Source organism: Schistocerca piceifrons, chromosome 11 (assembly GCF_021461385.2).
Source record: "Schistocerca piceifrons isolate TAMUIC-IGC-003096 chromosome 11, iqSchPice1.1, whole genome shotgun sequence".
Classification (NCBI taxonomy): domain Eukaryota; kingdom Metazoa; phylum Arthropoda; class Insecta; order Orthoptera; family Acrididae; genus Schistocerca; species Schistocerca piceifrons.
This window is the reverse complement of record NC_060148.1, coordinates 85,278,195-85,350,283: the sequence shown is the minus strand read 5'-3', so window position 1 is coordinate 85,350,283 and position 72,089 is coordinate 85,278,195.

The window sequence follows — 72,089 nt, the reverse complement described above, 5'->3', positions numbered from 1 at the left end:
TCATATAACTATGACGGAAAAAAGTAAAATAATATTTGCAGCTTGTGCTGTATCGACTAAACTATTTGATAGTTCAGTGGCAAACAGACAATAAAACGCAAATGGTTAGAACATCGGCATAGGGTCAGAAAATGGTGCACTGTCAATAGTCAGTTGCAGTAAGAACAGAGTAGTGAAGGAATAAAATAGAATAGAACAATTTTATTGTCGTTAGGCCATTAAGGCAATAGACAAAAGTCATACATGTAACACAATATAATTCATGTTGAATGGAGCAATAGGTTTGTTATTACCATATAATATTACAATTAATGAAATCCTACAAAGTCATACTTATAACACAATATAATTCCTGTTGCAAAAGAGCAATAGATTTGTTATTACAGTATAATATTACAATTGACAAGGTCATACATATATTGTAATATAATTCACGTTCCAAAGAACAATAGGTTTTTTATGACAGTGTAATATTACGATTGGTGAAATCCTACAAAGTCATCCTTATATTACTGTATAATTTCTGCTGCAAAAGAGTAGTCGGTTTGGTGTTACAGGATAATATTACAATTGATGAAATCCTGAAATCCTTTATGTCATAGAATGGGTGGGCAACTAACCAGTCGTATAGTGCTTGTTTGAATGGTTGCTCTGGTAAATCTTGTGTAGCTAGTGGTAGTTCATTAAATAATTTGTGCCCCATTAGGTCATAACGGTTCAGTGATTTTGAGAGTCTATGAAGTGGAGTATAAATACATCCATTCAGCCTAGTGTTGTAGCAATGTATATTTTCTCTGCGTTTAGCTTCGGGTAGCTTCCTTTTTGTATAGATTAAGATAAAGTATACAAGGTGCTCCACTGATCGTGACTGGGCCAAATATCTCACGAAATAAGCAGCAGCGGAGTGGGGCTTTGGCTCCAGTCAGCGTCTTCGTCCATCAGTCCTCCTTTTCTTCTTTTTTTTTTGTATAGTCCTGTCCTTTTCTTATTCTTATAATCATGACTATGCCCACAACTACTGCCACTACCACCACTATCATCTTTACTTCGTCGTCCACTGCTGCCACCACGATTACGTGGTGTGCACAGCCGCTGCCCCACCACCATCGCATCCCTCCCCTTCTCACCCTCACCCCTCCACTCTTTGTCGCCCTGTCCCCGGCTCCTTCTCCTCTCGCCTCCTCCTCTGATCCCTTGCCTCCCCTCCCTCACCTTGTTGCCACGGCCCACACACAACTGTCCCCGTCGCCATCACCATCGCCTTCCCCGTCATCGTTGTGCACACCAGCTCTGGTGCCCACACCTGGACCTGCTACCTCCCACCATCTTCCGGTTGCTCCTGTCCCCCACGCCCCTTCTCACCCTTCAGTCGTGATTAAGCGTCTCAGTGGCACCCCCGCTTCCTCCGCTCTCAAAAAATCCCAGCCTCTTCTTCCTCTCTGCACCCGTACTTAGAAATATAGGCAGTACGCCGGATTTTTCAACCCAGCTGGGCTCACCCGTCTTATGCGGGTCTTCTCCGAACGTGCCCCTTCCATCGACCTTCTCCTGAAGGAGGCTTCCCTCGTATTTCATCGACAGTACAAAGTTGACTCCTGTTGCCCTCCTCAATCACTCCACTGCCAGAGGTGCCTGCGTTATAATGCACACCCTACATCTGAGTGCCGGGAGGCCCATGTCTGCCTGCACTGTAAACAGGAGCACTTCCTCTGGAAGTGTCCCAACCGCCAGTCCACTCCTTCCTGCATCTGCAACCTTCTGCACCCTACCTGCTCCCAGAAGTCCAAGGCCCTACCACCCCTATACTCCTGAACTCATCGTCCCCATCCGCCCTCTGGAATCCCCCACCCCTCCTTGCAATTCCCTTCACCCTCCCGCCCCCCTCCCTCTGCTGAGGACATCATCAGATTCATCACCATTGTCCTCCAGAATGTCCACAGGTTCCAGCACCCCCACGCCCTCAAGCAGATATCCCTCACCGCCCAATCCATCTTCCACCTTAACACTTATGCCATCTATTCCCATAACCAATCCCACTTTACCTTCTTCCCTGTCATAGCGCGACAGCACCGTATCTTGTTCGGTAACACCCGTTCTCTTCCCACCAATAAGAACCTCCTCCTGCACACCCTCACAACCCACCGCGTGGATGCCTTCCTCCTCAATGAAACCTTTCTTCAGACCACACCCTCCATGGAAACCTCATTCCCGTTCCCCAGCACATACGCACTGAATCCAATACCACTCCAGATGTCATCCTCTCCTCCCCTGACCTCCTTCGCCGTATAGCAGTGGATGTCCTTGACCCTATTGGTAGTGACCATGTCCCTGTCCTCCTCACCATTTCAGACGGTCGTCGCCCCTGTCCCGATCTTTGCAGCGACCCTCGCCCGAAATACGTCCACGATTATTCCCGTGTCGACTGGAATGTAGATGATAAACGGGTATTCATTGGACAAATATATTATACTAGAACTGACATGTGATTCCATTTCACACAATTTGGGTGCATAGATCCTGAGAAATCAGTACCCATAACAACCATCTCTGGCCGTAATAACGTCCTCGATATGCCTCGGCATTGAGTCAAACAGAGCTTGTATGGTGTGTACAGGTACAGCTCCCCATGCAGCTTCAACACGGTACCACAGTTTATCAAGAGTAGCGACTGGGGTATTGTGAAGAGCAAGTTGCTCGGCCACCATTGACCAGACGTTTTCAATTGGTGAGAGATCTGGAGAATGTGCTGGCCAGGGCAGCAGTCGAACATTTTTTGTATCCAGAAAGGGCCGTTCAGGACCTGCAACTTGCGGTCGTGCATTATCCTGCTGAAATGTAGGGTTTCTCAGCGATTGAATGAAGGGTAGAGCCACGGGTTGTAACACATCTGAAATGTAATGTCCACTGTTCAAAGTGCCATCAGTGCGAACAAGAGGTGACCGAGACATGTAACCAGTGGCACCCCATACCATCACACCAGGTGATACGCCGTTAAGGTGATGATGAATACATGCTTCCAATGTGATGGAACGCATTTCTTCTTCTTACACGAGGCATCACAGCAATGTTCCACCAGGCAACACCGGTCAACTGCTGGTTGTGTATGAGAAATCGATTGGAAACTTTCCTCATGTCAGCACATTGTATATGTCGCCTCTGGCGCCATCCTTGTGTGAATACTCTGAAAAGCTAATCATTTGCATATCACAGCATCTTCTTCCTGTTGGTTAAATTTTGCGTCTGTAGTACATCATCTTCGTGGTGTAGCAATTTTAATGGCCAATAGTGTGTGTGTATATATGTAGAACAGTCAAAAGGACTGTGTCTGTGACACAGTACCCACAGTCAACTTTTGTCTTCAGGAATTCTGGGAACAGGGGTGATGCAAAACTTTTTCTGATTCACCCCGGTGCCCAGAATTCCTGAAGACAAAAGTTGGCTGTGGGTACCGTATCACAGACACAGTCCTTTTCACTGTTCGGAGATGTCACTAAACCCACCCAAAGACGTAAACAACCATGCATGAGCAGCACCTATTAGACGGAGGTGGTTTGACAGACAATCAGTTACAGCCCTTCCACCGGGGAGGAGGTACACGGCTCGTGTAGTCTGTAATTCAACCACGTCTAGACGGTCAATACCGTGGTTCGATCACATCCGCATTGTTACTTTGTGCCAGGAAATGCTCTCAACAAGGGAAGTGTGCTGGCATCTTGGAATAACCAAAGTGATGTTGGTCAGTCATGTAGGAGATACAAAGAGACAGGAACTGTCGATGACATGCCTCGCTCAGGCCCCTCAAGTACTACTACTGCAGTGGATGACTGCTACCTATGGATTATAGCTCAGAGAAACCCTGACCGCAACACCACCATGTTGAATAATGCTTTTTGTGCAGGCACAGGGCGTCATGTTATGACTCAAACTGTGTGTAGTAGGCTGCATGATGCCCAACTTCATTCATGACATCCATGGTGACATCCATGTTTGCAACCACGACACCATGCAGCACAGTACAGATGGGCCCAACAACATGCCAAATCCACTGCTCAGGATTGGAATCATGTTCCCTTCACTGATGAGTGTCGCATATACCTTCAACCAGACAGTCGTCGGAGACGTGTTTGGAGGCAACCCGGTCAGGCTGAACGCCTTAGACACACTGTCCAGTGAGTGCAGCAAGGTGGAAGTTCCCTTCTGTTTTGGGGTGGCATTACGTGGGGCCGATGTACACTGCTGGTGGTCATTGAAGGCGCCATAACTGCTGTACAATAAGTGAATGCCCTCCTTCAACTGATAGTGCAACAATATCCGCTGGATATTGGCGGGGCGTGTGAGTTAATGGACGAACATACGTGTCCCCATCGTACACATCTTATGAGTGACTTCCTTCAGGATAACGTCATCACTCGACTAAAGTCGCCAGCATGTTCTCCAGATACGAACCCTATCGAACATGGCTGGGATAGATTGGAAAGGGTTATTTATGGACGACGTGGCCCACCAACCACTCTGAGGGATCTACGCTGAATCGCCTTGATGAACTTGTGGATGTATGCCACGAATACAGGAATGCTTAAGTGCAAGAGGATGTGCTACTGGGTATTAGAGGTACCAATGAGTACAGCAATCTGGACCACCACTTCTGTAGGTCTCAATGTACGGTGGTACAACATGCAATGTGTGGCTTTCATGAGGAATAAATAGGGCGGAAATCATGTTTATGTTGATCTCTATTCCAATTTTCTGTACAGGTTCCGGAACTCTTGGAACTGAGGTGATGCAAAACTTTTAGGGGGAAAAAAGGACAGGTATACACTCGCACACACACCCATATCCAATCGCACATACACAGACACAAGCAGACATTTGTAAAGGCTAATAGTTTGATGCCTTTGCCTTTACAAATGTCTGCTTGGGTCTGTGTATGTGCGGTTGGATATGGGTGTGTGTGCGTGATTGTATGCCTGTCCTTTTTTCCCCCTAAGGTAAGTCTTTCTGCTCCCGGGATTGGAATGACTCCTTACCCTCTCCCTTAACACCTACATCCTTTCGTCTTTCCCTCTCCTTCCCTCTTTCCTGATGAAGCAACCGTTGGTTGCAAAAGCTTGAATTTTGTGTGTATGTTTGTGTGTCTATCGACCTGCCAGCACTTTTGTTTGGTAAGTCACGTCATCTCTGTTTTTAGATATATTTCTCCCATGTGGATTGTTTCCCTCTATTATATATATATATATATATATATATATATATATATATAGTAGCCAATGTACAAACTGACAGATTGTCCAACCTAAACCACTAAGGTTAGAAACTTTAGATGTGTAGAGTGTGTGAATCTCGCACTGTAATCATCGCTTAAGAAGTGATTTTCGAAATTCCTCTCCTGAGGGGATGAGAGACTTTCTGAAAATATGTCACTATTAACCCTCACACGTCATCAGCTCTGGACAAGCATATTGTATGCCTGGGGTCTTTTTCGACCCCCGGAGTGATCCAAGCAACTTTATGGTGATAAAATTTGAAATATGTCCACAAAAATAAAAATAATTTGTTGAGAAACATATGCATGATGTTAAGTTACATATAAGTTGTAATTATTTACTGCATTTGTTTCAAAAATGAAAACACATTTGTTTAGTTCCAAAAGTTATTTTAACACAAAATATTCATAACCTACAGAATATGTAACAATACTGTTATGTGTAATATCACTTATATGGAATTTTATTAGAAATACACTACTATTTGCTTTCTAGGTCGTATGACAATCAATCATTACACAACACACTTATCGTAGCATGTTCTTTACAGACAAACTTGTGACATCCATCACATTGTTGATTCACTTTCCTGTCCTTTGACCTTGGGCAGGAATCACACCATTTTCTTTTCGGAACTGGAACATCGGCTTCCTGGTTATTATGCTGCTTTTCCTTCAGAAGGTCCTTGAAGCTTGAAGATATTACTGCTGAACAAATGAGTTGTGTTCTGCACAGGGGTGACAGGATTTGTCGTTCAATGTGAGGTATGACTAGTTGATTTCCTAGTTCTGAGAGGAGTTCTTTCCTCTCATTTTTACTTCTCATATCATGTAATAAATTGGAATACAGAATGTAAGCATTGAGACAAGCTAAATCTAATATATCAACAACAACATTATACAGCAAGTGGTCACGTTGTTCCACATTTCACTGAATAATGTCAAGTTATCTTATCAATTGTATGAACTCCTGACTTTCTTGAGTTTTAGAGCATTATTATTTCAGGTTTATCACTTACATGAAATGTTTGGTGCAGAGTAGAAAACAAAATGAGTAATTTATTTTGTGTAGGAACGTATGAAGCTACAACAGTATTCTGTTGTGGTTGGTAATTGTTGCCTCTATTTTGATGGCAACATTTCTTTTGACATCTCCTTTCGGATGGCCCAAAGAGTCCCCACAAGTATCAATTTTTGAGCAAGAAGTGCTTGTCCCAAATCAAAACTTGTGAAAAAGTTATCAGTGGTAATGTTCCTACCAGATCGCTTCAGGTGAGCAACTAAATCATGTACCACTCGTTTCCCTTGATTTATTTCCCTTCCTTTTGCAGATTTCTCCATATACACTTGTGAATTTATGACATAACTGGTCTCACAATCTATAGCAGCCCACAGTTTTATCCCATTCTTTCCAGGTTTCGAAGGAATGTACACCAAAATTCACACAAAGGCTTCCACGTGTCATATCCAAGCCAGCTGTTATAAGCAGACCACAGAATGCCTGCAGCTCTGTAGAATCAAGTTCAATGCAGCATTCAAGAGTTGGGTAGAGAATTTTACTATATTTTGCATGATTATTGGTACACATTACTATGGCACTCTGCATGTGATTGGTGATAAAAAGTTTGAAAGTATCTGTCCTTACCTGTAACTGCGGTGTAAGGTGACGTGGAATATGCACAGTTTCACATATTACATTCCTTGAAACCTAGCATGCGTGCATCAAGTGGTACTATGTTATATGTTATCTGTCCACTTATAGACACAAACGTTACCTGAATACCATCATCTTCTTCACAGTCACTCATATCCACTTCATCTCCGACTTGTATATCTGTCCCTATCATAACTCCATCAGCATCACTGCCAGCCTTGTTTCCAAAAATTGATTCATTATCTCTATCACTCTTCTGCTAAGTCTGCCAAATGCTGCTTGAGACTGCAGCCCCTTGCAAAAAGTATATTACCATGATGAATAAACTATAACACCATGTCTTCCTTCCATCAAATTCAATTACAAACTGTGAATTTGTTGTAATAATGCACGTGAATGTTTTTTCTATTCATTGTTTAGAACAATGTACAAATGAATGTCGGTTGATGAGGTGCACTGTTGCTAAGATTTATTTTCGTAACAAAACTTACATATAATGCTGAAAATCACATATTGTATACCTGGGGTATTTTCTGACCCCACTGCAAAAATTTCAAATAGTAGTACTACAAACTGTGATATAATCATAAATATTTTACCCAGTTATAATAAAAAGCCCGTGAACAGCATATCTGGAGGATGAGTAGTCTACACCCACACTGAAACTGTTTATTTGTGGTTAAAAGAGCCTCTGGGTCTGAAAAGGCTCCAGACATCATGTAGGGTTAAGTGAGTGTTCATAGTTGTGCGTCTTTTCCGAAGTGTAGCAAACAGAAACCACACTGTTACTAGGTGTGACTTTTTTATCTCTTGCTAACAGGAACGAGACTGTCGCCATGTTTTTTAAGTGTCTGTCTACTACTGAACCTGTCTGCTTACTGTGTTTTTCAACTATCTTCACCAACTCTCGTATTATATCTTAACTCCCAGAAATTTCCACCATTTTTAAAATTTAAAAGTCACTGCTTTCTCAACTGCTGTAGGCTGAAGAGCGGCGTACTAAGCTTCTGCCAACCCACCCCCTTGGGGGGGGGTTAGAAAACGAAAAAACAATACCGCAAACAGTTGATAAACATCATTAAGTAACTACATTGCAAAGCATGCATTTGGTGTATGAGTCTTGAGCGTTCTGTATACTGAAGTAATGTTGCAAATAAAGGAATGTTGAAATTTTTTAGGATTTATCCTAGAGAAAGTAAAGAAAACTTTGGAGAAACCAGAAGCAGGTGATGTCTGCCTAGAGCTCAGATAAAAAACTACGAGGTGCATTCAAGTTCTAAGGCCTCCGATTTTTTTTCTAATTAACTACTCACCCGAAATCGATGAAACTGGCGTTACTTCTCGACGTAATCGCCCTGCAGACGTACACATTTTTCACAATGCTGACGCCATGATTCCATGGCAGCGGCGCAGGCTTCTTTAGGAGTCTGTTTTGACCACTGGAAAATCGCTGAGGCAATAGCAGCACGGCTGGTGAATGTGCGGCCATGGAGAGTGTCTTTCATTGTTGGAAAAAGCCAAAAGTCTCTAGGAGCCAGGTCAAGTGAGTAGGGAGCATGAGGAATCACTTCAAAGTAGTTATCACGAAGAAACTGTTGCGTAACGTTTGCTCGATGTGCGGGTGCATTGTCTTGGTGAAACAGCACACGCGCAGCCTTTCCCGGACGTTTTTGATGGAGTGCAGGAAGGAATTTGTTCTTCAAAACATTTTCGTAGGATGCACCTGTTACCGTAGTGCCCTTTGGAACGCAATGGGTAAGGATTACGCCCTCGCTGTCCCAGAACATGGACACCATCATTTTTTCAGCACTGGCGGTTACCCGAATTTTTTTTTGGTGGCGGTGAATCTGTGTGCTTCCATTGAGCTGCCTGGCGCTTTGTTTCTGGATTGAAAAATGGCATCCACGTCTCATCCATTGTCACAACCGACGAAAATAAAGTCCCATTCATCCTGTCGTTGCGCGTCAACATTGCTCGGCAACGTGCCACACAGGCTGCCATGTGGTCGTCCGTCAGCATTCGTGGCACCCACCTGGATGACACTTTTCGCATTTTCAGGTCGTCATGTAGGATTCTGTGCACAGAACCCACAGAAATGCCAACTATGCAGGCGATCTGTTCAACAGTCATTCGGTGATCCCCCAAAACAATTCTCTCTACTTTCTCGATCATGTCGTCAGACCGGCTTGTGTGAGCCCAAGGTTGTTTCGGTTTGTTGTCACACGATGTTCTGCCTTCATTAAACTGTCGCACCCACGAACACACTTTCGACACATCCATAACTCCATCACCACATGTCTCCTTCAACTGTCGATGAATTTCAATTGGTTTCACACCACGCAAATTCAGAAAACGAATGATTGCACGCTGTTCAAGTAAGGAAAACGTCGCCATTTTAATTATTTAAAACAGTTCTCATTCTCGCCGCTGGCGGTAAAATTCCATCTGCCGTATGGTGCTGCCATCTCTGGGGCGTATTGACAAGGAACAAGGCCTCATTTTAAAACAATGCGCTTGTTTCTATCTCTTTCCAGTCCGGAGAAAAAAAATCAGAGGCCTTAGAACTTGAATGCACCTCATAGTCCTAAGCAACGCAGGTCACGGTGTAAGAAGTATATAGAGAGTCTATACAGTGGAGATGAAGGTATCAAGGTAATGTTATTGAAAGTGAAGATGTCGTAGATGAAGATGAGACAGGAGATATGCTATTGGGAGAGAAATTTGACAGAGGACTGAAAGACAGAAGAAACAAGGCCCCGGAGCTAGACCATATTCTGTCAGACTGAAAGCCACAGGAGAGCCAGCCATGATGAAAGTATTCCATCTGGTATGCAAGCATTATGATAGTGGCGAAATTTCCTCTGACTTCAAGCAGAATGTAATAATTTCAGTTTTAAAAAAAGCAGGCGCAGATAGGTCTGAATATCACTCAACTATCAGTAATTAATAAGTCAGGGTTATAAAATCACAAATTCTTTTAAGTGCAATACCTACTCTTACTAAAATTGCTAGATATGTAATGGAACTGATACACATCTAATCTTCCCTCTGTCCATCTCCTCTGCCTACTTCCTTGTCTCAATGTCCGTTTCTTTCCTTCCTTCCTGCACAAATTGTCGTTCACTTCAACCTCCCGCACCCCTGGCACCCCAACCCCTTCTGTCTGATCTAGAGTCTTGTTTATTGCTGTTTCAAACGATCTAGTCTCCTACCTTCCAACCTTCACTGAAGCTCACCAGCATACCTCACAGAACTAGCACACCAGGAAAAATCATATTGCAGAGACATGGCTTAGCCACAGTCTGGGGGATGTTTCCAGAATGAAATTTCCACCCTGCAGTGGAGTGTGCACTGATATGAAACTTCCTGGAAGATTAAAACTGTGTGTGTCGGACTGAGATACACTGTTGATGTTGTTGTGGTCTTCAGTCCTGAGACTAGTTTGATGCACCTCTCGATGCTACTCTATCCTGTGCAAGCCTCTTAATCTCCCAGTACTTACTGCAACCTACATCCTTCTGAATCTGCTTAGTGTAGTCATCTCTTGGTCTCCCTCTACGATTTTTACCCTCCACACTGCCCTCCAATGCTAAATTTGTGATCCCATCACGCCTCAGAACATGTCCTACCAAACGATCCCTTCTTCTAGTCAAGTTGTGCCACAATCTCCTTTTCTCCCCAATTCTATTCAATACCTCCTCATTAGTTATGTGATCTACCCATCTAATCTTCAGCATTCTTCTGTAGCACCACATTTCAAAAGCCTAACTTTCATAGCACTTGCAGTGGATCCTGATGCAGTTTATAATAATTGTGTGATGGTCTGGATAGATGTCCGCCTATAACACATTACGACCCTCTTCAACTGTTGGTGGTCTCTGCCAATTAACAGACGAAGTCAGCTGTTGTGGTTTTATGCTTTATGTGTCCCGCCACCTTCCCACTTCACTATCACATCGGAAACAGTGGACCTAGGGATGTTTAGGGTGGTCCTACTCATCCCACATCCTGAGAAGAAATGTTCAGTGGTCGCTCGTTCAAAACGCCGACACACGTCCAGTTTGTCGGTCGGTGCGTATGAAGCAAGTGTCGAGTGGGCTGATTTCTGAGAATAATGCTGCACAAAGCGAAAGGCCGCTACATGTGCACCAGTTCATAGGCGAATCAACATACCGACTGACTAATTTTGTGGCAGCATGCACATGCCATGACAGACTCCACTCAGCGATTACAGCGCCGCCCTGTTGTTGTCATTTGTTTATCTTAAGTTCACTGTGTTTATACTCTACGAGATGCCACTATGTTTTACGCAGGAACAAAAACGATATTTTAGAGCTAACAAGGCCAAAAGAACCGAGAGAAAGAAGCACCTAATGCAAGAACAAAAGGAATTCACCCCCGTTCTGCTACTTAAGCAACTGGGATGCGATGATTTTCGTAATTATCTAAGAATTCGGAGCTGATGAACATCTTCAAAACATTGCATTTATTGATGGAAGAGTTATGGAAAGGAGGATGTATAATGAAGGAAAGCTACATATAAGAGGTGAGACTGTCATTTACCGACATTGTGTTTTCCCCAAGTTGGATAAGTTGGATAGTTGTCATACTATTGAATCATCATACAAAGTGCAGAAAGATATTAAAGCACAGGAAAGTACACATTTAACTTTTTTGGGTGGGGAGGGGGGTGTAAAGCATACCTAGCAGAAGTTGGTCTTGCCATCAAATTACCACAAATGATATTGTGGAAGTTATTTTTTGGTAATTTTGAAATACATATTTTTAGATGAAACCCATCTCTTCATTAATTTGAATTTTATATTATGGCAGGTTAGAAAATCCACCTGCTTAAGGCATAGTTATCAATTATATTATTTGTTAGATACTGAAAATAATTAAACCATTCATTCCTTCCTGGAGTAGAGGCTAGTTGCCAAACCAAAATTTACAGTTAAACTAAAAAGTTGTAACTCTCATTAGAAGCATACAATAAACTAACCTTGTGTGTTTGTATTGCTTCAGATGAACAAAAGTGCAGTGGCTGTAGGTTTGTCTTTCATGGGAAACTACTCCAGCAAAGCACATCTTAAGGCGTGTGTCCAGTAGCATGTTACTGAGATCTACTGAGATGTTTACACTAGAAGAGAAATTTATGAAAGTTTACTAGTACTTCTGTAAGCTTATTTCAAGCACTTACAGAAATGCTTCAATGTGAATATCCTCTTGTGACTTCTAAACAAGAAAACAAGTTTTGAAGGCACCATTGCCTGACAGAAGAAGTTTACTCCTAATAAAAAAACGTACAAGCTGACACTTTCAGTGGAAAGGCCTAGTCCCCCTCCCCCCTCACAATATTTGTTTCCAGTTAGTGCGTACCAGCAGCCTGCATATGCTGAAACACCTCTTGTACATCAGGCATAAAATTCAGGATTTCTTGATACATTTGCAGATCTGTGTTACTAATATGCTAGCAGTAACAGCATTCCTTGATATAACTAATGAGAGCCAGTTTCTCAATATTTCAAGAAACCATGGTGTTATTCAAAACTTTTGTTGTCAGTAGCTATCAACTTCAGCCCACAAGTAGTGTTACAGCTCAGAAATGTATGAGCTGCTGACACATTCTTGTTACTAAATTTACATTGTCTTAATGTATATGCAGCAATCTTAGGAGCTAGCTTTAAGTGACTGTCTTTCTCAAAATTGTAAAGATAATTCATATGGTGACAGTTCACAATTGCTGTGAGAAGAGAATATTTTTGATTAATTTTTTCTGGTCTTGCTATGGTAACATTTGACAACAGAGATGCTTTGATATCTTTAAGCAGGTGTGAAATGTCTGCAATAAAATAAGTATTGCTGATGGCTGTTTGCGGTTAAAAATATATTTCTGCATTATTGGATTTCGACTGGTCAAGACTCTAAATGATTTCCACATACGTCTGAAATAATGCAGCGTATGCCTAACCCAACATTTTCAGTGCACATATTTATATTCAGTATTGTATCGTATAAAACTTGTCCATTGGAACCTCACCGGGTGAAATGATACACAATGACCTGCTTCCAATGTGTAATTACACCCCCTAGCATGAAACACAGACATATGTTGCAAAGCCTGCAAGACATGGAGGTGTCACATTTCCAAAGAATTAACCTTTCGTGGCATCAAATTATTTATTTGTTATTATAGCCACAGAATAATTGATTTTGCTTTTGTTGTTGGTAAGAGCAGACACTTGGTGTAAAATACCAGAATAGAACTGAGATTCTGGAACTTCCTACTCAGTGTTTGTTGAGGAGTCAGGGAAAAACTGTGATTAACTAACAGTCACAGCCTTTGTAACCACATACAAATTTCAGCTGTGACAGAGCTATGAGTGGTTTGCACATTCTGTGTATGGTGTGAGTTCTGTAGTTTCAAAACAACTTACTTTCCTTCCCAAAACTGAATTATATGCAAAGAAAAATTTGACATAGCAGCCTCTACTGGACCTTGTTGAAAAACTACAATGCTTCATTCTCTTCAAATCTATTAACTAAAATCGGTTACAAAAGTCTTGCACATACATTTCACTTTTAAAAGTGTCATTAAAATTATTGGGCCAATTATTCTGTCACCTCTAGCTATACGCCACACTGTTTTCTGGCCAGGAACGGGTTCCTCACGAAGTAGAATAGGTCTCCCAGTGTTCCAACATTGACATTGTTGAGAATTAACATACTCACATAAATAGAATCGTGCCTCATCTGAAAACAGAATGAGGTATCGATCCACTTCACTGTCAGGCACAAGTTTCAAAACCCACTTGCAAAAATGAACCTGCAGTCTGTGATCACCATGTGTAAATTCTTACACTACTGTTTCTTTATATTTCTTTAGCCCGTATAACTTAGTAGTCCTTTGTACAGAGGTACATGAAATTTGTGTTCAATGTGAAAGACATCCAAAAGACCCTTTAAGGATAGCGTCCAAGTGATAAGCAATGCTATCACGATGAGCTTCTGCACTTGTCATGAGCACTTTCCATTTCCAAATTTTTTTCACTAACTTATGAGTTGCATCATAACTTGGAATTTTAAGCATCTACAAACTTCTGGGCAATATGAGTGGGCTCTGGACGCACATACAAGTCATAAATGATCACTCATTGTGCACTGGAGTAATTCGGCATAGCCATTCCTGCATTTGCAGACTTCACTGTTAGACTCGTGATGTTTGTTTTACTGTTCAAGTGGCACTGGCTGGAAAGGCACTTACTGTGGCACTAACAGGAAGACACAGCACGCATTCGACAGGCCTGCATGGCTCCAGTGGCCGGCAGAGTCAGCCATGTGTGCACGCTAATTAGATAAATGGAACTCCTTGTAGTTTTAAAAATGCTTTACCTGACAGTGTATGGAGTGGTAATTTTGTTATGTATTTGAACATTGAAGGTAGGTCTGAAGCAATGACTAGCAAGCTTTATGATATGCAGATTCATTTAGAAACTATGAAACTATCAGTAAAGGTGATATGTCTAAATGAACAGTGGCTTAAAATTAAAAATATAAACTTCCTCAATAAACTTACAGGCTATGAACTGGTTACCAGTTTATATAGAGCTGCTGGGTATGGAAGCTCTTGGTTACTAGTTCAGTCCTCAGTAGACTACGAAATCAGAGAGAATTTTAGCCATCTAAGTGGAGGAATTACATTTGAAAGTAGTTGCACGGAAGTGACACACATATAATATATTAATTGTCAGTATGTATCACATCCCTGGGTACCACACAAGCTAGGTATTCTTAGAGAAATTTGAAACATTGTTATATAAATTAAAAACTGGAAAATTGTGAGTCAAACTAGTTATATTTGCTGACTTCAACACAGATGCAAGTGGTGATGGCAAATTTATTTCACATATTAAAAAGCAGATAGACACTAATGGGCTAAATCTAAATATTCACCAATATGTAAATGTTAGAGTAACTGCTTCAATATTTACTGATAATATTGCAAGCAGTTATAATTGCAATGTGAAAGGAAAGAAGTTCTACATGTAGGAGTATCAGACCATGCAGAGCTATTTGTATCACTATCAAAACTAAATTCAGACTGCACAAGAAAAATATGTAGGAACTTCTGCCAAGAAAATGAGCAAGTTACTACACAACAGAGATCAGCATGTGCTCGATAAGGAAGCACATTTCTACAGATAACATTTACAATAACTTCTCAACTGAATAAATGAGAATATTATATTATAAAAGGATACTTGACCATATACTGGATAAATATGCACAAAGCTGAACTATTCCTAATGGGAGGGACCCATGGTATACAGGTACAGTAGAGAAACTTGTAAAGAAACAGAGATTGCTGCATAATTGTTGTAAAACAAAGCAAATGATCATAGATAGACAGGTGCCAAATTAAACACATTTGACCTTCAAGAGAGCAATGTGTGAAGCCTTAAGTAACTACTACAGCAGAATGTTGTCAAACAATCTATTAGAAAACCCAAAGAAATTCTGGTCATACGTAAAGAATGTTGGTGTCACCATACTTGGGGTACAGAAACTAGCAAATGAGAAAGGAAGCAAAATTGAGGGCAACAAAGCAAAAATTAAAATGATTGTTTTCAAATGTTCCTTTACAAAGGAAAACCCAGGAGGGTTGCACCAGTTTAATACTCATACTGTTGAAGAGACGAATGAGGTATGTAGTAGCATCCTCTCTGGGGGACACCACCTTGAAGAAGCACTGTCCATGCAGATGCAGAGGCTTGCATATCCGCGTGAAGCTGAGCTCTATGCCGTGGGTATACGACCTACTGCTGGAAAGGCCTCAGCCAATGGATCAGACTAAGAGTGTCCCATAACAACCCAACTCCCTCACCCGACACAGGGTGTAATGCGATCGGTGCCGAGGGGTGCATGGCACATGGGAAGATGTGTCGCAAAAGTAGCCTCAGGAATACCGGGCGACATCCCTGAGTAAGCAGCCTTACACCGTGGGGGGGTATATGTGTTGTGGACCTTGTAGATCCCCAAATCTCGTGGGACCAATATGGGCACGATTAAAGAAAATATAGAAAAACAAACTGAGTGGCAAACTGAGACCTCAGATATCCAAACATCGGGGTCAGTGCCCATGGAAGGCATTCCAATTATTGAATCACGGTCTAGACCTGAGCCAGAAATGGGAACTGTAACGGAGAAGCTGGACCAGATCAAAGGCATGTCTGGGGCTCAGAGGAGGAAACTACTCAGGAAACAGAGGGAAAAGGAAGGGAAAGAATGGCTTCCTAAAGACAAGTGGAGGGAATTAAAGGAACCGAAGACCCCCAGGAAAAAACTGTCTCAGGTTGAAGGTGATAAGAAGACCCCTACTACATCAAAGACAGGTAGCCAGTGGATAAGGACGAAGCAAAGACTCCCTCCTCCCTGGATAAGAGTGTCCAGAAAAAACCGAGGCAAGAAATATGGAAACAGACCTATAGTACTGCACTCTCGCTTTTTAGGGTGGCAGTTATCCAGGAAGGCTGTCCACTGGTGGCCATCACTTCACAGCTGGAGGAATTGGTACAGATGACCCTCTTTGAAAAGATTGGATAGGACACTGGCCTAGGACCCAACTTCAGGAGGGTCTGTGTAGATCGTGGAGCCCTCATTTTTGTCTGTGAGGGGATGCAGACAGTCGAATGGCTTAAGGACAAAGTGCCCATGATATACCCATGGGAAGACGCGAAGCTGCTGGTTAAGTAGGCAGTGGGGCTTCTTAAGACTGCAAAGATACCAATATGGAAACCAAAGGTACTTAAGGAAGTCTCTCCTAAGACATAGTTTGGGAAAACAGAGGCTCAGAACACAAAAGTATCGACAGAAGATTGGTCAACCAGAAGGCTGCACTGGAAGGATGAACACTGGTAGAGGAGGTCGGAGAGAAGTCCCTGAAGGTGATGCGGGAGCAGGACCTGAAATTGTTTTTAGTGTTCTCGCAGGTCACTGTCAGGCTTCTCAAAGACCTCAAAGATGGAAGCAAGATGAAGACTGGAGGTGCTGCAGATTAATCTGCACCACAGTAAAAGGTGCCTCTGCTGCCCTGTGTCACTGCCTGGGTAGGCAGGATGTGGACGTGGCCCAGATACAAGAACCCTATTAATATAAATGAGGTGTATCGGGCCTCAGTGGCACTGGAGGTATGCTGATCTATGTTAGAAATCTAAGAAACTCCAGAACAAACATCTATGTAAGAAATGGAATTTCTTTCATGCCAATGATGTACTTGTGCTCTAGGGATTTAGTGACCATTAAAATGCTTCAGTATGAGGAAGGTATCGTGAGGGAAATTGTTTTGGCCTCAGCATACCTCCCTTACGAAGTCAGATCTCCTCCTCTCTTCATGGTTCGGAGACTGGTAGAGACTTGACATCAGCAAGGTGACCAACTGCTGGTGGGATGTGACACCAATGCCCACAACCTAGTGTGGGGCAGCAAGGACACCAACTGTAGAGGAGAGTACCTTCTTGAACTCCTTTTAGTTAACAACTTAGAGGTCCTGAATAGGGGCAATGAACCCACATTCAGGAAACAAAACCTTTACTTCCATGATGATAGGCAGCTATGTCAAAATGGCATGTGGTGCTGGAGTCATCTTCATCAGACCACATATACATTAAACTCAAGGATGAAATGGGAATCAGACAGACAATGACCTATAGGAATCACAGGAAAACAGACTGGGATACATATAGAAGGGACCTTGATTTAGACTTATCGGAAATTAAAACCTCGATAAGGAATCCAGTAGAAATGGAGGAAGTAGCAGATGCTGTTGCCTCTGCCATAGTGACCTCATATCAGGACAACTTCACAATCACCAAGAATTGCACAAATAGGAGTGTGCCTTGGTGGAATAACAACTTAGAAATGCAAAGAAAACAGATACTTATACTGTTTAATATTGCGAGAAGTAAAGGACAATGGGCTAAATATCATGAGGCCCTTGTCAACTACAATCTTGCTATTAGACAAGCAAAGGAGGCATCCTGGAAGTGGAGAGCATGGCTGCACAAGCCAGACTGCCCAAGAATCTCACTAGAATACCAACCAATCCAGGAGGAACATTGAGGAAGGAGGATGGGGAATATACAAAGACCACACATGAGATGCTGGAACTGCTCCTCAAAACTCACTTTCCTTAATATGCTCTGCCAGACAACACAGTCCAGCATGTGATCCTGGAGAGACAACGAATCTCAGGCACTCAAAGAGAGGATTGGGAATTTGCCAAGGAGTGTGTGAACTTTAATAAAATCCAATGGGTGGTGCGAACATTCCAACCGTTCAAGTCACCTGACCCAGATGGAATTTTTCCAGCTCTCCTGCGACAGGCAGGAGAGAAGCTCATATGAGTCTTATGCAGGCTATTGAGGGTTAGCCTAGCAGTAGGAATCATTCCCAGTGCTTGGAGGGCACTGAAGATGGTCTTCATTCCAAAGCCATGGAGAATTGATCATACTAAGGCTAAGGATATGAGACCAATCAGTCTGTCCTTCATTCTCAAAACATTGGAGAAACTGCTTAATGTATGTGTTGGGGAGAGGAGGCTAAATAGGGCCCCTCTACATTCAAACCAGTGTGCATATCAGCCAGGTAAATAATGTGAGACAGCTCTCCACCAACTCATTGGGAAGGTGGAGAAAGCACTTCAGTTCCAAGAAATAGCCCTCTGAATCTTCCTGGATACAACATAGTGGTCAGACCTAGGATTTCTTGCAGGGCTGTAGTGTGGTGAAAAAAGGTACAACAGGGGGTTGGAGTTAAGGGGCTTGCTAATGTGCAGAGATTGGCCTGCTCAGCCATAACCAGCGGAATCAGCAGCACACCAACAGCTGGAATGGAAGCCATGTTGGACATGCCTCCGCTACACCTTTGGGTCAAGATGGAGGCAGCAGCTGGGGCACACAGGATTAAACTGGCAAACACTGGTTCTAATTTGGATGTCCAGAATCACACACTAACATAGTGAGTGAGGTAAATATGGGAATGGGTGGGGAAATGCCTGCCAACTGTATAATAACTCCCATCTGCTTTGACAAGCCTTACAATATAATAATTGGAACCAGGGAGAACTGGGAAAAAACAGTCTGACACCATATGGGGGACACCGTTTGTTTCACTGATGGGTCAAAAACAGACCCAGGCATTGGGGCAGGTGTGTACGGTGTTCAGCCAAGACTGGAGGGCATCATCTCTCTAGGAAAACTGGCCCCTGTATTCCAAGCTGTGATTAAATTAGAACTATGACACTGGCTTAGGAAACATCACATAAGATATTGGAGCAAGGTCCATAAATAAAAACATGGTAATTTAATAATGCCCAAGCCATGTTTTAAAAGAAGCTCAGTAATCCTGGGACTGAACAGGAAAGAGATAAAACTCATGACTAAATTGATGAGGGTGAAGAATCTGTGTCACACCTAATCTTCAAATGCATGGCACTGGAGAGTAAAAGATACATAATCTTTAGGACAACTACACCGTAAGAAATTTTGTCTAACAAAATACTGTTAAGGGACTCCTTGCACAATTTAAGGGCACTAGTTGGGGTATGATGGAAACACTATTAGATTCAATACTAAGATTGCAGCTGACTTAGCTCCACTTCTAACTATAATCTATAATATATCCCTCGAACAAAAGAAGTGTGTCCAGTTCTTGGAAAAAAGCACATGTCACAGCCATCTACAACAAGGGTAGTAGAAGAAACCAATGAAACTACCATAAAATATCCTTGACATTGAGTCCAAAAACATCAATCAAGTGAAACCCAGTTCACACTTTTCTCACATAACATACTGAAAGCTTTTGATCAAGGCGGTCAGGTGGATGCAGTATTTCTTGATTTCTGAAAAGCATTTGACTCAGTTCTGCACCTACACTAATTGTCAGAAGTGCAGTCATGTGGGGTACCAAGTGTAATTTGTGACTGGATTGAGGGCGTTTTGGTAATGAGGACACAGCATGTTTTCTCGGATAGAGTCATTGTTACATATAGAAGTAACTTTAGATGACCCCAGGGAAGCATATTGGGACACTTGCTGTTCACATTGGAAATAATCACATTGCAGACAATATTAACAGTAACCTCACACTTGTTGTAGATGATGCAGGTAAAAAAAAAGTACTCTCTGAAACAGGCTGCATAAATATTCAGTCAGATCTTGATAAGATTTCAAAGTGGTACAAACGTTGGCAACTTGCTTCTGATGTTCAGAAATAGAAAACTGTACAATTCACATGATGAAAAAGTGTATTGTCCTGTGACTAGAGTTTCAATGAGTCACAGTTGGAATTGGTCAACTCATACATGTACATGGGTGGTACCCTTTGTAAAGATATGACTAACGAAATGGTCAGACAGGCTCAGTTATGGGAAAAGCAGGTGGCAGCTTTCAGTTTAGTGGTAGAATACTGGGAAAGTGCAATCAGTCTATGCCCGAGATAGGGTAAAAACCACTTGTGCAACCCATTCTGCGTAGAATATTGCCCAACTGTGTGGGACACATAACAGGTGGGACTGACAGGGGACATATACAGAGAAGGGCAGCATGAATGGTCACAAGTTTGTTTGACCTGTGGGAGAGCATCACAGATATTCTGAAGAAGCTGAACTGGCAGACTCTTCAACATGTAAGTATTTTAACTATGCTTCTAACAAAGATCCAAGAACGGGCATTAAATGATGATCTAGGAATATACTGCAACGCACTAGTATCGCGCACATGGGGTCATGAGGTCAAGATTACCGTACTTACTGCATGCACAGAGGCATTCAAACAATAATTCTCCTCGCACTCATTATATGAAATGAACAGGAAGAAATCCTCATAACTGGTACAATGGGATGCACCCTCTGCCATGTACTTGATTGTGGTTTACAGAGTATGGGTGCAGATGTAGTAAAATTCTTCCTTTTGTGCCAGTATCGACTGATTTTCATAAAAGTAGATCATGGGTTGCAAAATGAATTAACATGAGGAAACTGCATATGGAGGCAAATGCTAATCAAATCATGGAATTTATTACACATGTAATCGAATTTAAAAAAATAGTTAAATTGACAAAATGTGCTGTAAAACATAGACTCAGTGCAAAAACTAAAAACAAACCAAAACCTATTTCGTCTTCACAAGTGGTGATATTGGCAGTGAAATGGAGTGAAAATGTCTGCAGTCTCAGAGAGCTGAAACTACACTCGGATGAGATGTTTCAAACAATTTGGTGGCACTTGAGCAAAATACAGTATCAGTCAGTAGTACGGCACAATGGCTCCCTGAAAATGTGTGAATTATTAATCTGAAAAAAAAAAACTATGTACATGGTCTTCAAAAACAAACAAAAAGAATAACATATGGATGTGTTGTTAGATGAAAAAGGACTGGAAAAAGTAGCTTCACTTAATTTTTTGGGCATGACAACAGACAGTGAGATACATTGGAAATGCACATGGCAGGTTTGCAAGTGAATGTAGAGAACGAACTTAGGAAAGAACTCGATTATATTATAAAATACACAAAAACGCTTGAAAGCTTGGTAATAAGTGTGAGAAATTCCTCAAAATCTAGCCTACAAGAGTTCTCAAATACCAGTCAAATAAGCAGCACAAGACCAAAAACAAAAACAGCGGAACTTACTTTAAAACTAAGCAATAGGTTTAGTGTGCTGGAAAACAGCACAGAGGAGAAAGAACAATCAAATTGTACCATCATCCACACGGACAGTTCAGTGATCAACGCTAAATTGCGCTCACAAAGCAAAACAAATCGGCCTACTATTTGTAAACAAAACAAAAAACACACGTTGGAAAATAGACATGAAATCCTTATTCTAGCAGACAGTCATGGAAGAGGTGTAATCGAAATTACGAGTTCTAAGAAAACAGGATTCGAGGTAACTGGCGTAATCAAACCACGAGTGCCACTATGTGAAGGTTTAAATAGCTGTAATCAATCTATGACGAATGGCAGCACATGTGTGATAATTGGAGGCGCCAACGACGTATACCACAATGAAACTAGACGTGCTACAACAGTTTTAAAGCAAGTAATTTGTAAAATGCCTGAAGTGAAATTTTTTGTTGTCAGTATCCCTCATAGGTATGATCTCATGGAAAACTCTTGCGTGATTACTGAGATTATTATCGCCAACAGACTTTTCGCTAAGACATGTCGAGGTTACCCCAATGCTACATATGTTAGGATAAATAGTGATTGCACAGAGCATTTTACAGAGCATGGACTTCACAGAAACATGAAAGGGAAAGAAGCCGTGAGTGCTGAAATATCGAATGTTATTAAAGACTCTAAAGTACAACGAAACACCATTACACTGTCTGAAAACGGACAAATTAAAGTATCAACATTAGTGGAAATAGGAAGAGCTGATGTCCCACAATCATTGGTAGAAACAGAAGATTCTTTGACGTTAGAAGAAGTAAAAAAATCTGAAGTGCCGTCCAGCACAGCAGCCACATCAGCCAAATTGTCAGTAGTGTCGAAATCATCAAAAACCGCTGAACCATTATCATCAGCAGCAGATGTACCACCTTCCCAAGCAGGTTCAAAAACAAGTCCAGAATCTGTGACTAGTCCATCAATCAGAAGAACAGAGGCAAGACCAGTGGTACAAAATGCCACTCAGATATCATCAACAGAAGAAAAATCAGCACCATCGAAGCATCATTTATCAGCTTCATACGCAGCTTCAACGTCCACAGTAACGTCAGTGCCAATTGTAGTTCAAGAGTTAAACGAAAATACACTTTCAGCAAAAGTTCCAGTATCAATTGGAACATCAGTTACAAAAACGGACTCAGCATCAAAACTGGCAGCATCTCCAACAGCCACTGAATCATCAGCTTCAGAAACACCTCCAGCATCCACTGAAACAGCAGCTACAATTACAGATACAACAAGTATGGTGGCACGTCCAGGGGTAGGAATACAAGGAGCAGGAAGCGTGTAATTCTTAAGTATTTTTGGTACCCAGTCTCAGCAAGGAACAGCCGGTAACATTGGGAAACATAAGTACAAACTGCTTTCAATCTAATTTCAATAATTTAAAAATAATGAGCCTTAACATACAATGCATTAAAAATAAAATATTAGAACTTGAGATTGCAGCCAGTGAAGCTAGTATAGATTGTATTTGCATTCAAGAATATTGGTGCATGAGTTATGAACTAGAAAATATTTGCATTTCCCCATACAAATTAGTAAGTCATTATTGAACAAAGGAAACAAGACATGGTGGTGTTTGCATTTATGTAAAACCTGGAGTAAAGGTTAAAAATATGACTGTAACTGAATCCTTGAGTGAAGAAAAACATTTTGAGGCTGCAGCAATACAGTTGAATATGCAAAAGAGTAAATTAATAATAATGTCAGTGTACAGATCACCATGTGGTGATCCTGAAATTTTTATAAATAAGTTAGAGGAATTGCTCAAAATATTACATCATAAAAAATCAACAGTAATTATAAGTGGAGATACTAATGTCAACTTATTGACTGAAGGTGCATCCTGAATGTTTTACAAAGCTTCAGTTTGTATCCACATATAACTAACCCTACAAGAATAACAAACTCTTCAAAAAGTCTCATAGATAATATCTTCGCAGATATAGATGCCATAGATATGAATGTAATAAATGTTGACCTAGGAATATCTGATCACAATGCACTCATCCTTAAATTTCTCATAGCCCCTGTAACCAAAAATAGTTCACACCAAATGTACAAAAGAACCATCTCCACAAATAGTTGCAGTCACTTCATAAATACACTGACTAACCAATCATGGGCAGAAGTACTGTTACAAACTAGCACAAACACTGCATATAATGTTTTTTCTTCCATGTTTATGTTGAATTTTGAAATGTGTTTTCCTAAGAATCTTGTCAAAACAAACACATACGGGCATACACATGCTAACTCCTGGATCACAACAGGTATTAGAAATTCCTCCAGGACCATGAATATGCTTAACTATAGTCTGAAAAGTTGGACTGACCCCAAGTTTAAAGAACATGTAACAAATTACAAAAAAAAAAAAAAAAAAAAAATAGAAAAGTAATTTCAAAAGCAAAATTACTAAGTAATGATAAATTAATAAGAAAATCAGGCAATAAATCAAAAACTATTTGGGAAATTGTGAAAATTGAAACAGGTAAGGGCCTCAAGGATCAGGAAATAGTACTCAAAAATAGTGAAAATATTGAATTAAAAGATGAAACTCTGGCAAATTACATTAATAATTACTTTTTAAGTGTACCGGTGTCATTAAGTAAAAACTTTACTAAACATGAGAAATTAACAGCCCCAAAAGTAGACAGTAGTATGTTGTTAACTCCCACAAATGATAATGAAATATTAAAGGTGATAAAGAGTCTAAAATCAAAAATGTCTGCAGGTGTGGATGAAGTGCCTGTGTCAATAATAAAAAAAGTTGCCCAACAAATTGTAAAGCCCTTGGTACATATTGCCAATTTGTCTTTCAGCGAAGGCATGTTTCCTGAGAGATTGAAAATCTCTAAGGTTAGACCTCTGTTTAAAAAAGGAGATCCATACAAGGTAGAAAACGATAGACAAATATCCCTTCTCCAATCATTTTCAAAAATTCTAGAGAAATTAATGAAAACCAGACTCATAAATTACTTAGATGCTCACAAACTTCTAAACTGCAATCAACATGGCTTTCGCTCGGGCCACAGCACAGAATCAGCTATCCATGCCTATACCAAAGAGATTGTCAGGAGTCTCGACACTAAAAAATGTGTAGTGGGAATCAACTTAGATTTATCTAAAGCTTTTGATACAGTAAATCACAAAATTCTGTTAAACAAGATGGAGGCAATAGGTGTAAGGGGAGTTGTGAAGCAGTGGTTTGAATCTAACCTTCAAGATAGAACTCAGGTGGTAGAAATCATCGCAGAACATAAAAATCAGAAAATCAAGTGGGTCTCAGATGCAAAGAAATTGGAAATAGATGCTCCACACGGCAGTGTTCTTGCTCCCTTATTATTCTTGCTTCATATAAATGACATAAAAAAATCCTAATATTTCTACAAAAATAATGTTGTTTGCAGATGACAGTAGCATAATTATAAGTGATGATAAAAGATCATTAACCACCATAACTGATATAGTCCTGAAATATATTCAGCATTGGTTTAATGAGTTAACACTTAATCTAAGTAAAACAAATTATATACAGTATGGCAAAGCAACTCAAGATATGGACCTCCAGTTAAAACTAATCGATAAGAAGATAGAGAGTGTACAATCCACAAAGTTTTTGGGCATGCACATTGATCAAAACTTAAGCTGGAAAGACCATCTCAAGTACTTATCCCACAGGCTCAATTCGGCATGTTTTGCATTGAGGATGATATCTAGAGTATGCAGCACAGACTGTACTAGACTAGTATATTTTGCTTACTTTCAGTCCATTGTGTCTTACGGCATAGTGTTCTGGGGCAAAACTAAATCAAGCTTAACAGATATCTTCAAATTTAAGAAAAGAGCTAAAGAAATCATAATACATAACTCTGCAAGAACTCATTGTAGACCCCTTTTCAAAGAACTCACAATACCATCACTGTATATTTTTAAAAGCATTCTGTGTACAAGAGCACATATGAAAAATCTACATACAAATGAGGACTGCCATAATTATAATACTAGAACTCGTAAGAATTTGTAAGTAGAAAGGGTAAGGACAACACAAACCCAAACGCATGTAAGTTATTTTGGAATAATACTTTACAATGCTCTGCCAGTGTACATGAAGGAAATAATAGATGAAGTAAAATTTAAGACTGAGCTTAAAAATTACCTTTTAAGCAAAACTTTCTCTGACATAGATGAGTACTTTGACTGTGTGTAAATTTATTGCCAAAAATTTTAATTTATATGTCTAAATTTGTACTTTTAAAAAATGCCTTGAAACTGATATTCCATTACTATGTCTGTAGTACTTGTACTAGTATGATAACTTTGCTATGACAATTCCTACATCATGTAAATTATTTACAGGAAGATAATAAAATGAAATGAAACAGCAGATAAATACTGTTTCCAGTAAGCTAAGCTCAGTGATAGTTATAATGAAACAACTGATTCAGTATACTCACCGAGACCTCTTGTGCACTGCCTATTGTGGACATTTTGAACCATATGTGTGATATGGAATCACAGTATGGAGGAACTCAATTATCACAGGGATGAAGAGAATATTCACATTACAGAAGCAAGCCATTCAAATTATATTCAAAAAGAAGCAAAAAGAATAATGTAAAAGTTGTTTCAAAGAACTAAACATTCTAACGATTCCATCATTGTATATGTTCAAGACCATTGTGAGTGCATTACATGCTCTCACAAAACTGGAGACTAATGAGACTGTACATACACACAATACAAGGAACAGAAAGCAATTGCGGTGCATTCCACATAGACTTAAGATTTTTGAAAAAGGGCCCAAATACTCTGGTATCAAGTTAATACAAGCAATGCCATGGAATAACAAGACCTCAAAACTGAGAAAACGTTCCCCACAACTCTAAAAAGTTTTGGGTAGAAGGAGAATTTTATAGTGTAGCTGACTACATTAGCAAACGATGATCAAAAGTTCATCCTGTGAGTGATAAATCTCACACATCATAAAAAAAACTAGCATCAGAAATCAGTGTTACAGAAATTAACTATAATTAGGAACCACTGATGAATAATATACGCTAATTATATGTCACAAAATTATTATTATATTTTTGTATGTATCATGTATCATAAGTCATTTTGTACCACGTAATATTATGAATATACTGCAACATAAGTCATTGTGTACAATGTTATACTGTGAAAGCTCGTATGTATATTTAATATGTAAGCTATGTTATATACTTTTATATTTCATGTTATCTATATTGTACCTTCACAATATTGTAAGAAGCTATACAAAACTCAGGAGTTCGATAGTTACTTTAAAAAATATAAATCTATCTTAAATAAAATAATGAAGGAGGAAAAGAAATGAGACAATGACAAATATATAGAAGATGCTTCAAACAGAACCAAAGAAATCTGCCAAGTTGTAAACAAAGAAACCAAAGCTTACAAAAATAGAGTTAATAACATAGTATTAAAGGCTGGCTTGGAAAACATTAATGACCCACAGGATGTAGCTAATATGTTTAATAACTATTTTATAAAGGTAACAGAGAAACTACTACAACAGACCTCTAATAGAAAACATCATACAGAAACAGGGAAAAAAGTCTCAAGCAATCAATGTACCCAACAAATGTAGAAGAAATACAGGTTACAATAAAAATTCTCAAAATGGAACACTCTGCAGGCATAGATGATATACCTTATTTCATTATAAAGAAATGTGAGGACTTGATCACTGAGTCCTTACCTCACCTATGTAACCTATCTTTTGCTACAGGAACTTTTCCTTCGTGTTTGAAAATAACAAAAGTAAAGCCATTATACAAGAAAGGAACCAAAAATGATATTTCCAACTACAGGCCATTGGCATGTCTGTCTGTTTTCTCAAAAATAATAGAAAGGCTCTTCGATAAGAGACTAACAGACTTCTTAGAGAATAATGGCATTCTGTCAGAATCTCAACATGGATTTAGAACAAACCGTTCAACCAAATCAGCAGTTCACTCCTTTCTATTAGAGGCACTGATAGCATTAGACAACAAAAAACTTACCATGGGCATATTTTTTGATTTATCAATGTCATTTGACACTATAAACATGACAAATTGCTACACAAGCTAGAAAATCTTGGCATTAGGGGAACAGCTAACAATTGGCTCAGCTTTTATCTTAAGAACAGCGAACAATATGTGGAAATAGATCAGGAAATGGATAATGTCCTTAGTAAATATAATACCAAGCTACTGACTGTTAAATATGGAGTGTCACAAGGATCAGTAATTGGTCCTGTTCTGTTCTTACTCTGTGTAAGTGACCTAAACATAAGCAATGACAGCAGTAAAATATTTCAATTTGCTGATGATAAAAGTGTTTTAATAGTGAATAGTGTTTTATTCGTCTCATAACTACATTAATATAAACTTTTATTTTTCTTTCCTCCCTTTTGTGAAGGACAGCTACATTTACACACAAGACTATACGTAAATTTATCCTGCTGAAATGTTCAGTTCATCCTTCATGAACTCCTCAACAGTGTAGTAGCAGCGTTTGACAAGAATATCATATAGCTTTGTTTTCAGTGTCTCTAGGTTCATACTCAGAACATTCTTTCCTTTTAGCTTGTTATGAATTTTAATGGCCATATACTGAGGAGACTGCCCTTATAGGTTTAAGCGATGAATGGGAAGCATAAAATTGTCTTTGTTTCTCGTATTATACGAGTGATTTAAACAGTTTTTCTCAATAAAGTCTAAATTGCTTTGTAGAAAGATGATAATATCATAGATGTATAAGGAGGGAACTGTTAAAACTGTTGTTTTTCAAATAGTGGGTGACGTGATGTCCTTGGATGGGCTGTACATGTGTTCCTTACTATTCTTTTCTGTAACTTTAGTATGCACAATATATTGCTTGAATATCCCCAAAAAATAATACCATACCTTACAACTGATTGAAAGTAGCTGTTGTATGCAATTTTCCTTGAACTCATGTCTGTTGCACCAGCTAATATTTGCATAGCAAATGCAAAGCTACATAATTTGTTTAACAGGTAGTGAACATGTTTATTCCAATTTAAATTTTTATCTAGGTTTAACCCTAAAGACTTCACAAAATCTACTTCTTCTATATCCTGATTTTTATGAGTTATTTTAATTTCTTGTGGCCTTGACTGTTTTGTTCTGAATTGGACCATGTGGATTTTGGGGATGTTCAATCTTAATCCATTCAGTTGGAACCATGTTTCTAGTTTGTTCATTGTGTTTATTATGTAGAGAGGGATGTTTTCTGGCTTCTGGTTTTCAATTAATACAGAACAAAATAGGTCCTATAATCGAGCCTTTATGGACACCTGGGGCTACTGTTTTCCATTTTGAATAGTAATTTGCTGCATTTGATGAGACAATCACACTTTGTTTCCTATTTGGTAAGTATGAAGTAAGCCAATTTAGAACTTTACCCTTGATCACATACTTGACAACCTTATAGATGAGCAGTGCATGATTTACAGAGTCAAAGGCTTTTGTGAAATCACAAAAAATTCCTGTAACTTTATTATGGTTGTCTAAAGATGTACAGATCTTGTCAATAAGCTTGTTAATTGCATCAGTAGTACTTTTGCCACGCTGGAACCCAAATTCGTTTTCCATAATAATATCATATTTCTCCATAAAATTTCGGAGGGAGATGGGGCGATAATTCCCCATATTGTCTATTGACTCTTTTTTGAGCAACGGATTTACTTCTGCATACTTCAGCACCTCTGGGAAGCTTCCTTGTTCAAAGGATTGTTTTATTATTTTAGATAGTGGTTATCCTATTATTTTACACACATATTTAAGAACTTTTGCTGGTATTCCATCCCAACCTGCAGAATTTTTGTTTTTTAGTTTTTATATAATTTTTTCTACACCTATTGTTGAAACTGTATTGAATTTTGTGAGGCATTCTGAATTATGATTTAGTCCAAAGGGACATATATTGTTCTCATAATCTGCAACATTAACCTCTGGTTTCACTATATTCATGAAGAACTCATTGAAGCATACTGAAATTTGAGCCGGATTCACAATGATCTCATCTTCAAGCTTAATTGTACTAATTCCATGTCTAGAGGCTTTGACACCTAATTCGTGTTTTACAACTGACCACACTGTCTTTGATTTATTCTCATGTTTTAAGATTAATTTATTAGTTGTCATTTGCTTGTTGCTTTGACAACTTTCTTAATGTGCTTTTGTATCGTTTAACATATTCAATAAATTCAATTTTTTATTATGTCTTAGTTCCTTATGTAGCTTCCTTTTCTTAGCACTGGAGATTTTTATACCTTTAGTGATCCGTTTTAATTTTGTCATTTTATTAAAATAAGTTTTTTGTGGAAACATTTCATTGAAAACACTTAGAAAATTCCTTAGAAATACTCCAAAATTTGCTGTGCATGAAATATTTTGATCAAAGTGCCATTCTGTCTCCTTGAGCTTATCATGGAATAGAGTCAAAGTTTTATTAAGTCCTTTTTACATAAACTTTTTTACGTGGGACTTCTCTACCTGCTCTGGGTTGCTCAATGAACAATGCTGAATGATTAGAAATTCCTACATCTAGACAAAATTTATAGCCATCTTCAATATGTAATTCGTTAAAATATTTTCAATGCATGTAGCTGACTGAGCATTTTCTCTTGTAGATTCAGAAAAATTTAATTTGAAGCCAAATTTTTTTTATTAAGTCTGTAAATTTTGATTTTCATTACAGGAATCTCAGAAGAAACTCTTGTAAAAAACGTAAAAGAAGTCACTGACAGGCTAACATGTTACATTGATGACAAGACTTAATAATAAACACTGGAAAAAATTCAGGTATGGATATACACACAGCACAAACAAAAAATCTGATATCACCGAATCTAGAGCTATATGGAGAGACAACTGCAAAACAGCCTGTACCAAATTTTTTTGACTTCATCTACAAGACAACTTGAAATGGAAAGCACGTATTGAGCAAATGAACAAACAATTAAGTACTTTTTGTTTTGTGTTACATACATCAAAAAACTGTACCAGCTACATCAATCTTCAGTGTGATTTAGTATGCAGCTGTTCACTCTCACCTCCAGTATGGGATTCTATTATGGAGAAATTCTGGAGATGCCCTCAAAACATTCAAAGTTAAAAAAAAAGCTTATAAGAATAATGGAAGGGGTAGATAATTCCAAATAATGTAGACCATTGTTTCAAAAAAAGGATGATCCTGCCACTTCCTTTCATATATATATACTAGAAAATATAACGTATTTAAAGCAAAACTTACATACAAGAAGACCACTCACCACTCAAAATCATACAATACACATCTATGATTCTAGACAAAAATTGGATGTACATGTTCAAAGTTCGAACAAAAGTTATTTCAAAACGGTCTTATCCATCCTGGTATCAAACTATACAATGCTGAACAAGATACCATTAAACACATACAAAACATTGGCCATTTAAAATCTCAATTGAAGTCATACTTGGTTGATCACTGCTTTTACACAGTAAATGAATACCTACAAAAATAAATTTTTCTATGTTAACCCAAAGTAGTCTCATTCAGAAGAACATTTGTATTTTATCTCTCTGCATATAGCGTAACAATATTTATTTAAGTATTCATCATTTATTAATATATTAATGTGTGTTATTATGTACAAAGGTACATTATTTGTAAAACTGTTAATATTAACATAAAAATCCAATATCGTGCACATAGTGCAGCTGTAGATGAAAATGGATCAATAAATCAAATCAAAAAATCAATAATGACGCATCCTATGTTAGAAGTACATATCAGTAAAAAAGGTAATTTATGGGACCATTAAAAATCACAATAACAGTCTTACAGAAACTGCATTGACATTATTTATTCATAATTTATTTACATTAAGCAACTGACCACAAAATATTTTCCAAAACATAAAACTCTAGACAAACTAAAGTTGTCCAATACCGGTAATGGGGAAACATTAGCCCATTTGGGAGAAAAAAAATTTCTCATCAATAATGACTAATTATGCACTGTGTCTTAAAATTACTAAGAAATCCATCACTTTCTCCACAGAATTTCTTTGCATTTTTCAAAACAAAAGTGTTGGAGATAATTAACTTTAATCTTGAGAAACCGGAAAAACTGGGCAAAAGTTCAACGTGTGGATGTTATGATAATCATGTAGAGAAAATATAAAAAGGTGGTGTGTGATGAAAGATGTCAGTGGTGGTACATACTACACATAGCAGAGTACATATAAGAGATACAGTCAGAATATGTATAACATATGTTAATTAAATTATCTTACTAACAAGGGAACCTCCCCGTCACACCCCCCTCAGATTTAGTTATAAGTTGGCACAGTGGATAGGCCTTGAAAAACTGAACACAGATCAATCGAGAAAACAGGAAGAAGTTGTGTGGAACTATGAAAAAACTAAGAAAAATATACAAACTGAGTAATCCACGTGCAAGATAGGCAACATCTAGGAGAATCTCAGTTCAGCAGCGCTGTGGTCCCATGGTTAGCGTGAGCAACTGCCGAACGCAAGGTTCTTGGTTCAAATCTTCCCTAGAGTGAAAAGTTTACTTACTTTATTTTTGCAAAGTTATGATCTGTCCGTTCGTTCATGGACGTCTCTGTTCACTGTAATAAGTTTAGTGTCTGTGTTTTACGACCGCACCGCAAAACCGTGCGATTAGTAGCCGAAAGGACGTGCCTGTCCAATGGAAACCGAAAACATTTGATTCCTCCACAGGAAAACACGTCTTATATATTCTATACGACACTGGTGACGGCATGTGCGTCACATGACAGGAATATGTTGTCGGCCCACCTAACTTGTACACTTGGTGAATGGGTAAAAAGATTCTTCTATCTTGCCCAATTTAGATTTTCTTGTGGATGTGATAATCACTCCCAAAAACGTGTGAAAACATAAGAGTTTGTCACATAAACTGCAACAAATGAATGCAACAGTTTCACAGTCGCACGGTTTTGTCTGTGCTCTGTCAAAATATATGTTTTTAACGTTTTCAAATTTTTCCGTGTGTAGACCGTCAAATCCTGCATACGTCCAAGCAAATCTGAACATGTCCTGCAATTTTGGAGAGCGAAGTTGATTATATGTGAGTGCCTGAACTTTGATAATTGTCTGAAAATAAAAAATTAAAATTTTCACTCAAGGGAAGACTTGAACCCGGGACTTATCATTCGGCAATTGCACACGCTAACCACGGGACCACGGCACTCACGAGTTTACACTTACCTAGATGTTGCCTACCTTACACATGAACTACTCAGTTTGCATATTTTGCTTATTTTTTCATAGTTCCACACAACTTCTTCCTGTTTTCTCGATTGATCTGTGTTCAGTTTTTCAATGCCTATCCACTGTACCAACTTATAACTACTTCTAAGGGGGGTGCGATGGGGAGGTTCCCTTGTAAGCAGAAGTACCTACAAGTGAATAAACAACTTAATACAAGTAACTAAAATTTTGTGGTACATACTTCACATAGCAGAATACATATATGAGATACGGACAGAATATAAATAAGATGCAATGATTAAATTATCTTACTAAGTAGAAATAACTACAAGTGAATAAAAAGCTTATTCTAAGTAATTAGAACTTTGTTTCAAGAAATTGATGTGTGGAATAGAAACAATGATGTAGTAGTAATTCCTTTAACGTAATTCCCGTTATTTTTGGGGTTTTCCTAGTTTTTATGTCTGTTGGGAGGTGGTTGTATATTTTAATGCCCATACACCTAACCCCATTGGCATATAATTTTGTGTTGTGAGCTGTAATTTGTAATTGGGTTTTCTTTGTGGTATCGTGTGTGGCAGTCTGCATTTCTGTGGAAGGATTCCAAGTGCCGTACTGTAAAACAAGGCAGTTCCATTCTATAGAGGCATGGCAGTGGCAATATTTTGAACTGTTGAAACAGTGGTTTACAGTGTTCAGTGCTTTTCTTTATTTCATTATTCGTACCACATGTTTTTGTAACTAGAAAATAATGAGAGTCTCAGAGCTACTTCCCCAGTAGATTAGACCATACCCCAGGACAGGCTCAAACGGCATGATTGTGCATGGGCCTATGCTTTATATTACGTGTGTTATATTTCGTTTGGTGCCTGCTTTTCATTTCGTTTAAGAGGTAGTAATAGATAACAATCACAGAGCATTGTTGCGTTCCAGATAGTTCGCAGGTATTAAAATTGGTGTCAGTTTCGGCTGTCAGAAGTATTGTCACCTTACATTTAGTCTACAAATGCTGGTTTGTAAATCTAATTTGATGTAATTGTCGCTGTTAAATCACATGAATGAACGGACAGAGCAAAGAGAGAAGTGCATCACGACTTCTGTATGCAAAAGATTATGCCACAGTTAGTACTGTTAACTTTTAACAACGCTTTCTCGTATTGCTGGCACAATTCAAACGGCGCTGCTACTCTGCCATCTGTTGGCCACACCGAACAACAAATGTTTTGTCACGCCGCTCAAGTGTAGGAAATGCTGTACGTAATTTGTTTCCCATTTTGAAGATTTTTGCTGCCGTAAATGAAGTAAGAGTCATATCACAAATAAACCTATTTTAATTGCTTATGGAGTGGCTATAAACGAACTTGGATCCGAAATATTTATAGTCCTTATATCACCTACTCGCTTCACGTATATGATGGTAGATTCTATATATGTTTTTTGTTACACCGGATAGCGTTTATATATAGAGGTATTCTACGTAATTTCAATTTTTGGTAAAGTTCGGTTGACCAGTGGGTTAGCTGAACTTTATAATACGAAGTGTGAAAAGTATCGAATGTGGTTAACTACGATGGAAAAAATTAAAAGAACATTTATAGCTTGTGCTGTATCTACTAACATTTTTGATGGTTCAGTGGCAAATAGATAGTGAAACGCAAACAGTTAGAACATCGGCATAGGGTCAGAGAACGGTGCACTGTCAATAGTCAGTTGCAGTAAGAACAGTGTAGTGCAGGAATAGAACAGAATAGAATAATTTTATTGCCATTAGGCCATTAAGGTAATATACTAAGTCATACATGTAACACAGTATAATTCACGTTGTAATAGAGCAATAGGTTTGTTATTACCCTATAATATTACAATTGATGAAATCTTATGAAGTCATAACACAATATAATTCCGGTTCAAAAGAACAATAGATTTGTTATTACAGTATAATATTACAATTGACAAGGTCATACATATAATACAATATAATTCATGTTGCAAAAGAACAATAGTTTTTTTATGACAGTGTAATATTACGATTGGTGAAATACTACAAAGTCATCCTTATATTACTGTATACTTTCTGTTGCAAAAGAGTAATCGGTTTGTTATTGCAGGATAATATTACAATTGATGAAATCCTTTATGTCGTAGAATGGGTGAGCAACTAACCAGTCATATAGTGCTTGTTTGAATGGTTGCTCTGGTAAATCTTGTATAGCTAGTGGTAGTTTATTAAATAATTTGTGCCCCATTTGTTCATAACTGTTCAGTGATTTTGAGAGTCAATGAAATGGAGTATAAATACATCTATTCATCCTAGTGTTGTAGCAATGTATATATTCTCTGTGTTTAGCTTTGGGTAGCTTCTTTTCGTGTAGATTAAGACATAGTATACAGGGTGGTCCATTGATCGTGACTGGGCCAAATATCTCACGAAATAATTGTCAAATGAAAACACATAGAACAAGTTGTCTAGGTTGAGGGACGAAACCATGTTGCGCTATGGTTGGCCCACTAGATGGCGCTGCCATGGGTCAAACGAACATCAACTGGTTTTTTTTTATAGTTACTTCTTTTTTTACATATTCGTGTAGTATGTAAAGAAATATGAATGTTTTAGTTGGACCACTTTTTCCGCTTTGTGATAGATGGCGCTGTAATAGTCACAAACATATGGCTCATAATTTTAGACGAACAGCTGCTAACAGGTAGGTTTTTTTAAATTAACATACAGAAAGTAGGTACGTTTGAACATCTCCAGCGGTACCTCGAAAGAGTACAACCCTTCGATGAGTGCATAGGCATTTATCGAAGTGTTAGGTGTTCCAGGTCTTGCCAGCCAGCAGGAGCAGTAGCAGCCGACCCTGAGCAGCAGCAGCAGCAGCCTCCCAGCCTCCCAGCAGCCCCTGCGGTCGGCCTCCTGCCAGCTGCAGCCGAATGGGGCTTTGGCCGCAGTCAGCATCTTCGTCTGTGCGTCCTCGTCTGTCCATCTTTGTATGCCCATCTTTGTTTGTCCATCTTCGTTCGTCTGTCCATCTTCGCGAATTCCTTTTCTTCTTTCAATTTGTCCAGTCCTGTCCTTTTCTTATTCCCTTCTAATCATGACTATGCCCACCACTACTGCCACCACCATCACTATCATTTACTTAGACACCCATCACTGCCACCACGATTACGTGGCGTGTCCAGTCGCCACTCCCCCCCCCCCCCCCCCCGAATTGTATCCCCCACTTCTCACCCTCCCCTCTCCTGCGCTCTTTGTCGCCCCGTCGCCAGCTCCTTCTCCCCTTGCCTCCTCCTCTGATCCCTTCCCTCACCTCCCTCACCCTGTTGCCAGTGCTCCTGCGGTCCACAAACAACTGCCACCGTCGCCATCACCATCGCCATCTCCATCATCGTCGCGCACACCAGCTCCGATGGTCACACCGGGACCTGCCACCTCCCGCCATTTTCCGGTTGCTCCTGTCCCCCACGCACTTTCTCACACTTCTGTCATGGTTAAGCATCCCAGCGGCACGCTCGCCTCCCCTGCTCCCAAAAAATTCCAGCCTCTTCCTCCTCCCACCCCCGTAGATGCCAAGGATGATTCCCCACCTGTTCCTTCTACCACCTCCTCTTCTTCCTCCTACAAGCACCTCCTGTCCCGTCCAGATCCCACACTCCTCAAAGCCCGGAATGTCACCCTGCTCTTCCGCCAGCACTTTCCCATAGCCCCCATCTCCCTTCTCACTCCCTGCTGAGACTCCATTCTCATCACATCCCTTAGTCCCACCCTTCACACAGACATCCTCTCCAGAATCTCCATTACCTGCTTTGGCCCCAATACCTCTCTCACCCCTGCTCCTTCCCGTCCCCCTCCTGCCAACCCCTATCCCCACGTCAACTGTCTACACCGACCACCGTGATCACTCAGCTTAGTCCGATGATCACTGAGGAGAAGGTGTTGGTGGAGCTTAAGGCGCACCCGTACTTAGAAATACATGTGGTACACCAGATTTTTCAACCCAGCCTGCGCCCTCACCTTATGCGGGAGTTCTCCAAACACGTCCCTTCCATCAACCTTCTGCTGAAGGTGGGTGCCCTCCTATTCCATCGACGGTACAAAGTCGACCCCTCCCGTTCCCCTCCTCAATCCCTCCGCTGCCTGAGGTGCCTGCATTGTAACGCACACTGTACATCTGAGTGCCGTGAAGCCCCTGTCTGCCCGCACTGTAAACAGACACACTTGTTTTGGCGGTGTCCCAATCTCCAGTCCACTTCTTCCTGCTACACCTGCAACCTCCTGCAGCCTACTTACCCCCAGAAGTGCAAGCCCTGACTCCCTCCACCACTCCTGAACTCATTGTCCCTGTCCGCCCTCTGGAATCCCCCCACCCCTCCTGGCAATTCCCTTCGTGTCCCCCCCCCCTGCTCAGGACATCATCAGGTTCATCACCATTGTCCTCGAGAACGTCCACACATTCCAGCGCCACCCACCCTCTGGCAGATATCCCTCACCACCCGATCTATCTTCCACCTTAACACTTATGCCACCTATTCCAATAACCAAGCCCTCTTCACCTTCTCCCGTCTCGTCACTCTTGTCTAAATCCCTGTCATGCCCTGCCAGCAGCGTATCTTGTTCAATAACATCCATTCCCTTCCCACCAATAAGAACCTCCTCCTCCACACCCTTACAACCCACCGTGTGGATGGCTTCATCCTCAATGAAACCTTTCTTCAGCCGCATTATACCGTACACATGATACCCTACCTCCTCCACTGCTCCGATAATCCCCTCACGATAGCGTGAGGTGGGGTAGCCATCGGCCACCACTGCCAGATCCCTGTTCGGCTCCAACACCTCCTTCCTGACCCCACAGAACACCTGATCCTTAGTCTCTTCTTTCCCAGCCTTACCGTAACCTGCACCACCATCTATGTCCGCCCTAACGCCCCTTTTCCTTTTGACTTCCTTAGCCACATCAACCGTACCTTCTCCAGCTACGTGATTGCTGCTGATCTCAATATCCATAGTTGTTCGCTGCCAAGATAAGACGGTAGCATAATTTCCTCTCCTCCCTCCAAAGCGACTTCATTCCCATTCCCCAGCACACCCACCCTGAATCCAATACCACTCCACATGTCATCCTCTCCTCCCCTAACCTCCTTGGCCATATAGCGGTGGATGTCCTTGACCCTATTGGTACTGACCATCTCCCTGCCCTCCTCACCATTTCAGATGGTCTTTGCCCCTGTCCCAATTCTCGCATCGACCCTCCCCCGAAATACGTCCATGATTATTCTCGTGTCGACTGGGATGCCTACTGGGATACCTTCTCTACCCAGGTGGATAGCCACCCCCTTACCTACCACCACCCTGATGACGTTACCCAAGCTGCCTCCTTTCTCCAGCAGAACTTGTCTGAGGCCATGGTGGAGAATGTCCCTACCATCGCTATCCACGTGCACTGTCCTACTTTACTGCCACAGGTCGTCCTCCTCCTCCGTGAATCCCGCTGTGTCTACCATGCCTTCCTTCACATGCATAACCCGGACACACTATGACGCCACTGGCAACTACAATGACACATCAGGAACTTCCTCGCGGGTAAGAAACACAGCGACTGGTGACAGACATGCACCCGTCTTAATGCTACACTTCCTATCAATGCGACCAAGTACTGGTCCGACTTCCATCAGCTTACTGGATCTAAACACCCCCTGCCCCCTCCTACTAACATCTTCATGATGACCAACCCTTCCGTGACACTTTGGAGGTCACTTTGCCAATCACTTTGCCTCCTACCTATCCGATATCTTTACCCTCCCTGACGATCCCCAGTTCGATTACTCTCTCAAACCAGATGTCCACCATCGAGCTGACACCTCAGTCCCTCCACTCGCTCCTGGCCTCCAGTACTTGGGCAACACTACACACAATGAACTCGATGCCCCCATTACTACTCAGGATATCATCACTACAATCCACATGAAACGCACCACTGCTCCCGGTCACGATCATGTTACCTATCGCCACTGCCGTGAAGCTCCTGCCTGATTCCTCTCCACACTGGCCCGGCTCTATAATGTCGTCTTGTCCACCGGCTACTACCTCGACCTGTGGAAAACCTCCTGTATCCTCATGTTCTTCAAACCCGATAAACCGCCATTCACTGTCTCCTCCTACCACCTCATCAGTCTTACCCTGGTCTTCAGCGAGTTCCTGGAATCCATCCTTCCCCAACACATCCACCTGCATCTTGCCAGCACCGCCTCCTTCCCATACCCAGTGTGACTTTCGACCATCCCTCTCTACTCATGACCTTATCCTTCCCCTTACTTATCTCCTCTCTGAACATCTCAACTACCGTCGATCTGCCATCTTCCTCTCCCTTGACCATGCTTACAATCGTGTATTGGTTTCCGGTCTCCTCTTGACGTTCCAAACCTTCGACCTTCCTATCAGTTACGTCCGTCTGGTTGGGTCGTTTCTTTCCCAACGTCCTTCCTATGTCACCATCCATAACAAGGATTCCTACACCTTCTACCCGTCCGCCAGTGTGCCCCAAGGTTCTGCCCTCTCCCCTCTTTTCTACGTTCTGTACACAGCGGACATGCCGCTGCCTACATCAACTTTCCACCTTCTCCAGTATGCAGATTACACCACCTCACTCGCTCTCGCCCCCACCCTACAAAGCTTTCAACAACTTCTCCAATCCCATCTTGGCCGGTTCACCACTTGGTGTAACCAGTGGTTGCTCAAGGTGAATCTTTCTAAAACCCAGGTGATCATTGTAGGCAAAACCACCCCTTCCTTCCGTCTCCTTGATTTCTATATCACCATTTATGGCTGTCTTATCGCACTCACCCCCAACCTCAAGTACCTTGGCATGACCCTTGACTGTCACCTCTCCTAGACCCCCTTTCTTCGGACAATCCAAGCCAAGGCACACTCCTGACTCCATCTCCTCAAGCTCCTTTCTGGCTGCACGTGGGGTCTGGACCCCTCCACCATCCTCGATACCTATAAATCCCTCAACCGCTCTCTCCTCTGCTATGCCCACCCTGCCTGGATATCTGCCACTCCCACCTTTTACAAAGCCCTTCAAATCCTAGAATGCCATGCACTCCGCTTTGCCTATCACATCTGTCTCCCCTCCCTCATGCAGATCCTCTATGATCTTATTCTGTTCCCACATCTCCTCCTTTTCCTCGAATGGATACGGATCCTCTGCACCTCCTGTAAACTTGATCCCCCTCACCCACTTATCTCTCCCATTGTCTCCAACCCTCGTCCGCTGCCGCGCCGGTGTTCCCATGTCCCACCTGCTCTCCATCTCTCTACTCTCCATATCCTCTCCCAAGGTGGCTTCCACCAACTCCCCCTCCCTGATGATGCCCTCATCCCCTCCATCTACCCCTCCTATCAACTTTGATCCTCCCTGTGGTTCCTTAAGGCACCCTCTCTCCCTCCTCCCAACCTCCCTCCCTCCGCCCCCCCGGGCTTCCACCTACCCCCGTACCTTCTTTCCTCTCCCTCCCATCTCCTCTGCCACTGGCATCTACACTCGCCCTTCTCCCTCCTCCCCCACCTTTTGCTCCTCCCCAGACTCGCACTCGGCAAGTGAACATTCACGTGCCGGAGATCATCGCCATCAGTTCTGTGTGTATGCTATAGTGTTAGTGCATCAGTGTTTTCTCCACACAATGCTCCCTCATTTACGTATGTTATCTAAGTCTTGAGTGGTTGTGTACAGTGCTGACCATTTTTTTTAAATCTTTTTGCTACACCCGTGAACAGCTCAATGTTTTTGCTCATGTGTCTACTGTTTTTTGTTCAGCGTTATGATATGTTTTTCTGTGTCTTCATGTTTTCTATTTGTACTGTCTGTTGCCAATGATTCCACAACTAGCCCACCTTTTGTACAAAGTGTTGAAATAACAATAAAAAAAGCCATTTAGCTTTTGTATTTCACTGATCAATCACTATTTTACGTAATTTTTAGGGAAGTTTGGTGAACCAGTAGGTTAACAAAACTTAAATTAGGAAGTATGATAAGTATTAATTGTGGTAATGTTATGGTTGTTAAGCACCGGCTACTTGTAATCTGCATCTCATATCTTGAAATGGTTATTCAAAACCAGACGCTGAAAGGGCTGAAAATTAAAGTTTCCCGGTCATATAACTATGACGGAAAAAAGTAAAATAATATTTGCAGCTTGTGCTGTATCGACTAAACTATTTGATAGTTCAGTGGCAAACAGACAATAAAACGCAAATGGTTAGAACATCGGCATAGGGTCAGAAAATGGTGCACTGTCAATAGTCAGTTGCAGTAAGAACAGAGTAGTGAAGGAATAAAATAGAATAGAATAATTTTATTGTCGTTAGGCCATTAAGGCAATAGACAAAAGTCATACATGTAACACAATATAATTCATGTTGAATGGAGCAATAGGTTTGTTATTACCATATAATATTACAATTAATGAAATCCTACAAAGTCATACTTATAACACAATATAATTCCTGTTGCAAAAGAGCAATAGATTTGTTATTACAGTATAATATTACAATTGACAAGGTCATACATATATTGTAATATAATTCACGGTCCAAAGAACAATAGGTTTTTTATGACAGTGTAATATTACGATTGGTGAAATCCTACAAAGTCATCCTTATATTACTGTATAATTTTTGCTGCAAAAGAGTAGTCGGTTTGGTGTTACAGGATAATATTACAATTGATGAAATCCTGAAATCCTTTATGTCATAGAATGGGTGGGCAACTAACCAGTCGTATAGTGCTTGTTTGAATGGTTGCTCTGGTAAATCTTGTGTAGCTAGTGGTAGTTCATTAAATAATTTGTGCCCCATTAGGTCATAACTGTTCAGTGATTTTGAGAGTCTATGAAGTGGAGTATAAATACATCTATTCATCCTAGTGTTGTAGCAATGTATATTTTCTCTGCGTTTAGCTTCGGGTAGCTTCCTTTTTGTATAGATTAAGATAAAGTATACAAGGTGCTCCACTGATCGTGACTGGGCCAAATATCTCACGAAATAAGCAGCAGCGGAGTGGGGCTTTGGCTCCAGTCAGCGTCTTCGTCCATCAGTCCTCCTTTTCTTCTTTTTTTTTGTATAGTCCTGTCCTTTTCTTATTCTTATAATCATGACTATGCCCACAACTACTGCCACTACCACCACTATCATCTTTACTTCGTCGTCCACTGCTGCCACCACGATTACGTGGTGTGCGCAGCCGCTGCCCCACCACCATCGCATCCCTCCCCTTCTCACCCTCACCCCTCCACTCTTTGTCGCCCTGTCCCCGGCTCCTTCTCCTCTCGCCTCCTCCTCTGATCCCTTGCCTCCCCTCCCTCACCTTGTTGCCACGGCCCACACACAACACGCCGGATTTTTCAACCCAGCTGGGCTCACCCGTCTTATGTGGGTCTTCTCCGAACGTGCCCCTTCCATCGACCTTCTCCTGAAGGAGGCTTCCCTCGTATTTCATCGACAGTACAAAGTTGACTCCTGTTGCCCTCCTCAATCACTCCACTGCCAGAGGTGCCTGCGTTATAATGCACACCCTACATCTGAGTGCCGGGAGGCCCATGTCTGCCTGCACTGTAAACAGGAGCACTTCCTCTGGAAGTGTCCCAACCGCCAGTCCACTCCTTCCTGCATCTGCAACCTTCTGCACCCTACCTGCTCCCAGAAGTCCAAGGCCCTACCACCCCTATACTCCTGAACTCATCGTCCCCATCCGCGCTCTGGAAGCCCCCACCCCTCCTTGCAATTCCCTTCACCCTCCCGCCCCCCTCCCTCTGCTGAGGACATCATCAGATTCATCACCATTGTCCTCCAGAATGTCCACAGGTTCCAGCACCCCCACGCCCTCAAGCAGATATCCCTCACCGCCCAATCCATCTTCCACCTTAACACTTATGCCATCTATTCCCATAACCAATCCCACTTTACCTTCTTCCCTGTCATAGCGCGACAGCACCGTATCTTGTTCGGTAACACCCGTTCTCTTCCCACCAATAAGAACCTCCTCCTGCACACCCTCACAACCCACCGCGTGGATGCCTTCCTCCTCAATGAAACCTTTCTTCAGACCACACCCTCCATGGAAACCTCATTCCCGTTCCCCAGCACATACGCACTGAATCCAATACCACTCCAGATGTCATCCTCTCCTCCCCTGACCTCCTTCGCCGTATAGCAGTGGATGTCCTTGACCCTATTGGTATTGACCATGTCCCTGTCCTCCTCACCATTTCAGACGGTCGTCGCCCCTGTCCCGATCTTTGCAGCGACCCTCGCCCGAAATACGTCCACGATTATTCCCGTGTCGACTGGAATGCAGATGATAAACGGGTATTCATTGGACAAATATATTATACTAGAACTGACATGTGATTCCATTTCACACAATTTGGGTGCATAGATCCTGAGAAATCAGTACCCATAACAACCATCTCTGGCCGTAATAACGTCCTCGATACGCCTCGGCATTGAGTCAAACAGAGCTTGTATGGTGTGTACAGGTACAGCTCCCCATGCAGCTTCAACACGGTACCACAGTTTATCAAGAGTAGCGACTGGGGTATTGTGAAGAGCAAGTTGCTCGGCCACCATTGACCAGACGTTTTCAATTGGTGAGAGATCTGGAGAATGTGCTGGCCAGGGCAGCAGTCGAACATTTTTTGTATCCAGAAAGGGCCGTTCAGGACCTGCAACTTGCGGTCGTGCATTATCCTGCTGAAATGTAGGGTTTCTCAGCGATTGAATGAAGGGTAGAGCCACGGGTTGTAACACATCTGAAATGTAACGTCCACTGTTCAAAGTGCCATCAGTGCGAACAAGAGGTGACCGAGACATGTAACCAGTGGCACCCCATACCATCACACCAGGTGATACGCCGTTAAGGTGATGACGAATACACGCTTCCAATGTGATGGAACGCATTTCTTCTTCTTACACGAGGCATCACAGCAATGTTCCACCTGGCAACACCGGTCAACTGCTGGTTGTGTATGAGAAATCGATTGGAAACTTTCCTCATGTCAGCACATTGTAGATGTCGCCTCTGGCGCCATCCTTGTGTGAATACTCTGAAAAGCTAATCATTTGCATATCACAGCATCTTCTTCCTGTTGGTTAAATTTTGCGTCTGTAGTACATCATCTTCGTGGTGTAGCAATTTTAATGGCCAATAGTGTGTGTGTATATATGTAGAACAGTCAAAAGGACTGTGTCTGTGACACAGTACCCACAGTCAACTTTTGTCTTCAGGAATTCTGGGAACAGGGGTGATGCAAAACTTTTTCTGATTCACCCCGGTGCCCAGAATTCCTGAAGACAAAAGTTGGCTGTGGGTACTGTATCACAGACACAGTCCTTTTCACTGTTCGGAGATGTCACTAAACCCACCCAAAGACGTAAACAACGATGCATGAGCAGCACCTATTAGACGGAGGTGGTTCGACAGACAATCAGTTACAGCCCTTCCACCGGGGAGGAGGTACACGGCTCGTGTAGTCTGTAATTCAACCACGTCTAGACGGTCAATACCGTGGTTCGATCACATCCGCATTGTTACTTTGTGCCAGGAAATGCTCTCAACAAGGGAAGTGTGCTGGCATCTTGGAATAACCAAAGTGATGTTGGTCAGTCATGTAGGAGATACAAAGAGACAGGAACTGTCGATGACATGCCTCGCTCAGGCCCCTCAAGTACTACTACTGCAGTGGATGACTGCTACCTATGGATTATAGCTCAGAGAAACCCTGACCGCAACACCACCATGTTGAATAATGCTTTTTGTGCAGGCACAGGGCGTCATGTTATGACTCAAACTGTGTGTAGTAGGCTGCATGATGCCCAACTTCATTCATGACATCCATGGTGACATCCATGTTTGCAACCACGACACCATGCAGCACAGTACAGATGGGCCCAACAACATGCCAAATCCACTGCTCAGGATTGGAATCATGTTCCCTTCACTGATGAGTGTCGCATATACCTTCAACCAGACAGTCGTCGGAGACGTGTTTGGAGGCAACCCGGTCAGGCTGAACGCCTTAGACACACTGTCCAGTGAGTGCAGCAAGGTGGAAGTTCCCTTCTGTTTTGGGGTGGCATTACGTGGGGCCGATGTACACTGCTGGTGGTCATTGAAGGCGCCATAACTGCTGTACAATAAGTGAATGCCCTCCTTCAACTGATAGTGCAACAATATCCGCTGGATATTGGCGGGGCGTGTGAGTTCATGGACGAACATACGTGTCCCCATCGTACACATCTTATGAGTGACTTCCTTCAGGATAACGTCATCACTCGACTAAAGTCGCCAGCATGTTCTCCAGATACGAACCCTATCGAACATGGCTGGGATAGATTGGAAAGGGTTATTTATGGACGACGTGGCCCACCAACCACTCTGAGGGATCTACGCTGAATCGCCTTGATGAACTTGTGGATGTATGCCACGAATACAGGAATGCTTAAGTGCAAGAGGATGTGCTACTGGGTATTAGAGGTACCAATGAGTACAGCAACCTGGACCACCACTTCTGTAGGTCTCAATGTATGGTGGTACAACATGCAATGTGTGGCTTTCATGAGGAATAAATAGGGCGGAAATCATGTTTATGTTGATCTCTATTCCAATTTTCTGTACAGGTTCCGGAACTCTTGGAACTGAGGTGATGCAAAACTTTTAGGGGGAAAAAAGGACAGGTATACACTCGCACACACGCCCATATCCAATCGCACATACACAGACACAAGCAGACATTTGTAAAGGCTAATAGTTTGATGCCTTTGCCTTTACAAATGTCTGCTTGGGTCTGTGTATGTGCGGTTGGATATGGGTGTGTGTGCGTGATTGTATACCTGTCCTTTTTTCCCCCTAAGGTAAGTCTTTCTGCTCCCGGGATTGGAATGACTCCTTACCCTCTCCCTTAACACCTACATCCTTTCGTCTTTCCCTCTCCTTCCCTCTTTCCTGATGAAGCAACTGTTGGTTGCAAAAGCTTGAATTTTGTGTGTATGTTTGTGTGTCTATCGACCTGCCAGCACTTTTGTTTGGTAAGTCACGTCATCTCTGTTTTTAGATATATTTCTCCCATGTGGATTGTTTCACTCTATTATATATATATATATATATATATATATATATATATATATATATATATATATATATATAGTAGCCAATGTACAAACTGACAGATTGTCCAACCTAAACCACTAAGGTTAGAAACTTTAGATGTGTAGAGTGTGTGAATCTCACACTGTAATCATCGCTTAAGAAGTGATTTTCGAAATTCCTCTCCTGAGGGGATGAGAGACTTTCTGAAAATATGTCACTATTAACCCTCACACGTCATCAGCGCTGGACAAGCATATTGTATGCCTGGGGTCTTTTTCGACCCCCGGAGTGATCCAAGCAACTTTATGGTGATAAAATTTGAAATATGTCCACAAAAATAAAAATAATTTGTTGAGAAACATATGCATGATGTTAAGTTACATATAAGTTGTAATTATTTACTGCATTTGTTTCAAAAATGAAAACACATTTGTTTAGTTCCAAAAGTTATTTTAACACAAAATATTCATAACCTACAGAATATGTAACAATACTGTTATGTGTAATATCACTTATATGGAATTTTATTAGAAATACACTACTATTTGCTTTCTAGGTCGTATGACAATCAATCATTACACAACACACTTATCGTAGCATGTTCTTTACAGACAAACTTGTGACATCCATCACATTGTTGATTCACTTTCCTGTCCTTTGACCTTGGGCAGGAATCACACCATTTTCTTTTCGGAACTGGAACATCGGCTTCCTGGTTATTATGCTGCTTTTCCTTCAGAAGGTCCTTGAAGCTTGAAGATATTACTGCTGAACGAATGAGTTGTGTTCTGCACAGGGGTGACAGGATTTGTCGTTCAATGTGAGGTATGACTAGTTGATTTCCTAGTTCTGAGAGGAGTTCTTTCCTCTCATTTTTACTTCTCATATCATGTAATAAATTGGAATACAGAATGTAAGCATTGAGACAAGCTAAATCTAATATATCAACAACAACATTATACAGCAAGTGGTCACCTTGTTCCACGTTTCACTGAATAATGTCAAGTTATCTTATCAATTGTATGAACTCCTGACTTTCTTGAGTTTTAGAGCATTATTATTTCAGGTTTATCACTTACATGAAATGTTTGGTGCAGAGTAGAAAACAAAATGAGTAATTTATTTTGTGTAGGAACGTATGAAGCTACAACAGTATTCTGTTGTGGTTGGTAATTGTTGCCTCTATTTTGATGGCAACATTTCTTTTGACATCTCCTTTCGGATGGCCCAAAGAGTCCCCACAAGTATCACTTTTTGAGCAAGAAGTGCTTGTCCCAAATCAAAACTTGTGAAAAAGTTATCAGTGGTAATGTTCCTACCAGATTGCTTCAGGTGAGCAACTAAATCATGTACCACTCGTTTCCCTTGATTTATTTCCCTTCCTTTTGCAGATTTCTCCATATACACTTGTGAATTTATGACATAACTGGTCTCACAATCTATAGCAGCCCACAGTTTTATCCCATTCTTTCCAGGTTTCGAAGGAATGTACACCAAAATTCATACAAAGGCTTCCACGTGTCATATCCAAGCCAGCTGTTATAAGCAGACCACAGAATGCCTGCAGCTCTGTAGAATCAAGTTCAATGCAGCATTCAAGAGTTGGGTAGAGAATTTTACTATATTTTGCATGATTATTGGTACACATTACTATGGCACTCTGCATGTGATTGGTGATAAAAAGTTTGAAAGTATCTGTCCTTACCTGTAACTGCGGTGTAAGGTGACGTGGAATATGCACAGTTTCACATATTACATTCCTTGAAACCTAGCATGCGTGCATCAAGTGGTACTATGTTATATGTTATCTGTCCACTTATAGACACAAACGTTACCTGAATACCATCATCTTCTTCACAGTCACTCATATCCACTTCATCTCCGACTTGTATATCTGTCCCTATCATAACTCCATCAGCATCACTGCCAGCCTTGTTTCCAAAAATTGATTCATTATCTCTATCACTCTTCTGCTAAGTCTGCCAAATGCTGCTTGAGACTGCAGCCCCTTGCAAAAAGTATATTACCATGATCAATAAACTATAACACCATGTCTTCCTTCCATCAAATTCAATTACAAACTGTGAATTTGTTGTAATAATGCACGTGAATGTTTTTTCTATTCAATGTACAAATGAATGTCGGTTGATGAGGTGCACTGTTGCTAAGATTTATTTTCGTAACAAAACTTACATATAATGCTGAAAATCACATATTGTATACCTGGGGTATTTTCTGACCCCACTGCAAAAATTTCAAATAGTAGTACTACAAACTGTGATATAATCATAAATATTTTACCCAGTTATAATAAAAAGCCCGTGAACAGCATATCTGGAGGATGAGTAGTCTACACCCACACTGAAACTGTTTATTTGTGGTTAAAAGAGCCTCTGGGTCTGAAAAGGCTCCAGACATCATGTAGGGTTAAGTGAGTGTTCATAGTTGTGCGTCTTTTCCGAAGTGCAGCAAACAGAAACCACACTGTTACTACGTGTGACTTTTTTTATCTCTTGCTAACAGGAACGAGACTGTCGCCATGTTTTTTAAGTGTCTGTCTACTACTGTACCTGTCTGCTTACTGTGTTTTTCAACTATCTTCACCAACTCTCGTATTATATCTTAACTCCCACAAATTTCCACCATTTTTAAAATTTAAAAGTCACTGCTTTCTCAACTGCTGTAGGCTGAAGAGCGGCGTACTAAGCTTCTGCCAACCCACCCCCTTGGGGGGGGGGGGGGGGGGGGGGTTAGAAAACGAAAAAACAATACCGCAAACAGTTGATAAACATCATTAAGTAACTACATTGCAAAGCATGCATTTGGTGTATGAGTCTTGAGCGTTCTGTATACTGAAGTAATGTTGCAAATAAAGGAATGTTGAAATTTTTTAGGATTTATCCTAGAGAAAGTAAAGAAAACTTTGGAGAAACCAGAAGCAGGTGATGTCTGCCTAGAGCTCAGATAAAAAACTACGAGCTGCATTCAAGTTCTAAGGCCTCCGATTTTTTTTCTAATTAACTACTCACCCAAAATCGATGAAACTGGCGTTACTTCTCGACGTAATCGCCCTGCAGACGTACACATTTTTCACAATGCTGACGCCATGATTCCATGGCAGCGGCGAAGGCTTCTTTAGGAGTCTGTTTTGACCACTGGAAAATCGCTGAGGCAATAGCAGCACGGCTGGTGAATGTGCGGCCATGGAGAGTGTCTTTCATTGTTGGAAAAAGCCAAAAGTCTCTAGGAGCCAGGTCAAGTGAGTAGGGAGCATGAGGAATCACTTCAAAGTAGTTATCACGAAGAAACTGTTGCGTAACGTTTGCTCGATGTGCGGGTGCGTTGTCTTGGTGAAACAGCACACGCGCAGCCCTTCCCGGACGTTTTTGATGGAGTGCAGGAAGGAATTTGTTCTTCAAAACATTTTCGTAGGATGCACCTGTTACCGTAGTGCCCTTTGGAACGCAATGGGTAAGGATTACGCCCTCGCTGTCCCAGAACATGGACACCATCATTTTTTCAGCACTGGCGGTTACCCGAATTTTTTTTTGGTGGCGGTGAATCTGTGTGCTTCCATTGAGCTGCCTGGCGCTTTGTTTCTGGATTGAAAAATGGCATCCACGTCTCATCCATTGTCACAACCGACGAAAATAAAGTCCCATTCATGCTGTCGTTGCGCGTCAACATTGCTCGGCAACGTGCCACACAGGCTGCCATGTGGTCGTCCGTCAGCATTCGTGGCACCCACCTGGATGACACTTTTCGCATTTTCAGGTCGTCATGTAGGATTGTGTGCACAGAACCCACAGAAATGCCAACTATGCAGGCGATCTGTTCAACAGTCATTCGGTGATCCCCCAAAACAATTCTCTCTACTTTCTCGATCATGTCGTCAGACCGGCTTGTGTGAGCCCAAGGTTGTTTCGGTTTGTTGTCACACGATGTTCTGCCTTCATTAAACTGTCGCACCCACGAACACACTTTCGACACATCCATAACTCCATCACCACATGTCTCCTTCAACTGTCGATGAATTTCAATTGGTTTCACACCACGCAAATTCAGAAAACGAATGATTGCACGCAGTTCAAGTAAGGAAAACGTCGCCATTTTAATTATTTAAAACCTCATTCTCGCCGCTGGCGGTAAAATTCCATCTGCCGTATGGTGCTGCCATCTCTGGGGCGTATTGACAAGGAACAAGGCCTCATTTTAAAACAATGCGCTTGTTTCTATCTCTTTCCAGTCCGGAGAAAAAAAATCAGAGGCCTTAGAACTTGAATGCACCTCATAGTCCTAAGCAACGCAGGTCACGGTGTAAGAAGTATATAGAGAGTCTATACAGTGGAGATGAAGGTATCAAGGTAATGTTATTGAAAGTGAAGATGTCGTAGATGAAGATGAGACAGGAGATATGCTATTGGGAGAGAAATTTGACAGAGGACTGAAAGACAGAAGAAACAAGGCCCCGGAGCTAGACCATATTCTGTCAGACTGAAAGCCACAGGAGAGCCAGCCATGATGAAAGTATTCCATCTGGTATGCAAGCATTATGAGAGTGGCGAAATTTCCTCTGACTTCAAGCAGAATGTAATAATTTCAGTTTTAAAAAAAGCAGGCGCAGATAGGTCTGAATATCACTCAACTATCAGTAATTAATAAGTCAGGGTTATAAAATCACAAATTCTTTTAAGTGCAATACCTACTCTTACTAAAATTGCTAGATATGTAATGGAACTGATACACATCTAATCTTCCCTCTGTCCATCTCCTCTGCCTACTTCCCTGTCTCAATGTCCGTTTCTTTCCTTCCTTCCTGCACAAATTGTCGTTCACTTCAACCTCCCGCACCCCTGTCACCCCAACCCCTTCTGTCTGATCTAGAGTCTTGTTTATTGCTGTTTCAAACGATCTAGTCTCCTACCTTCCAACCTTCACTGAAGCTCACCAGCATACCTCACAGAACTAGCACACCAGGAAAAATCATATTGCAGAGACATGGCTTAGCCACAGTCTGGGGGATGTTTCCAGAATGAAATTTTCACCCTGCAGTGGAGTGTGCACTGATATGAAACTTCCTGGAAGATTAAAACTGTGTGTTTTGGACTGAGATACACTGTTGTTGTTGTTGTGGTCTTCAGTCCTGAGACTAGTTTGATGCACCTCTCGATGCTACTCTATCCTGTGCAAGCCTCTTAATCTCCCAGTACTTACTGCAACCTACATCCTTCTGAATCTGCTTAGTGTAGTCATCTCTTGGTCTCCCTCTACGATTTTTACCCTCCACGCTGCCCTCCAATGCTAAATTTGTGATCCCATCACGCCTCAGAACATGTCCTACCAAACGATCCCTTCTTCTAGTCAAGTTGTGCCACAATCTCCTTTTCTCCCCAATTCTATTCAATACCTCCTCATTAGTTATGTGATCTACCCATCTAATCTTCAGCATTCTTCTGTAGCACCACATTTCAAAAGCCTAACTTTCATAGCACTTGCAGTGGATCCTGATGCAGTTTATAATAATTGTGTGATGGTCTGGATAGATGTCCGCCTATAACACATTACGACCCTCTTCAACTGTTGGTGGTCTCTGCCAATTGACAGACGAAGTCAGCTGTTGTGGTTTTATGCTTTATGTGTCCCGCCACCTTCCCACTTCACTATCACATCGGAAACAGTGGACCTAGGGATGTTTAGGGTGGTCCTACTCATCCCACATCCTGAGAAGAAATGTTCAGTGGTCGCTCGTTCAAAACGCCGACACACGTCCAGTTTGTCGGTCGGTGCGTATGAAGCAAGTGTCGAGTGGGCTGATTTCTGAGAATAATGCTGCACAAAGCGAAAGGCCGCTACATGTGCACCAGTTCATAGGCGAATCAACATACCGACTGACTAATTTTGTGGCAGCATGCACATGCCATGACAGACTCCACTCAGCGATTACAGCGCCGCCCTGTTGTTGTCATTTGTTTATCTTAAGTTCACTGTGTTTATACTCTACGAGATGCCACTATGTTTTACACAGGAACAAAAACGATATTTTAGAGCTAACAAGGCCAAAAGAACCGAGAGAAAGAAGCACCTAATGCAAGAACAAAAGGAATTCACCCCCGTTCTGCTACTTAAGCAACTGGGATGCGATGATTTTCGTAATTATCTAAGAATTCGGAGCTGATGAGCATCTTCAAAACATTACATTTATTGATGGAAGAATTATGGAAAGGAGGATGTATAATGAAGGAAAGCTACATATAAGAGGTGAGACTGTCATTTACCGACATTGTGTTTTCCCCAAGTTGGATAAGTTGGATAGTTGTCATACTATTGAATCATCATACAAAGTGCAGAAAGATATTAAAGCACAGGAAAGTACACATTTAACTTTTTTGGGTGGGGAGGGGGGTGTAAAGTATACCTAGCAGAAGTTGGTCTTGCCATCAAATTACCACAAATGATATTGTGGAAGTTATTTTTTGGTAATTTTGAAATACATATTTTTAGATGAAACCCATCTCTTCATTAATTTGAATTTTATATTATGGCAGGTTAGAAAATCCACCTGCTTAAGGCATAGTTATCAATTATATTATTTGTTAGATACTGAAAGTAATTAAACCATTCATTCCTTCCTGGAGTAGAGGCTAGTTGCCAAACCAAAATTTGTCTTTAAATATGTCTGCTTGTGTCTGTATGTGTGGATGGATATGTGCGTGTGTGCGAGTGTATACCTGTCCTTTTTTCCCCCTAAGGTAAGTCTTTCCGCTCCCGGGATTGGAATGACTCCTTACCCTCTCCTTTAAAACCCACTTCCTTTCGTCTTCCCCTCTCCTTCCCTCTTTCCTGATGAGGCAACAATTTGTTGCGAAAGCTTGAATTTTGTGTGTATGTTTGTGTTTGTTTGTGTGTCTATCGACCTGCCAGCGTTTTTGTTCGGTAAGTCACCTCATCTTTGTATTTATATATAAAAAAATAGTTAAATTGACAAAATGTGCTGCAAAACATAGACTCAGTGCAAAAACTAAAAACAAACCAAAACCTATTTCGTCTTCACAAGTGGTGATATTGGCAGTGAAATGGAGTGAAAATGCCCCATGAAACTAATGATATTTGAATCCCTCACTGACCTTTTCATAAATCGCAATAAAATCAGTGGCTATTCACCAGCAACTGGATATCCTACAATGGCAGAGAAATTGCTCAGTCTTTAAATTTTCCCATGTTTCTATCTCTGATGTTATGTCACTAAACATTTTAAATCAGTGGGTTGGGATGAGATTCCCACAATTAAAATGGTCAATCATGGTACTCCACATCCAATCTCCTTCATATACAATAAGTCTTTTGATGAACATTTTCCAGATTGATTATAACATGCTGTTCATAAAATAGGAATAAGAGACGGAATGGGGAAATGGGGAACTATAGACCTATCTCATTATAAGCAACTTTTTTTCCATAAAGATCTGCATGTGATCAGATAGAAAATTACAATTCATCCCACAGTATTATTTTACACCATCAGTACTGTGTATCAGCCATCTTATCTGTCCTTACCAAAGCTTTCAATCCTGCAAACTGTGACTCCCTTCTCAAAAAACTGACAAGCTATGATTTTCAAGGAAAATCTCTTAGATGGGTGTCACATTACATGGAAAAGAGACAGCAATGAGTATCTGTTAATAACAATGAGGAGAAATTCATCTGTGGCTGGAAACACACACAATATTGCCTTCCATAAAGTTCCATATTAAGGCTACCAGTATTTTTGTATTATACTAATATGACATGCAAGATTCAGTTTGATGTCATCCCCTAAGCAGATGACTCAATAGCAATAGTCTGGTGTCAAACTGGTAAAGACTTAATATACTATATTGAGCAAATATTTAGGGAGGTAAGCACATGGTCAAAAATAAAAACTTTACTAAAACAAAAACAGTCTCTCTATGAAGAAAACAATCAGCATGCTGTATTAGTGTAATAGGCAATACAGGCAAAAAATTCGACACTGCAAACTGTGTCAAATTCCTGGTGTACTATAGTTCAATTCTTTTATCTTGGCGGCTCGCGCATGCCCGCAAACTTACATTTAGGGGAGAGCGCGTAGTTTATGAAGTAAAGCCACCACGGCCGCATTAACCCTTTTGCTGCTACAGAGACGTGCTCCCCGCATTCCGCGATATTGTCATCATTGCATTGCTCGCGTGTGCAGACAGATGGTGTTCCGACTGCTTTGACATACTTTAACATTCGATTTCATAAAAACTATTTAGCCCAAAAATTTGATTTTTACACATCTTCTTGACTGATACCTTTCTACCCATATATGACTTAATTTTGTTTCGATATTCAACGCAGTTATTGTGCAGCATTAGATGTAGTAAACCATTGCACGAAATTTTGAAGAGTTTGCAGAGGTAAAAGTGCATAGCGTATACTTTTCATATGGTCAATTTTAGTTGCCGCTAGAAATTTCAAAAAATTACATTAAAACGATTAAAATTCATGAAGCAAGACACTTCGATATTGTTTTTACATAAAGAAAATATTAAGCATCGAACTCAGAATCTTTCGCTTAGCAGCCACAAACTTTAACCATTACGCTAACGCAGCTTGTCATTCAATGCTTCTCCCAGAGGACTTTAAAAATAGCACGCAAAGTACCGACAAACACTGTTGGTATGACTATGAATTACTCACGTTTCGTCGAAGTACAACAGGAAATAACAATAACCGCTGTTCTTTATTGCGAAAAAGCGGTTGGTGAGAATGATACAAACACCTTTCCTTGCTATCGCCTGAATTAGGAGGCTTATTGCTTGTTTGGTTTAATTAATTAATAGAATATGAAGCAACTTGTATAAAGAATGCTTTTTCCAAACTTTCTATACAAGACAGTCTGCTATCAAGACATTGCTTTTGTTCAATTACTTTATTTATGACTGAACGTTTCTAAAACTGAAGACACTCGTCCGTGCTCTGCACTGCAGTCAAGCTCTGTCAACGTCGTTCTCTGTTCATTGGTTGACTGTGTTCTGTGACGTCAGATGCGCAGAACGAACCTAAACTCGGCCGCCGTCATAAATGAGGCGCACTTTAGCAATTAAAAATATATTGTGGAGTTATCATGTGGGGAGCATACCGAGTCAAGTGAACCATCTTGCATTTGTCACGACTGTCCTCTATAGTACCACTGATTTAGCTGTCTCAGACAATGGAACAACCAGGATGCAATGTAACAATACGAGATAAGGAAAGATGCTACTCATCATATAGTGGAGATGTTGAGTCGCGATAGGCACAATAAAAAGAATCACGCAATCATACACACATGCACGCACACACACTCATGAAAGCACAACTTGCACACATGTCTGCAGTCTCAGAGTGCTGAAACTACACTCGGATGAGATGTTTCAAACAATTTGGTGGCACTTGAGCAAAATACAGTATCAGTCAGTAGTACGGCACAATGGCTCTCTGAAAATGTGTGAATTATTAATCTGAAAAAAAAAACTATGTACATGGTCTTCAAAAACAAACAAAAAGAATAACATATGGATGTGTTGTTAGATGAAAAAGGACTGGAAGAAGTAGCTTCACTTAATTTTTTGGGCATGACAACAGACAGTGAGATACATTGGAAATGCACATGGCAGGTTTGCAAGTGAATGTAGAGAACGAACTTAGGAAAGAACTCGATTATATTATAAAATACACAAAAACGCTTGAAAGCTTGGTAATAAGTGTGAGAAATTCCTCAAAATCTAGCCTACAAGAGTTCTCAAATACCAGTCAAATAAGCAGCACAAGACCAAAAACAAAAACAGCGGAACTTACTTTAAAACTAAGCAATAGGTTTAGTGTGCTGGAAAACAGCACAGAGGAGAAAGAACAATCAAATTGTACCATCATCCACACGGACAGTTCAGTGATCAACGCTAAATTGCGCTCACAAAGCAAAACAAATCGGCCTACTATTTGTAAACAAAACAAAAAACACACGTTGGAAAATAGACATGAAATCCTTATTCTAGCAGACAGTCATGGAAGAGGTGTAACCGAAATTACGAGTTCTAAGAAAACAGGATTCGAGGTAACTGGCGTAATCAAACCACGAGTGCCACTATGTGAAGGTTTAAATAGCTGTAATCAATCTATGACGAATGGCAGCACATGTGTGATAATTGGAGGCGCCAACGACGTATACCACAATGAAACTAGACGTGCTACAACAGTTTTAAAGCAAGTAATTTGTAAAATGCCTGAAGTGAAATTTTTTGTTGTCAGTATCCCTCATCGGTATGATCTCATGGAAAATTCTTGCGTGATTACTGAGATTATTATCGCCAACAGACTTTTCGCTAAGACATGTCGAGGTTACCCCAATGCTACATATGTTAGGATAAATAGTGATTGCACAGAGCATTTCACAGAAACATGAAAGGGAAAGAAGCCGTGAGTGCTGAAATATCGAATGCTATTAAAGACTCTAAAATAGAACGAAACATCATTACACTGTCTGAAAACGGCCAAATTAAAGTATCAACATTAGTGGAAATAGGAAGAGCTGATGTCCCACAATCATTGGTAGCGACAGAAGATTCTTTGACGTTAGAAGAAGTAAAAAAATCTGAAGTGTCGTCCAGCACAGCAGCCACATCAGCCAAATTGTTAGTAGTGTCGAAATCATCAAAAACCGCTGAACCATTACCATCAGCAGCAGATGTACCACCTTCCCAAGCAGGTACAAAATCAAGTCCAGAATCTGTGACTAGTCCATCAATCAGAAGAACAGAGGCAAGACCAGTGGTACAAAATGCCACTCAGATATCATCAACAGAAGAAAAATCAAAACCATCGAAGCATCATTTATCAGCTTCATACGCAGCTTCAACGTCCACAGTAACGTTAGTGCCAATTGTAGTTCAAGAGTTAAACGAAAATACAGTTTCAGCAAAAGTTCCAGTATCAATTGGAACATCAGTTACAAAAACGGACTCAGCATCAAAACTAACAGCATCTCCAACATCCACTGAATCATCAGCTTCAGAAACACCTCCAGCATGCACTGAAACAGCCTCAGCATAGAACAGCCAGTAACATTGGGAAACATAAGTACAAACTTCTCTCAATCTAATTTCAATAATTTAAAACTAATGATCCTTAACATACAATGCATTAAAAATAAAATATTAGAACTTGAGATTGCAGCCAGTGAAGCTAGTATAGATTATATTTGCATTCAAGAACACTGGTGCATGAGTTATGAACTAGAAAATATTTGCATTTCCCCATACAAATTAGTAAGTCATTATTGAACAAAGGAAACAAGACATGGTGGTGTTTGCATTTATGTAAAACCTGGAGTAAAGGTTAAAAATATGACTGTAACTGAATCCTTTAGTGAAGAAAAACATTTTGAGGCTGCAGCAGTACAGTTGAATATGCAAAAGTGTAAATTAATAATAATGTCAGTGTACAGATCACCATGTGGTGATCCTGAAATTTTTATAAATAAGTTAGAGGAATTGCTCAAAATATTACATCATAAAAAATCAACAATAATTATAAGTGGAGATATTAATGTCAACTTATTGACTGAAGGTGCATCCTGAATGTTTTACAGAGCTTCAATTTGTATCCACATAAAACTAACCCTACAAGAATAACAAACTCTTCAAAAAGTCTCATAGATAATATCTTCACAAATATAGATGCCATAGATATAAATGTAATAAATGTTGACCTAGGAATATCTGATCACAATGCACTCATCCTTAAATTTCTCATAGCCCCTGTAACCAAAAATAGTTCATACCAAATGAACAAAAGAACCTTCTCCACAAATAGTTGCAGTCACTTCATAAATACACTGACTAATCAATCATGGGCAGAAGTACTGTTACAAACTAGCACAAACACTGCATATAATGTTTTTTCTTCCCTGTTTATGCTGAATTTTGAAATGTGTTTTCCTAAGAAAATTGGCAAAACAAACACATACGGGCATACACATGCTAACTCCTGGATCACAACAGGTATTAGAAATTCCTCCAGGACCATGAAAATGCTTAACTATAGTCTGAAAAGTTGGACTGACCCCAAGTTTAAAGAACATGTAACAAATTACAAAAAAAAAAAAATAGATAAGTAATTTCAACAGCAAAATTACTAAGTAATGATAAATTAATAAGAAAATCAGGCAATAAATCAAAAACTATTTGGGAAATTGTGAAAATTGAAACAGGTAAGGGCCTCAAGGATCAGGAAATAGTACTCAAAAATAGTGAAAATATTGAATTAAAAGATGAAACTCTGGCAAATTACATTAATAATTACTTTTTAAGTGTACCAGTGTCATTAAGTAAAAACTTCACTAAACGTGAGAAATTAACAGCCCCAAAATTAGACAGTAGTATGTTGTTAACTCCCACAAATGATAATGAAATATTAAAGGTGATAAAGAGTCTAAAATCAAAAATGTCTGCAGGTGTGGATGAAGTGCCTGTGTCAATAATAAAAAAAGTTGCCCAACAAATTATAAAGCCCCTGGTACATATTGCCAATTTGTGTTTCAGCGAAGGTGTGTTTCCTGAGAGGTTGAAAATCTCTAAGGGTAGACCTCTGTTTAAAAAAGGAGATCCATACAAGGTAGAAAATTATAGACAAATATCCCTTCTCCAATCATTTTCAAAAATTCTAGAGAAATTAATGAAAACCAGACTTATAAATTACTTAGATGCTCACAAACTTCTAAACGGCAATCAACATGGCTTTCGCTTGGGCCATAGCACAGAATCAGCTATCCATGCCTATACCAAAGAGATTGTCGGGAGTCTCAACACTAAAAAATGTGTAGTGGGAATCAACTTAGATTTATCTAAAGCTTTTGATACGGTAAATCACAAAAAAACAAGATGGAGGCAATAGGTGTAAGGGGAGTTGTGAAGCAGTGGTTTGAATCTTACCTTCAAGATAGAACTCAGGTGGTAGAAATCATCGCAGAACATAAAAATCAGAAAATCAAGTGGGTCTTCGATGCAAAGAAATTGGAAATAGATGTCCCACAGGGCAGTGTTCTTGCTCCCTTATTATTCTTGCTTCATATTAATGATATAAAAAATCCTAATATTTCTACCAAAATACTATTGTTCGCAGATGACACTAGCATAATTATAAGTGATGATAAAAAATCATTAACCACAACTGATATATTCCTGAAATATATTCAACATTGGTTTAATGCTAATGAGTTAACACTTAATCTAAGTAAAACAAATTATATACAGTATGGCAAAGCAACTCAAGATATCGACCTCCAGTTAAAACTAATGGATAAGAAGATAGAGAGTGTACAATCCACAAAGTTTTTGGGCATGCACATTGATCAAAACTTAAGCTGGAAAGACCATCTCAAGTACTTATCCCACAGGCTCAATTCGGCATGTTTTGCATTGAGGATATTATCTAGAGTATGCAGCACAGACTGTACTAGACTAGTGTATTTTGCTTACTTTCAGTCCATCGTGTCTTACGGCATTGTGTTCTGGGGCAAAACTAAATCAAGCTTAACAGATATCTTCAAATTTAAGAAAAGAGCTATACGAATCATAACACATAACTCTACAAGAACTCATTGTATGCCCCTTTTCAAACAACTGCAAATACTCACAATACCATCACTGTGTATTATTAAAAGCATTCTGTGTACAAGAGCACATATGAAAAATCTATGTACAAATGAGGACTGCCATAATTATAATACTAGAACTCGTAAGAATTTGTAAGTAGAAAGGGTAAGGACAACACAAACTCAAAAGCATGTAAGTTATTTTGGAATAAAACTTTACAATGCTCTGCCAGTGTACATGAAGGAAATAATAGATGAAGTAAAATTTAAGACTGAGCTTAAAAATTACCTTTTAAGCCAAAAATTTTAATTTATATTCTAAATTTGTACTTTTAAAAAATGCCTTGAAAGTGATATTCCATTACTATGTCTGTAGTACTTGTACTAGTATGATAACTTTGTTGTGACAATTCCTACATCATGTAAATGATTTACAGGAAGATAATAAAATGAAATGAAATGAAATGAAACAGCAGATAAATACTGTTTCCAGTAAACTAAGCTCAGTGATAGTTATAATGAAGCAACTGATTCAGTATACTCACCAAGACCTCTTGTGCACTGCCTATCATGGACATTTTGAACCATATGTGTGATATGGAATCACAGTATGGAGGAACTCAACTATCACAGGGATGAAGAGATTATTCACATTACAGAAGCAAGCCATTCAAATTATATTCAAAAAGAAGCAAAAAGAATCGTGTAAAAGTTGTTTCAAAGAACTAAACATTCTAACGCTTCCATCATTGTTTATGTTCAAGACCATTGTGAGTGCATTATATGCTCTCACAAAACTGGAGACTAATGAGACTGTACATACATACAACACAAGGAACAGAAAACAACAGCGGTGCATTCCACATAGACTTAAGATTTTTGAAAAAGGACCCAAATACTCTGGTATCAAGTTAATACAAGCAATGCCAAGGAATAACAAGACCTAAAAACTGAGAAAACGTTCCCCACAACTCTAAAAAGTTTTGGGTAGAAGGAGAATTTTATAGTGTAGCTGACTACATTAGCAAACGGTGATCAAAAGTTCATCCTGTGAGTGATAAATCTCACACATAAAAAAAACTAGCAACAGAAATCAGTGTTACAGAAATTAACTATAATTAGGAACCACTGATGTATAATACATGCTAATTATATGTCACAAAATTATAATTATATTTTTGTATGTATCATGTATCATAAGTCATTTTGTACCACGTAATATTATGAATATATTGCAGCATAAGTCATTGTGTACAATGTAATACTGTGAAAGCTCGTATGTATATTTAATATGGAAGCTATGTTATATACTTTTATATTTCATATTATCTACATTGTACCTTCACAATATAGTAAGAAGCTACACAAAACTCAGGAGTTCGATAGTTACTTTAAAAAATATAAATCTATCTTAAATAAAATAATGAAGGAGGAAAAGAAATGAGACAATGACAAATATATAGAAGATGCTTCAAACAGAACCAAAGAATCTGCCAAGTTGTATATAAAGAAATCAAAGCTTACAAAAATAGAGTTAATAACATAGTATTAAAGGCTGGCTTGGAAAACATTAATGACCCACAGGATGTAGCTAATATGTTTAATAACTATTTTATAAAGGTAACAGAGAAACTACTACAACAGACCTCTAATAGAAAACAGCATACAGAAACAGGGAAAAAAGTCTCAAGCAAATCAATGTACCCAACAAATGTAGAAGAAATACAGGTTACAATAAAAATTCTCAAAATGGAACACTCTGCAGGCATAGATGATATACCTGATGTCATTATAAAGAAATGTGAGGACTTGATCACTGAGCCCTTATCTCACCTATGTAACCTATCTTTTGCTACAGGAACTTTTCCTTCGTGTTTGAAAATAACAAAAGTAAAGCCATTATACAAGAAAGGAACCAAAAATAATATTTCCAACTACAGGCCATTGGCATGTCTGTCTGTTTTCTCAAAAATAATGGAAAGGCTCCTCGATAAGAGACTAACAGACTTCTTAGACAATAATGGCATTCTGTCAGAAACTCAACATGGATTTAGAACAAACCGTTCAACCAAATCAGCAGTTCACTCCTTTCTATTAGAAGCACTGATAGCATTAGACAACAAAAAACTTACCATGGGCATATTTTTTGATTTATCAAAGTCATTTGACAATATAAACATGACAAATTGCTACACAAGCTAGAAAATCTTGGCATTAGGGGAACAGCAAACAATTGGCTCAGCTTTTATCTTAAGAACAGCGAACAATATGTGGAAATTGATAAGGAAATGGATAGTGTCATTAGGAAATATAATTCCAAGCTACTGACTGTTAAATATGGAGTGCCACAAGGATCAGTATTGGGGCCTGTTCTGTTCTTACTCTGTGTAAGTGACCTAAACATAAGCAATGACAGCAGTAAAATATTTCAATTTGCTGATGATACAAGTGTTTTAATAGTGTATAGTGTTTTATTCGTCTCATAACATACAATTTCTAATCATATGACTGGTCTACAGGAGACACGTCAAAAAAATCGATAACACAACTTAGACCTAATTGGTACAAAAAATTTTAACATTAATATAAACTTTTATTTGTCTTTCCTCCCTTTTGTGAAGGACAGCTACATTTACGCACAAGACTGTATGTAAATTTATCCTACTCAAATGTTCAGTTCATCCTTCATGAACTCCTCAACAGTGTAGTAGCAGCGTTTGACAAGTATATCATATAGCTTTGTTTTCAGTGTCTCTAGGTTCATACTCAGAACATTCTTTCCTTTTAGCTTGTTATGAATTTTCATGGCCATATACTGAGGAGACTGCCCATATAGGTTTAAGCGAGGAATGGGAGGTATAAAATTGTCTTTGTTTCTTGTGTTATACGCGTGATTGAAACAGTTTTTCTCAATAAAGTCTAAATTGCTATGTAGAAAGATGATAATATCATAGATGTATAAGGAGGGAACTGTTAAAACTGTTGTTTTCCAAATAGTGGGTGACGTGATGTCCTTGGATGGGCTGTACACGTGATCCTTATTATTCTTTTCTGTAACTTTAGTATGCACAATATATTGCTTGAATATCCACAAAAAATAATACCATACCTTACAACTGATTGAAAGTAGCTGTGGTATGCAATTTTCCTTGCATTCATGTCTGTTGCACCAGCTAATATTTGCATAGCAAATGCAAAGCTACATAATTTGTTTAACAGGTAGTCAACATGTTTATTCCAATTTAAATTTTTATCTGGGTTTAACCCTAAAAACTTCACAAAATCTACTTCTTCTATATCCTGATTTTTATGAGTTATTTTAATTTCTTGGGGCTTTGACTGTTTTGTTCTGAACTGGACCATGTGTATTTGGGGGATGTTCAATCTTAATCCATTCAGTTGGTACCATGTTTCTAGTTTGTTCATTGTGTTTATTATGTAGAGAGGGATGTTTTCTGGCTTCTGGTTATACAGATTAGTCATCTGCAAATAAAATCTATGGAGAATTTATATTGTTCACTAAATCATTAACATACACCAAGAACAAAATAGGTCCTATAATTGAGCCTTGAGGGACACCTGGGGCTACTGTTTTCCATTTTGAATAGTAATTTGCTGCATTTGATGAGACAATCACTCTTTGTTTCCTATTTGGTAAGTATGAAGTAAGCCAATTTAGAACATTACCCTTGATCACATACTTGTCAACCTTATAGATAAGCAGTGCATCATTTACAGAGTCACAGGCTTTTGTGAGATCACAAAAGATTCCTGTAACTTTATTATGGTTGCCTAAAGATGTGCAGATATTGTCAATAAGCTTGTTAATTGCATCAGTAGTACTTTTGCCACGCTGGAACCCAAATTCGTTTTCCGTAATAATATCATATTTCTCCATAAAATTTCGTAGGGAAATGGGGCGATAATTCCCCATATCCTCTCTTGACTCTTTTTTGAGCAACGGTTTTACTTCTGCATACTTAAGCACCTCTGGGAAGATTCCTTGTTCAAAGGTTTGTTTTATTATTTTAGATAGTGGTTATCCTATTATTTTACACACAAATTTAAGAACGTTTGCTGTGATTCCATCCCAACCTGCAGAATTTATATTTTTTAGTTTTGATATAATTTTTTCTACATCTACTGTTGAAACTGTATTGAATTTTGTGAGGCATTCAGAATTATGATTTAGTCCAAAGGGACATATATTGTTCTCATAATCTGCAACGTTAACCTCTGGTTTCACTACATTCATGAAGAACTCATTGAAGCATACTGAAATTTGAGCCGGATTCACAATGATCTCATCTTCAAGCTTAATTGTACTAATTCCATGTCTAGAGGCTTTGATACCTAATTCGTGTTTTACAACTGACCACACTGTCTTTGATTTATTCTCATGTTTTAAGATTAATTTATTAGTTGCCATTTGCTTGTTGCTTTGACAACTTTCTTAATGTGCTTTTGTATCGTTTAACATATTCAATAAATTCAATTTTTTTATTATGTCTTAGTTCCTTTTGTAGCTGCCTTTTCTTAGCACTGGAGATTTTTATACCTTTAGTGATCCGTTTTAATTTTGTCGTTTTATTAAAATAAGTTTTTTGTGGAAACATTTCATTGAAAACACTTAGAAAATTCCTTAGAAATACTTCAAAATTTGCTGTGCATGAAATATTTTGATCAAAGTGCCATTCTGTCTCCTTGAGCTTATCATGGAATAGAGTCAAAGTTTCTTGGTTGAAGATCCTTTTTACATAAGCTTTTTTACGTGGGACTTCTCTACCTGCTCTGGGTTGCTCAATGAACAATGCTGAATGATTAGAAATTCCTACATCTAGACAAAATTTATAGCCATCTTCAATATGTAATTCGTTAAAATATTTTCAATGCATGTAGCTGACTGAGCATTTTCTCTTGTAGATTCAGAAAAATTTAATTTGAAGCCATATTTTTTTATTAAGTCTGTATATTTTGATTTTAATTACAGGAAACTCAGAAGAAACTCTTGTAAAAAACGTAAAAGAAGTCACTGACAGGCTAACATGTTACATTGATGACAAGACTTAATAATAAACACTGGAAAAAAATTGTAGGTATGGATATACACACAGCACAAACAAAAAATCTGATATCACCGAATCTAGAGCTATATGGAGAGACAACTGCAAAACAGCCTGTACCAAATTTTTTTGACTTCATCTACAAGACAACTTGAAATGGAAAGCGCGTATTGAGCAAATGAACAAAAAATTAAGTACTTCTTGTTTTGTGTTACACACATTAAAAAACTGTACCAGCTACATCAATCTTCAGTGTGATTTAGTATGCAGCTGTTCACTCTCACCTCCAGTATGGGATTGTATTCTGGAGATATTCTGGAGATGCCCTCAAAACTTTCAAAATTAAAAAAAAAAAGCTTATAAGAATAATGGAAGGGGTAGATAATTCCAAATCATGTAGACCATTGTTTCAAAAAAGGATGATCCTGCCACTTCTTTCATATATATATATATATATATATATATATACTAGAAAATATAACGTATTTAAAGCAAAACTTACATACAAGAAGACCACTCACCACTCAAAATCACACAATACACATCTATGATACAAGACAAAAATTGGATGTACATGTTCGAAGTTCGAACACAAAGTTATTTCAAAACGGTCTTATCCATCCTGGTATCAAACTGTACAATGCCTAACAAGATACCATTAAACACATACAAAACATTGGCCATTTCAAATCTCAATTGAAGTTATACTTGGTTGATCACTGCTTTTACACAGTAAATGAATACCTACAAAAATAAATTTTTCTATTTTAACCCAAAGTAGTCTCATTCACAAGTTGTTGTTGTTGTTGTTGTTGTTGTGGTCTTCAGTCCTGAGACTGGTTTGATGCAGCTCTCCATGCTACTCTATCCTGTGCAAGCTTTTTCATCTCCCAGTACCTACTGCAACCTACATCCTTCTGAATCTGCTTGGTGTATTCATCTCTTGGTCTCCCTCTACGATTTTTACCCTCCACGCTGCCCTCCAATACTAAATTGGTGATCCCTTGATGCCTTAGAACATGTCCTACCAACCGATCCCTTCTTCTGGTCAAGTTGTGCCATAAACTTCTCTTCTCCCCAATCCTATTCAATACTTCCTCATTAGTTATGTGATCTACCCATCTAATCTTCAGCATTCTTCTGTAGCACCACATTTCGAAAGCTTCTATTCTCTTCTTGTCCAAACTATTTATCGTCCATGTTTCACTTCCATACATGGCTACACTCCATACGAATACTTTCAGAAAAGACTTCCTGACACTTAAATCAATACTGGATGTTAACAAATTTCTCTTCTTCAGAAACGCTTTCCTTGCCATTGCCAGCCTACATTTTATATCCTCTCTACTTCGACCATCATCAGTTATTTTGCTCCCCAAATAGCAAAACTCCTTTACTACTTTAAGTGCTTCATTTCCTAATCTAATTCCCTCAGCATCACCCGACTTAATTAGACTACATTCCATTATCCTTGTTTTGCTTTTGTTGATGTTCATCTTATATCCTCCTTTCAAGACACTGTCCATTCCATTCAACTGCTCTTCCAAGTCCTTTGCTGTCTCTGACAGAATTACAATGTCATCGGCGAACCTCAAAGTTTTTATTTCTTCTCCATGAATTTTAATACCTACTCCGAACTTTTCTTTTGTTTCCTTTACTGCTTGCTCAATATACAGATTGAACAACATCGGGGAGAGGCTACAACCCTGTCTTACTCCCTTCCCAACCACTGCTTCCCTTTCATGTCCCTCGACTCTTATAACTGCCATCTGGTTTCTGTACAAATTGTAAATAGCTTTTCGCTCCCTGTATTTTACCCCTGCCACCTTTAGAATTTGAAAGAGAGTATTCCAGTCAACATTGTCAAAAGCTTTCTCTAAGTCTACAAATGCTAGAAACGTAGGTTTGCCTTTCCTTAATCTTTCTTCTAAGATAAGTCGTAAGGTCAGTATTGCCTCACGTGTTCCAGTGTTTCTACGGAATCCAAACTGATCTTCCCCGAGGTTGGCTTCTACTAGTTTTTCCATTCGTCTGTAAAGAATTCGTGTTAGTATTTTGCAGCTGTGACTTATTAAGCTGATAGTTCGGTAATTTTCACATCTGTCAACACCTGCTTTCTTTGGGATTGGAATTATTATATTCTTCTTGAAGTCTGAGGGTATTTCGCCTGTTTCATACATCTTGCTCACCAGATGGTAGAGTTTTGTCAAGACTGGCTCTCCCACGGCCGTCAGTAGTTCCAATGGAATATTGTCTACTCCGGGGGCCTTGTTTCGACTCAGGTCTTTCAGTGCTCTGTCAAACTCTTCACGCAGTATCATATCTCCCATTTCATCTTCATCTACATCCTCTTCCATTTCCATAATATTGTCCTCAAGTACATCGCCCTTGTATAGACCCTCTATATACTCCTTCCACCTTTCTGCTTTCCCTTCTTTGCTTAGAACTGGGTTTCCATCTGAGCTCTTGATATTCATACAAGTCGTTCTCTTTTCTCCAAAGGTCTCTTTAATTTTCCTGTAGGCGGTATCTATCTTACCCCTAGTGAGATAGGCCTCTACATCCTTACATTTGTCCTCTAGCCATCCCTGCTTAGCCATTTTGCACTTCCTGACGATCTCATTTTTGAGACGTTTGTATTCCTTTTTGCCTGTTTCACTTACTGCATTTTTATATTTTCTCCTTTCATCAATTAAATTCAATATTTCTTCTGTTACCCAAGGATTTCTACTAGCCCTCGTCTTTTTACCTACTTGATCCTCTGCTGCCTTCACTACTTCATCCCTCAAAGCTACCCATTCTTCTTCTACTGTATTTATTTCCCCCATTCCTGTCAATTGCTCCCTTATGCTCTCCCTGAATCTCTGTACGACCTCTGGTTCTTTTAGTTTATCCCGGTCCCATCTCCTTAAATTCCCACCTTTTTGCAGTTTCTTCAGTTTTAATCTACAGGTCATAACCAATAGATTGTGGTCAGAGTCCACATCTGCCCCTGGAAATGTCTTACAATTTAAAACCTGGTTCCTAAATCTCTGTCTTACCATTATATAATCTATCTGATACCTTTTAGTATCTCCAGGGTTCTTCCATGTATACAACCTTCTTTCATGATTCTTAAACCAAGTGTTAGTTATGATTATGTTGTGCTCTGTGCAAAATTCGACCAGGCGGCTTCCTCTTTCATTTCTGTCCCCCAATCCATATTCACCTACTATGTTTCCTTCTCTCCCTTTTCCTACACTCGAATTCCAGTCACCCATGACTATTAAATTTTCGCCTCCCTTCACAATCTGAATAATTTCTTTTATTTCATCATACATTTCTTCAATTTCTTCGTCATCTGCAGAGCTAGTTGGCATATAAACTTGTACTACTGTAGTAGGCGTGGGCTTCGTATCCATCTTGGCCACAATAATGCGTTCACTATGCTGTTTGTAGTAGCTTACCCGCATTCCTATTTTCCTATTCATTATTAAACCTACTCCTGCATTACCCCTATTTGATTTTGTGTTTATAACCCTGTAGTCACCTGACCAGAAGTCTTGTTCCTCCTGCCACCGAACTTCACTAATTCCCACTATATCTAACTTCAACCTATCCATTTCCCTTTTTAAATTTTCTAACCTACCTGCCCGATTAAGGGATCTGACATTCCACGCTCCGATCCGTAGAACGCCAGTTTTCTTTCTCCTGATAACGACATCCTCTTGAGTAGTCCCCGCCCGGAGATCCGAATGGGGGACTATTTTACCTCCGGAATATTTTACCCAAGAGGACGCCATCATCATGTAATCATACAGTAAAGCTGCATGCCCTCGGGAAAAATTACGGCTGTAGTTTCCCCTTGCTTTCAGCCGTTCGCAGTACCAGCACAGCAAGGCCGTTTTGGTTATTGTTACAAGGCCAGATCAGTCAATCATCCAGACTGTTGCCCTTGCAACTACTGAAAAGGCTGCTGCCCCTCTTCAGGAACCACACGTTTGTCTGTCCTCTCAACAGATACCCCTCCGTTGTGGTTGCACCTACGGTACGGCTATCTGTATCGCTGAGACACGCAAGCCTCCCCACCAACGGCAAGGTCCATGGTTCATGGGGGGGTCATTTGTATTTTATCTCTCTGCATATAGCGTAACAATATTTATTTAAGTATTCATCATTTATTAATATATTAATGTGTATTATTATGTACAAAGGTACATTATATGTAAAACTGTTAATATTAGCATAAAAATCCAATATCGTGCACATTGTGCAGCTGTACATGAAAATGGATCAATAAATCAAATCAAAAAATCAATAATGACCTGTCCTATGTTACAAGTACATATCGGTAAAAAAGGTAATTTATGGGACCATTAAAAATCACAATAACAGTCTTACAGAAACTGCATTAACATTATTTATTCATAATTTATGTACATTAAGCAACTGACCAAAATATATTTTCCAAAACATAAAACTCTAGACAAACTAAAGTTGTCCAATACCGGTAATGGGGAAACATTAGCCCATTTGGGAGAAAAAAAAATTTCTCATCAATAATGACTAATTATGCACTGTGTCTTAAAATTACTAAGAAATCCATCACTTTTTCCACAGAATTTCTTTGCATTTTTCAAAGCAAAAGTGTTGGAGATAATTAACTTTAATCTTGAGAAACCGAAAAAACTGGGCAAAAGTTCAACATGTAGATGTTATGATAATCATGTAGACAAAATATAAAAAGGTGGTGTGTGACGAAAGATGTCAGTGGTGGTACATACTACACATAGCAGAGTACATATAAGAGATACAGTCAGAATATGTATAACATATATTAATTAAATTCTCTTACTAATCAGAAGTACCTACAAGTGAATAAACAACTTGATACAAGTAATTAAAATTTTGTGGTATATACTTCACATAGCAGAATACATATATGAGATACGGACAGAATATAAATAAGATGCAATGATTAAATTATCTTACTTAGTAGAGATAACTACAAGTGAATAAAAAGCTTATTCGAAGTAATTAGAACTTTGTTTCAAGAAATTGATGTGTGGAATAGAAACAATGATGTAGTAGTAATTCCTTTAATGTAATTCCCGTTATTTTTGGGTTTTTCCTAGTTTTTATGTCTGTTGGGAGGTGGTTGTATATTTTAATGCCCATACACTTAACCCTATTGGCATATTATTTTGTGTTGTCAGCTGTAATTTGTAATTGGGTTTTGTTTGTGGTATCGTGTGTGGCAGTCTGCATTTCTGTGGAAGGATTCCAAGTGCCGTACTGTAAAACAAGGCAGTTCCATTCTATAGAGGCATGGCAGTGGCAATATTTTGAACTGTTGAAACAGTGGTTTACAGTGTTCAGTGCTGTTTTTACATTTCATTATTCGTACCACATGTTTTTGTAACTAGAAAATAATGAGAGTCTCAGAGCTATTTCCCCCGTAAATTAGACCATACCCCAGGACAGGCTCAAACGGCGTGATTGTGCATGTGCCTATTCTTTATATTATGTGTGTTATATTTTGTTTGGTTACTGCTTTTCATTTCGTGTAAGAGGTAGTAGTAGATAACAATCACAGAGCATTGTTGCGTTCCAGATAGTTCGCAGGTATAAAAATTGGTGTCAGTTTCGGCTATCAGAACTATTGTCACCTTACATTTAGTCTACAAATGCTGGTTTGTAAATCTAATTTGATGTAATTGTCGTTGTTAAATCACATGAACGAACGGACAGAGCAAAGAGAGAAGTGCATCACGACTTCTGTATGCAAATGATTATGCCACAGTTAGTGCTGTTAACTTGTAACAACGCTTTCTCGTACTGCTGACACAATTCAAACGGCACTGCTACTCTGCCTTCTGTTGGCCACACCGAGCAACTAATGTTTTGTCACGCCGCTCAAGTGTAGGAAATGCTGTACGTAATTTGTTTCCCATTTTGAAGATTTTTGCTGCCATAAATGAAGTAAGAGTCATATCACAAATAAACCTATTTTTATTGTTTATGGAGTGGCTATAAACGAACTTGGATCCGAAATATTTACAGTCCATATATCGTCTACTCGCTTCACGTATATGATGGTAGATTCTATATATGTTTTTTGTTACACTGGCCAACAGTTATATATACAGGTGTTCTACGTAATTTCAATTTTTGGGGAAGTTCGGTTGACCGGTGGGTTAGCTGAACTTTAATATACGAAGTGTGATAAGTACTGAATGTGGTTAACTGGTTGTGTTATGGTTATTTGTTACGCACTTGACACGTGTAATTTGCGTCTCGTATGTTGAAACGGTTTTTCAAAACCAGACGCTGAAACAGCTGAAAATTAAAGTTTCCAGGTCATATAACTACGACGGAAAAAATTAAAATAACATTTACAGCTTGTGCTGTATCTACTAAAATATTTGATAGTTCAGTGGCAAAAAGATAGTGAAACGCAAACAGTTAGAACATCGGCATAGGGTCAGAAAACGGTGCACTGTCAATAGTCAGTTGCAGTAAGAAGAGTGTAGTGCAGGAATAGAATGGAATAGATTCTATTCTCAATAGAATAATTTTATTGTCGTTAGGCCATTAAGGTAATATACAAAGTCATACATGTAACACAATATAATTCACGTTGCAATAGGTTTGTTATTACCCTATAATATTACAATTGACAAGGTCATACATATAATACAATATAATTCATGTTGCAAAAGAACAATCGGTTTTTTATGACAGTGTAATATTACGATTGGTGAAATACTACAGTCATCCCTATATTACTGTATAATTTCTGTTGCAAAAGATGGCTCTGAGCACTATGGGACTCAACTGCTGAGGTCATTAGTCCCCTAGAACTTAGAACTAGTTAAACGTAACTAACCTAAGGACATCACAAACATCCATGCCCGAGGTAGGATTCGAACCTGCGACCGTAGCGGTCTTGCGGTTCCAGACTGTAGCACCTTTAACCGCACGGCCACTTCGGCCGGCTTGTTGCAAAAGAGTAATCGGTTTGTTACTGCAGGATAATATTACAATTGAACAAATCCTTTATGTCGTAGAATGGGTGAGCAACTAACCAGTCATATAGTGCTTGTTTGAATGGTTGCTCTGGTAAATCTTGTATACCTAGTGGTAGTTTATTAAATAATTTGTGCCCCATTAGTTCATAACTGTTCAGTGATTTTGCCCTCCCGCCGGCAGCAGTGGAGTGGGGCTTTGGCTCCAGTCAGTGTCTTCAGTACATCTTCATTCGTCCGTCCGTCTTCATGAGTTCCTTTTCTTCTTTTGTTTTGTACAGTCCTGTCCTTTTCTTAT